This window comes from Eretmochelys imbricata, chromosome 26 (assembly GCF_965152235.1).
Source record: "Eretmochelys imbricata isolate rEreImb1 chromosome 26, rEreImb1.hap1, whole genome shotgun sequence".
Lineage (NCBI taxonomy): Eukaryota > Metazoa > Chordata > Testudines > Cheloniidae > Eretmochelys > Eretmochelys imbricata.
The window spans coordinates 15,815,368-15,874,610 of record NC_135597.1 but is presented as its reverse complement, the minus strand read 5'-3'; the positions used below and the strand labels follow the sequence as shown (position 1 = coordinate 15,874,610).

At 53.3% G+C, this 59,243-nt stretch overlaps 1 protein-coding gene across 1 annotated transcript; it reads right to left on the bottom strand.

Moving 5' to 3' along the window:
• Positions 1-37,919: 37,919 nt before the first annotated feature.
• Positions 37,920-58,768, bottom strand: SLC20A1 (solute carrier family 20 member 1). The gene is made up of 11 exons (XM_077805939.1): positions 58,663-58,768; positions 54,247-54,854; positions 53,970-54,110; positions 53,717-53,802; positions 48,824-48,920; positions 46,538-46,657; positions 43,232-43,486; positions 42,442-43,003; positions 41,982-42,167; positions 40,791-40,875; positions 37,920-38,980 (listed from the first exon to the last, which is right to left on the bottom strand). The coding sequence occupies exons 2-11, from the start codon at positions 54,602-54,604 to the stop codon at positions 38,819-38,821; spliced, it is 2,052 nt and encodes a 683-aa protein (XP_077662065.1). The 5' UTR covers positions 54,605-54,854; positions 58,663-58,768; the 3' UTR covers positions 37,920-38,818.
• Between the last annotated feature and the right edge of the window lie 475 nt (positions 58,769-59,243).

Here is a 59,243-nt window from a genome sequence, read left to right as displayed (position 1 = left end):
CGATTTGCCTCTTCCCACCACTGCATAAAAAGCAGTCTACTTCTCCTCTCTCCAATTTGGTTTTTGGGAGGACGAGTTTGCTTTTTAAAGCGTCCACTTGATCTTTGTCCCAAGAACCTAACAGTGGCCACTGTAATTTGGGGTTCTCTAGAGCTAATTTGGACCATTTTTCAAGAAATCTACAAGAGTCTGGACCCCTCCTAAAATACATAAAATAAGCTGGAGTTCCCTTAGGGAACTGTTCTACCTTAGACTTCTGATTACCCATCCAGGAGGACTTCACACAGCACTCACACAAGAAGGAAATTCGGGCTCAGCAGAGCGGTACCCGGTGCAACACACAGAAAGGAGCCCACAGGCTACGGCCTCAGCTGCCCTTGCTTTCACACCAGGGGTTATACCCAAGGCATGGTGCGGCTGCAGCTGTGCAGATTCCACTTATTCAGACCGTGGGGACGGGGACCCCTTGGTCAGCCAATCTCCGGACAGAGATGGCTCCCAGATTCACACACACACCACAGGGAAGACGGATAGACACAAAGACAAGACAGTCCTCAAACCAGATAAAGCACAAAAATAATAATTACCTGAGATGTCTGATTCCAGAAGCTGGATCCAAAGACCCCTACCCGGACAGAGTGGGAACCAACAAGTTCAATGGCGTAGACTGCGCTGCTGCTGTGTACCTTCCTGTCTTGTGGAGGATCGCTTGGACTAAGCGTCCAGGCGCCGGCTGCCACGATCGTCCTGCAAGGCAGTCAGGGATCACACAGCCTCAGTGAAGCCACTTGCCATCTCAGTGAAACCTCCAAATTGTCAAAGTTTGACTCAGACTCACAATTTATCAGACCTCTCTGTTTTATTAGCAAAGCTGCTCTGCTAATACATTTAGAAGTGAGCCCCCCGAGTGGGGCTTGTGTCTCTTAATTTATACAGCTTGCTGGAGAACAAGTTACAGAGAAGTTACAGACAAAAGAAGAAAAAGATTTTAGTCACCACCCTTCGAGATCCCTGAGACCAGTCACGTATCTTCAATTACCTGCCACTCTTAACAATCTCCTTTAACAGCTTCCAGTTAACTTAACTAATTGCCCTTCACACCTTCCATTCTGATGCCTGCTTCTTAGACGTGCTGGCTCTATCTTTATTGCTTCTCCATTCAAAAGCTATCTGTCCCTACGTGTGCTCCCTCAGATACTTTGTAACATGTTTTGGCATGCCCTCTCATATACAATGTATTCAGCATGTCCCCTTATACAATGTTATGTTATACTTCCACAGTGTCATCTGCGAACTTGCTGAGGGTGCAATCCATCCCATCATCCAGATCATTAATAAAGAAGTTGAATAAAACTGGCCCCAGGACTGACCCCTGGGGCACTCCACTTAATACCGCTTGCCAACTAGACATTAAGCATCTTGGTGGCTCCACTCTGTGTCTGTCGCTGGGTTCCTGACAGCCCTGGGGGACATGCTGCGAGTGCAGGGATCAGCCCCGTGGTGACCCTCCCTGTGAAGGAGCAGGAGCAGCTGGTTCCCCGGGTCACGGGTGTCAGTCCTTCCCCCAAAGAGGTAGTCTGGTTTGTAGCTTCCTGGTGGGTCTGGAGGAGAGCATCCCTCAGCCCTGTCTCAGCCTTCCTTGCCTGCAGCAGCTTGTCTCTCCCTGCAGAAGGGGTGTGTAAAGGTCGCAGACAGGAGGCAGCCCTTAACTGGATCATAGAATCCTAGGACTGGAAGGGACCTCCAGAGGTCATCTAGTCCAGTCCCTTGTACTCATGGCAGGATTAAGTGTTATCTAGATGTGACGCTCTTACCTTGGGGAACACCCTACACCCACATGTTCATCTTTGTAAAATGATTGTGTGGTATCCAATGCAAAGTTTGTCATGTTGGATGTCTTCGGAAGGCTCATAATGCACAGAGCATGGTTGTTATAGTGATGTTACAGTAATTGTTACAGTCATGTTATAGTAAGGTTATAGGTTATAATTTCATGTATATAGTTATGAGGCTGAAAATGTATCCTCATGGCTTAAAGCCAGCCCATGCAAAAACTCTCCAAGAACAGAGAGGCAGTTTACACCTCCTCAGAACATGGATGGGGGGAGGGATAGCTCAGTGGTTTGAGCATTGGTGTGCTAAACCCAGGGTTGTGAGTTCAATCCCTGAGGGGGCCATTTAGGGATCTGTGGCAAAAATTGGGGATTGGTCCTGCTTTGAGCAGAGGGTTGGACTAGATGACCTCCTGACGTCCCTTCCAACCCTGATAGTCTATGATTCTATGAACCCAGCCCAGCCTCATAGGAACAATGGTCACCCCCTTCCTTTGGGCAGTCTGGGACTGCAATGAAGTAATGCTCACCTGAAGGGGGGGAGGAAAGAAAGGGCATGAAAAAAGGGAGAGACATTTTGCCCTGCTCCCTCTCCTTCACCTACATCTACAGCCACCACCACCACCACCAAGTGACTGAACCACTGATCAAAGGGGAGAGCCTGGCTGAACAGCCAGCCTGTGGTGAGAAGCATCTAAGTTTGTAAGGGCACTGAAAGTGTTAAGATCAACTTAGAATGTGTTTTGCTTTCATTTCATTTGACCAAATCTGATTTCTTGTGCTTTGACTTAAAATCACTTAAATCTACCTTTATAGTTAATAAATCTGTTTGTTTATTCAACCTGAAGCAGTGCATTTGGTTTGCAGTGTGTCAGAGACTCCTCTTGGGAGAACAAGCCTGGTACATATAAATTTCTTTGTTAAATTGACAAACCTATATAAGCTTGCAGCGTCAGGCAGGCATAACTGGATACTGCAAGACGGCGGTTCCCAAGGTTGTGTCTGGGACTGGGGGTATTGGCTAGTGTCATTTGACTTCAAGTAGCTGGGAGCAGCTTACATGCCAGAGGCTGAGCGTGACCAGCCCAGGAGTGGGGGTTCTCCCAGCAGAGCAGGGTAAGGCTGGGTCCCAGAGTCAAGGATTGGAGAGGCCTAGCAAATCACTGGTCCAGATAACACCAGAGGGGAACGTCACATTAGACCATCCCGGACAAGTGTTTGTCCAACCTGCTCTTAAAAATCCCCAGTGATGGAGATTCCACAACCTCCCTGGGCAATTTATTCCACCCTGACAGGAAGTTTTTCCTAATGCCCAACCTAAACCTCCCTTGCTGCAATTTCAACCCATTGCTTCTTGTCCTGTCCTCAGAGGTTAAAAAGAACAAATTTTCTCCCTCCTCCTTGTAACAACCTTTTATGTACTTAAAAACTGTCATCATGCCCCCTTTCAGTCTTCTCTTCTCCAGACTAAACAAACCCAATTTTTTCAATCTTCCCTCACAGCTCATGTTTTCTAGACCTTTCATCATTTTGTTGCTCTTCTCTGGACTTTCTCCAATTTGACCACATCTTTCCTGAAATGTGGTGCCCAGAACTGGACACAATACTCCAGTTGAGGCCTAATCAGTGCAGAGTAAAGCGGAAGAATTACTTCTCGTGTCTTGCTTACAACACTCCTGCTAATCCAGCCCAGAAAGATGTTTGCTTATTTAGCAGCAGTGTTACACTGTTGACTCATATTTAGCTTGTGATCCACTAGGATCCCCAGATCCCCTTCCACAGTACTCCTTCCAGTCATTTCCCAGGGATCCAGGGGTCCCTAGCTGACTGAAGGTAACTCCTTTTCAGCTTATAGGGAAAAGACCTAATATACTGGCCTTCCACCTTGTTACAGCTTTCCAATCTGACTTTGTCACAAATCCCCTCCTGCTCAACACCCAGAAGGCTGAGCCGTTTGCACATTTTGAGGGATTTGGAGTGAAACCTACTTTCTTTGGGGTATTCAGTACTCTGTCCACCTTTTCCAGGTGTGTCCTACAGTCTGGGCTGCGTATGACCACGTCACCCCGGCGAGCAGCAGCTTACTTGCTGTGTGGACGTAACAGTTTATCAATGAGCTGTTGGAAGGTTGCTGGAGCCCCATGCAATCCGAAAGGGAGGATGGTGTACTGGCATTATCCTTCTGGTGTAGAAAGGGCAGTCTTCTCTTTGGCTTCCTTGGCCAGAGGGATTGGCCAATAACCTGTGGTCAGGTTGAGGGTGGACAAGAATCGCGCTTCTCCCAGTTGGTCAATTAGCTCGTCTATCTGAGGTATGGGGCAGCATCAAACTGGGCCACCTGGTTTAATTTCTGGAAGTCATTGCAGAATCTCCTGGTGCCATCTGGCTTAGGCACCAGAACGACTGGACTGGACCATTGACTATGGCACTCCTCAGTGACTCCCAGCTCCAGCAACCTCTTAACCTCAGTCCCAATCTCTTCTTTTTGCCTCTGGGATCTGGTCTGGTTTCTCCCCCCATGAATTACATAAGCAGCTTTTCCAGCTGGGCAGCCCCCCCACCCCCACCCCTGCAACCTGCTCCAGTGGCTGCCTCAACCTTCCAGCCCCCCAGCCTTGCCAGCCCTTGCCTGCCCCACCCCAGAACTAACAGCTGGCTGTTGTTCAGAGTCTGCAGCCAGCGGGAGACATGACAAGCTTTTCTTAGGGGGTACACGCTTGTTTGCTCCACCAGCGGTGCCCTGCGGATCAGGACGCCTGGCTTCCAGCCTTGGCTCTCAGAGGGGCATGTGGGGTAACTGTCAGAGCTAGGCTGACCAGCACATGTAGATTGGGCGCATTTGTGGCCATGGTGCTGGAGACCCAGGCGGCCAGCCCACTGGCTCCCTTTGTAAAATTAGGGGGGTGTCCTAATCCATGTCAGCCTCCCCAGATTAATGAAATACACAGACAGCAGGGGTCAGACTCCAACTCCCACCACGTGCCCTGTTCGCTGCTTGAAGCATCTCCCCTGGGCTGGGGGCGATTCAGTGGGAAATGCCCTTTCCTGAGCAGAGTGACCTGGCAGAATCTGGTGCCTGTAGGAGTGCTGCCTCCCCCACGGGGACGGAAGGAGACCTTGAATTTTGCTTGTTTGCCATTTGCAGGGAATTCCTTCACCATCACGCCCTGCACCCCCCTGGATGAATCCTCCTCTAACTAGGGTGACCAGACAGCAAGTGTGAAAAATCGGGACAGGGAGTGGGGGGTAATAGGAGCCTATACAAGACAAAGCCCCAACTATTGGGACTGTCCCTATAAAATCAGGACATCTGGTCACCCTACCTCCAACCCACCTCCTTCCCCCAGGTCCCCTTGCTGAGCACTTTGAATCATAGAATATCAGGCTTGGAAGGGACCTCAGGAGGTCATCTAGTCCAACCCCCTGCTCAAAGCAGGACCAATCCCCAGTTTTTGCCCCGGATCCCTAAATGGCCCTCTCAAGGATTGAACTCACAACCCTGGGTTTATCAGGGCAATGCTCAAACCACTGAGCTATCCCTCCCCGGCAAGGAACAGGAGTGATAAGGGGGCTGGGGCCACTGGGGTCTGCCAGGCTGGGGTGTGTACAGGCGGGACGATGAGGAATCAGCTGTAGGAAGCAGAAACTGCTGCAGATGGGCTGCTGGGGGATGAGTGGGGCTGCTGATGCTGACCCATGGTTGAACAGTGCACCAGACTGGGACCTGGCCAGGACTTCTGGGTTCTCTCCCCAGCTCTGGGAGGGGAGTGAGGTCTGGTAGGTTAGAGCAGGGGGGCTGGGAGCCAGGCTGCCTGGGTTCTATCCCTGGCTCTGGGAGGACAGTGGGATGTAGTGGTTAGAGCTGGGGGAGGGGGAATCAGATCTCCTGGGTTCTGGTGCTGGCTGTTGAAGGGTGTGGGCCTTAGGAAAGCCCTGTCACTGCTGTATGCCTCAGTTTCCCCCTATGATCTAGCTCCTGCATGGGGGTTATGAGGCCGGAAGGGGCCCTGCAGTCTTCTGGCTGAGCTGGGACAGCCCCTGAGATGCATATGGGGTTCTGCTGGGAAAGCGGAGTTCCCATCAGGGGAGGCCCATGTGCTAATGAGACTTAGTGAGCACGCAGCTGCTCTGCCTCTGCAAGGAGAGGGCCAGTGCTCACCAGCGGCAGGGGCCACTACGGAGCCCCCAGGAGGTAGGCATGCAGCTTGAATGGACACAGGGATGCAAGTCACACAGCCCGCAGCGCAAGCAGGGACACTGAGAAGGAGGTGAAAAGAACAGGAGGACTTGTGGCACCTTAGAGACTAACCCATTTATTTGAGCATGAGCTTTCGTGAGCTACGGCTCACTTCATCAGATGCATACCGTGGGAACTGCAGCAACCAATTTATTTGAGCATGAGCTTTCAGCATGCATCCGATGAAGTGAGCTGTCGCTCACGAAAGCTCATGCTCAAATAAATTGGTTAGTCTCTAAGGTGCCACAAGTACTCCTTTTCTTTTTGCGAATACAGACTAACACGGCTGTTACTCTGAAACCTGCTAAGGGGGGGGTGGTTTAGTTTCAGTTTGGGGCTGGGTGGTGGACCACAGGGAACCCCAGGGCTGGGGTCTAAGCTCCCTGCTCCCCCAGAAGGACTTGACTGAGGGGTCCTGGTTGTACCCACAAGCTCTGTTGTGGACTGTGTTCCTGTTGTCCAATAAACCTTCTGTTTTACTGGCTGGCTGAGAGTCTCAGTGAATCCCAGGAAGAGGGGTGCAGGGCCTGGACTCCCCCACACTCCGTGACAGACCTAAATCTTGTTCATAAAACATTTGAACAGTATCTGGAGCTTGGCCCTGCAGAGCCACTGCTCAGAACCTGGCCTGGGTCAAGAGCCTTACAGGAATAGCGGCCCCACCAGACTGGATCAGACCAAGGTCTCCCAAACCCAGTCTCCTGTCTGTGCCAGGGGGAGGGAGCTGTGGGGTAACCACCCACCCTGCGTCGTTAGGTCTCCTGGCTGGCTAGACTGGAGCAGTGCGTGTAGAGCAGGGGGATGAGTTTACCTCTGTATGCAGCACTGGTGAGCCCCAGGCCAGGTTACGGCCTCCAGTTCTGATGACACATTTCAAAACATTATTCCATGGTCCTGCCTGGAGAGCAGGGACTGGACCAGACAACCACTCATGGCCCCTTCCAGGCCTGGGCTTCTAGGAAGAAGGGGGGTTAAACCTTTGAGACTGGCCAGCAAAGAGCCCCTAAAGCCTTGGACAGCTGGAGGAAATGCCTGACTGCGGGAGACTTAGTGAGGTCCATCTGCTTAGTATGTCCAGGACAGGCTAAAGCTGCCTGGATTACAGCACAAGCTGCTCGAGTCATCTAATGGTGCATGGGAGAACAAGCGTCAGCGGCTGGAAGCTGAACCAAATTGAAATTAGAAATAAGGCACACGGCACAACATTTGGAAGGAGGCGATGGGTTCTCCATGGCTTTGGCCAAGGCCCAGGGCCTTCATTCCCAAGTTCCTGGGCTCAGCACAGGTCTGTCTGGGTGAGATGTAACAGCCTTGTCAGACGAGCTTCCGGCCTTCACATTTATGAACCGAGGAGTGTGAGATGGCCAGGGGAATGCCAGGGGAGCATGGACTATGGTGATGGGCTTGGCTGTAGCCTCTGGGAGGACAGGGCTCTGGAGCTGATCATAGAGAACTGGGGGATGGATGGACAGACAGGGCTGTGGGTGATGGATGGACAGGAGGCTGTGGGGGATGGACGGACGGACAGCCTGGGTCGCCCCCATCCCATGACTCTTGGATGCCAATTATCCAGACTGGCTGAGACAAAACCGTGTGTCCCTTGCAGATGCTGTCTCACATCCCCCTTAGTGACTAACTGAGGAGACCTTGGGGGGCCGGTTACCCACATCTCCCTCCCCCGGTGCAGACAGGAGCCTGGGCTGCGGGAACTTTGGTCTGATCCAGTCTGGAGGGTCGGATATTCCTGCCCCAGTAAGGTCCTTGGCCCAGCCCCAGCAGTGGCTCCCAGGACAGAGCTACAGATACTGTTCAAATGCTTTATGAATAGGGTCAACAAGATTTAAGTGCAACTTGCTTTAGTTAGAAGCCACCCCCCCACATCTGCTCAGTGTCCCCCCTTGTGCTGCGGACCCAGTCCCCCTGACTTGCATCCCCCCATCGCACCGTGTTCTTCCTGGGGAAGTCAAGCAGGGCTGGGACACACACTCTTCTGTTGTGTTTTATGTGATGGCTAAATTAATGTCACCCCACAGCAGGACGGAAAGAGTTTTAAGACATCGTCCATGGGGTGTGTACAGAGGTACCCTGACCAGTCTCCTGCCCGTCTCCAGGGCTCTGGGTAGGGTGTGCCTGGCTGGGGCTGCGGGGGGAGCTGGGTCGGTACCGTAAGAACAGGGAAACCAGAGACTACAGTGAAGCAGCCCCCACTGGAGGGGCGGGATGGTGCTGCCTGGCCCCACCTGAGATCAAGAACTGCTAAAACTACACTCTGCGGGGGAGGGGAGCACCCAGAGTTGGTGGGTGGGCACGGATGGCGTCTGTAGGGCAGGGGATGGGGGGCAGCCCAAGCTGGCAGGTGGGCATGGCTGGGTGGGTGGGTGGATGGCACAGGATGGGGGGTGCGTGTGAGTTGGGTGGGGGGACATCAGGTGGGCACAGGGTGGGCAGCGGGCAGGGGAAGCACAGTGTAGGTATAGGATCAGTAAGTGGGGGGCAGTCCCAGAGGGTGGTGAGCTTGGGTCAAGCCCAGAGACCTTGGGGAGACAGGCTAGTGCCAGGCACGGGGTTGGGGAGAGCACCCTAGGAGGCACTGGGGTCCTGCGGGGGGGGGGGGGGACTTGCCGGGCTGGGTGTGGGGCTGGGGGCGTGCCAGGGGACACTGGGGCGGGGGATGCCCTGCACGCTCGAATAGGACCAAGCCCCACAGTCTCCGGTAGGAAGCCCCCTGCGAGCCCCACAGCAAGCCCCGCAGGCCGGGCAGGGCGGCCAGCTGGCCTGGCCCGATAGCGATTCCAGCCGGCTGCTTGTTCGCTCTCCTGGGCAGGGCGCAACGGACTGGACTGGCCGCGCTCATGGGCAGCCTTGCCAGGGAGCTGGACACCGCACTGGCCCCGCCGCAGGACAGTCTCCGGAGCACCAAGGAGCTGGGGGGCGCCGACGGCCACGCCCTCAAGAGGACCTGTCAGCACCGGTAAGGAGCAGCGCGGAGTCAGGCGCCCAGAGCCAACGGGGATGGGCCCCTCTGAAGCTAGCTCAGGAGCGCGGGGGCAGCGCCCTGGCCCACGCCGAAGGGTCCCCCCACCTGCTTGGGGGCAGCCCGTCAGGGGTTCTTGGCCCCTTCCCACTCCTCTGTGGTGCCCTGATTATCCCAGAGCCTCGCGCAGGAGTCCCATGGGGAGGGGGGAAGGCGCTGGAGCCTGGCACCCCCTGCTGCTGAGCGCCCCCCCCCCATGGCTGGCTAACGACTTCCCAACAAACCTGCCCCCCAGCTTCATTAAAGCAAGACTTAAAAACCAAAGGAGCAGAACAGGAGTGGCACTGTCAGGCCTGGCTGTGCCATGCGCCCCTCCTGCCCTGGGCTGGCTTGTCTAGTTCGACTGTCTCTTGCTGTCCTCCTGGTACAGCTGGGCCCTGATCTCAGTTGGTCTCTAGGTGCTGCTGTAATGTCCAGGGCTCTCAGAACTGGATCTAGGTAACCAGACCTGAGCACCCAAGGGAGAATGTGGATTGCGAGCTGTAGCTCTTCGAACACTCTGTGGGGTGCTGCAGTCGGGAGCTGTGTCTGGCTTGGATGGGCTGGTCACGGGAGTGCAGGGGTGTGTGTGAACTCATGCCGGGCACAACGGAGGTCACTATAGTTATCCCTGTTGTGCTGGTGGGGAAATTGGGGCCCCATGAGGGAAAGTGACTTGCACAAGACCATTGGCAGAGCTGGGAATAAAATCCAGGTTGCCTGGGCCCCAGACCAGTGCTCTATCCACTAGGCCATGCTGCCTCCCTTATTGCTAATGATTTTAAACTCCCTTGGCCCAGGAGTAAGTGATGACACAAGGTGCATCGTGAGAGCATCCGGCTTGGGCTTCCAGTCAGGCCAGCTCAGTGAGAACAAATCTCTCCATCCTTTAAAGCACCCATCACTGTGGTATCTAGGCACCAGACCTGCTGTAGTAGCCACTGTATCTAGACTCTCCCCCATCTGTGACCTCTCAAGACCTGTGAATTCCTCTGGCCCCTAGATCACCAAGGTCTTTAAAGGAGGGTCAGTATTCCTGTTTAATTGATGGGGAAACTGAGGCACAGAGAGGCACAGGATTTGCCCTAGGTTAGCCGGTGAGTCAATGGCAGAGCTGGGGTTAGAGCCTAGAAGCCCAGCCTGCCTGCCCCATGTGGCAGGCATAAGCCTGGGTACAAAGCATTGCCTCCGAGGGCAGCAAAGAAGAGTTAAAATGCACCAGACCCGCAAGCTGATCCGAGGACAGAGTAGATGTACCTGGTGCAGCTGAGCCTACTGGGCAGACATCTGAGAGCGGGCAGACCTTGCAGCCGCACCACGCCTTGGGTATAACCCCTGGTGTGAAAGCAAGGGCAGTTGAGGCCGTAGCCTGTGGGCTCCTTTCTGTGTGTTGCACCGGGTACCGCTCTGCTGAGCCCGAATTTCCTTCTTGTGTGAGTGCTGTGTGAAGTCCTCCTGGATGGGTAATCAGAAGTCTAAGGTAGAACAGTTCCCTAAGGGAACTCCAGCTTATTTTATGTATTTTAGGAGGGGTCTGGACTCTTGTAGATTTCTTGAAAAATGGTCCAAATTAGCTCTAGAGAACCCCAAATTACAGTGGCCGCTGTTAGGTTCTTGGGACAAGGATCGAGTGGACGCTTTAAAAAGCAAACTCGTCCTCCCAAAAACCAAATTGGAGAGAGGAGAAGTAGACTGCTTTATGCAGTGGTGGGAAGAGGCAAATCGTAGATGGACTGAGTCAAAACTCACCTCTCTTAAAAATTCTATCAAAAAAAACTAACAGTTCAATTGGATGCAGTCTCTCCCACCACTAGTCCGAGCGCTCCCCTTTGCCCAGTCCTGTGCAATGATCCGGATCAAACCCGACCCCCACCATACTCCTGCGCAAATAAGAAATCAGAAAAGGAAAACTCTTCAGTGACTACAGATAATGAAAGTGAAGAAGATACCCTCATTGGCCTCGCAGCTCTGCAAAATATTATGAAGAAGAAATCCAAAGCAGTCTGCAAAGATTCTCTTGACATCTCTTCTTGGAAAAGAGAACCTGATGGGAGGTTAATGAGAGACTCTGATCAAACTGTTGTGGCACCCTTACGAGTCCTTAAGATGGGAGAAAGTGAGTCCATATGGGATTATAAGCCCTGGACTAGTACGGAACTTTTGTCTATAGTTAAAAGTTTTCCCAAACCACAGGAAAACTCTGTCAAATTTGCTGAGGAGTTTCTGTTAATCTGTGAAACCTATGAACCCTCTGAGACAGATCTCCTCCAACTGTGTAAATTGTTAGCTCCTGCCAGTTATTATGCAAAATGGTTGGCTGCCGCAGACTGGCCAGCTGAGGCACGCCACTCAACCATAAAAAGTACTGGCCCAGATTCGGCATACAGAGACCAGAGTATGGCTCTTTGGAAGCGCCTGCATCAAGCCATTCCCAAAGTCTGGTCTCCTAAAACAAACTGGACAGCAATACGTTGCTGTAAGCAAGGGCAAGGAGAAAGCCCAGGCGACTATAGGTCCCGGCTAACTGATATTTTCCTACAACATTCAGGAATACAAGAGCCCGATGTAAATGGGCAGGGGGCCTTGGCACATGCATTTGTTGATGGTCTTCTCCCTGCCACAGGCAGCATGTTAAAATGAATAAGTGTGGGATGGGAGACTGAAACCATGGACAAATGGACAGATCTCGCTGATCTGGTTTTCCCATCAGGATCCACACTGATCCAATATGTGGACGACTTACTCCTGTGCTCCCCCTCTCTGTCTGCCTCAGAAACTGATTCACTATCACTTCTCCCAGCTTTAGCAAACAAGGGTCATAAGGCTTCTCGCACAAAATTGCAGCTCTGCCAAACCTCTGTCACATACCTAGGCTTCCTTCTCTCCCAGGGCTCCCGTACACTCTCTCCAGCCCGGGTACAAGCCATCCTTAGCTTTCCCCAGCCTTGCTCTCCACGCCAGGTCAGAAAATTCTTAGGCATGACAGGGTTCTGTAGGCAATGGATTCCCCAATATGCTTCTCTGGCTAAACCACTCCAAGAACTCACTCGATCCTCTGTACCTAACCCATGCCATGGCCACTTGAAGCAAATGCTGCTTTCATCTCCCTTAAGCAGAATTTAGCCTCTGCCCTACCTTAGGGTTACCTAACTCTGACAAGCCTTTTACACTTTTCTGTCACGAACAATCTGCTTGTGCCCTCGGGGTTCTCACTCAGGAGCACGGTGACAGAAATTGCCCGGTGGCTTATTTTTCTGCAACCTTGGACCCTGTAGCCCAGGGTTTACCCCCTCGCCTACGCGCTGTAGCTGCTGCAGCACGCCTGGTCGAGATGTCTGAGTCCCTTGTCCTCCGCTCTCCTCTCACTCTCCTGGTTCCCCGTTCTGTGGAAACTCTCCTTCTGCAACACAACACTGCTCACCTCTCCGCTGCTCGCCTCACTAGGTATGAACTTTTGCTGCTTTCAGCCTCACATATCACTATTAAGCGCTGCTCCAGGTTAAACCCTGCTACCCTCCTTCCTTTACCTAGTGATGGTGAACCCCATGACTGCCTTGCAGCTGTCTCCGCTATCACTGTCCCGCGCCCCGACCTTTCAGATGTACCTCTCCCTAACTCTGACCTGGTATTATTCACTGATGGGTCCTGTTATAGAAATGACCAAGGCCACCTTCTTGCAGGGTACGCTGTGGTCTCTCTCTCTGAGACCATAGAAGCTGCGCCCTTACCCTCTGTGACCTCTGCCCAGGTGGCTGAACTGATTGCCCTCACCCGTGCCTGCTTTCTAGCCGAGGGGCTCTCTGCCACTATTTTTACTGATTCTCGGTATGCCTTTGGGGTTGTGCATGACTTTGGCACCCTCTGGCAGGCTCGAGGTTTTCTTACCTCTGCTGGTACCCCTATCAAGAATGGCCCCTACATTGCCGCCCTCCTGTATGCAGTTTTACTACCGTCTGCCTTGGCAATTGTTAAGTGTACTGGCCACTCAGCGGCAGACAGCGAGGTGGCAAAAGGTAATGCACTTGCTGCTGCTGCTGCAAAACATGCCGCCACTATAAAACCTTCACCAGAAGCGTTTCTTGGTCCCCTCTCTGTCTCTGTAACACCACCATCCCTGTCTCATCTCGCTCAGCTCCAGGATTCTGCCCCAGAAACAGAGAAAGACTCCTGGAGTGCTTTGGGTTGCTCTTTGCATTCTGATTCCCTTTGGCGATCGCCCACTGGTACCTTTGTAGCCCTCCTCTCACTCTACCCGTCTCTAGCCGCCCTGCTACATGGTGTTTCGCATGTCGGCAAGGAGGGGATGGTCTCTGCTATGAGTAAGGCGGGGTGGTGGGCTCCCCATTTCAGCTCCTTTGCAACCCGCCACTGTGCCGCTTGTGTTACTTGTCAAAGCCACAATGTAGGCAAATCTGTAAAAGTAACACAAGGGTTCCGGGGTTTGCCTCAAGCACCTTTCCTACACTGGCAACTTGCTTTTGTACAAATGCCAAAGTGTCAGAAATATGAATTCATTTTAGTTATAATAAGTCTGTTTTCGGGTTGGATTGAAGCCTTTCCCTGTCGCAAAGCTGATTCATTGTCCGTTGCAAAATGTCTGTTAAACCACATTATCCCTACCAAGGGAATTCCTGCCACTTTGTCTAGTGACCAGGGAACACATTTTACTGGAAAAATTGTTCAACATCTAAACCAGGTATTACATGTCACCCACCTGTTGCACTGCCCTTACCATCCACAGAGTGCAGGGGCAGTTGAAAGGCGAAATGGTGCGCTTAAAAATAAGCTGGCAAAAATCTGTAGTTCCACAGGGTTAAACTGGCCAGCTGCTTTACCACTGGCCCTTATGGAAATTCGGTCATCCCCTTTCCCAGAGACACAAATTGAGTCCATTTGAAATCATCATGGGACGCCCTATGCGAACAATGGCTACTATTACCCCAGCCCCAGACCTAAACCTAACTCACAGCACGCTCCTCCAGTACTGCAAAGGGTTAATGCAAGCTGTGAGCTCCTTCCATTGGCAGGTGCGAGCAGCTTGGCTGAGGGAACCCACCTCTGCTGCCTGTCACACCCCTGAGCCTGGTGAGTGGGTCTGCCTGCGGCATCACCTTCGGAAGCACGCCTTGGAACCCCGGTGGAAGGGTCCGTACCAGGTACTGCTCACCACCCAGACAGCAGTGAAATTATCCGGCATCGCTGCATGGATCCACGCCTCGCAGTGTAAGCCAGCGCCACCTCAAGGGGACCAAGCACCTCTGCAAGACCACGCAGAACCAGCTTCAACCCCAGAAGACAAAGAGGAACAGCCTGCAATACCTGACAATCTGCGCTCTCGTAAGGGTTGCCAGAAGCAGAGGGTAAGCAGACAGCAGGACCCAACAAACAAGAAGCAGTAGTGAGCCTAGCGCCTGCTGCCTGGTGGACATAAAACCGTGACTGCGGTTCCCTCGAAAGGGGTTGTCGGAACCAGAAAGGGTCCTGCTTCCAACATGTGTCCTTTGAGAAGCTTAATCCTTAGCTATTGTGTCCTGAGGGTCTGGGGAATCCAGAGTGCTAATCTAATGTTGTTAAAGTCACCAGTGAAAGTAATGAAAAAGAACGATTGATGTATGGAATCCAGTAAGTCATTGGTCATGGGCGTAGCCTTGACCAAAAGGGGGGATTGTGGAAGTATAACATTGTATAAGGGGACATGCTGGATACATTGTATATGAGAGGGCATGCCAAAACATGTTACAAAGTATCGGAGGGAGCACACATAGGGACAGTTAGCTTTTGAATGGAGAGGCAATTAAGATAGAGCCAGCACGTCTAAGAAGCAGGCATCAGAATGGAAGGTGTGAAGGGCAATTAGTTAAGTTAACTGGAAGCTGTTAAAGGAGATTGTTAAGGGTGGCAGGTAATTGAAGATACGTGACTGGTCTCAGGGATCTCGAAGGGTGGTGACTAAAATCTTTTTCTTCTTTTGTCTGTAACTTCTCTGTAACTTGTTCTCCAGCAAGCTGTATAAATTAAGAGACACAAGCCCCACTCGGGGGGCTCACTTCTAAATGTATTAGCAGAGCAGCTTTGTTAATAAAACAGAGAGGTCTGATAAATTGTGAGTCTGAGTCAAACTTTGACAACACTAAGCTCGGGGGAGAGGTAGATATGCTGCAGAGTAGGGATAGGGTCCAGAGGGACCGAGACAAATTGGAGGATTGGGCCAAAATAAATCTGATAAGGTTCAATAAAGACAAGTGCAGAGTCCTGCACTTAGGACGGAAGAATCCCATGCACCGCTACAGTCTAGGGACCGACTGGCTAAGCAGCAGTTCCGCAGAAAAGGACCTGGGAATTACAGTGGATGCAAAGCTGGATATGAGTCAGCAGTGTGCCCTTGTTGCCAAAAAGGCTAACAGCAATATTGGGCTGCATTAGTAGGAGCACTGCCAGCAGATCGAGGGAAGTGATTATTCCCCTGTATTTGGCACTGGTGTGGCCACATCTGGAGTATGGTGTCCAGTTTTGGGGCCCCACTACAGAAAAGATGTGAACAAATTGGAGAGAGTCAAGCAGAGGGCAATGAAAATGATGAGGAGGCTGGGGCACATGACGTATGAGGAGAGGCTGAGGGAACTGGGATTGTTTAGTCTGCAGAAGAGAAGAGTGAGGGGGGATTTGATAGCTGTCTTCAACTACCTGAAGGGGGGTTCCAAAGAGAATGGAGCTCGGCTCTTCTCAGTGGTAGCTGATGACAGAACAAGGAGTAATGGTCTCAAGTTGCAGTGGGGGAGGTTTAGGTTGGATATTAGGAAAAACTTTTTCACTAGGAGGGTGGTGAAACACTGGAATGGGTTACCTAGGGAGGTGGTGGAATCTCCTTCCTTAGAGGTTTTTAAGGCCTAGCTTGACAAAGCCCTGGCTGGGATGATTTAGTTGGGGATTGGTCCTGCTTTGAGCAGGGGGTTGGACTAGATGACCTCCTTAGGGCTCTTCCAACCCTAATATCTATGATTCTATGGCCTGGTCTACACTGGGGGGGGGGGGGATTGATCTAAGATACGCAACTTCAGCTACGAGAATAGTGTAGCTGAAGTCGACGTATCTTAGATCGACTTAGAATCACTTACTTCGCATCCTCGTGGCGTGGGATCGACGGCCGTCGCTCACCCGTCGACTCCGCTTCTGCCTCTCGCCGTGGTGGAGTTCCAGGGTCGACGGCAGAGCGATCGGGGATCGATCACTACCTGCCGATCCGGCGGGTAATGTAGACGTGGCCTAAGGGTAGGTCTTCACGACCTGCCGTATTGGCGGGCAGCGATCGATCCAGCGGGGATCAACTTATCACGTCTAGTCTAGTCTAGATGTGATAAATTGACCCCCAAGCACTCTCCCGTCGACTCCTGCACTCCACCACTGCAAGAGGCGCAGGCAGAGTCGACGGGCAAGTGGCAGCAGTCGACTCACCGTAGTGAAGACACCACGGTGAGTAGGTCTAAGTACGTTGACTTCAGCTGCGTTAGTCACATAGCTGCAGTCGCGTAACTTAGATCAATCTCCCCCCAGTGTAGACCAGGGCTATGATGCTCATGTGACGTTATTGACAGAATCTCTAACCATATAGATCATTGTTGCAACCACTGTTATATATTTGCAGCAAATATTGTACAAAGGTTGTCGTGTGAGGGGTCTATGGGAAGGTTATGATTTGCTGGCTATGATTATGCTATCTGTACGGGTGTATCAATTTTGTAGTTAAAGTTATGAATATTGGCTATGTACTTGTATCTCAATATGTTTTGATTCTAAGAAGCCTCAGTGAAGCATTTGGTGAAGCATTCCATCAGCTTCTTGAGAAGGGACTATTCTCAGTAAGTGCCCAATCATGAAACACTTAACGGATAATAGACCTTGGAAGACTCCAATCCACATAAGAAGTCTTCCTGGGAACATTCAAGATAGCATGTAAGCAATGGTTGCCGCCTGTAAAGAACTGAGTCATGCATGGACATGTGACTTGCCCATGTGACTCCAAACTCCATTTTTGCTGTAATTTTCCACAGTAAGAACAAAGAGATGTCCTTACACCTGGAAGAGACTATAAAAGGCAGCTGCCTCACCTCCATCTTGTCTTCAATCCTGCTTCTAGCCTCTGGAGGGACTTTGCTACAGAATGAAGCTCTGCACAAAGGACTGAATGACCTATCCCAGCTGTGGATGTTCTCCAGAGACTTGATTTGAACCTGCCGTTTATTCCATCACTGCTACAAGCCTGAACCAAGAACTTTGCCATCACTGCATGTCACTGATTCCATGTAACCAATTCTAGCTCCCATCTGTATCTTTTTCCTTTTATGAATAAACCTTTAGATTCTAAAGGATGGGCAACAGTGTGATTTGTGGGTAAGATCTGATTTGTATATTGACCTGGGTCTGGGGCTTGGTCCTTTGGGATCTAGAGAACCTTTTTTCTTTTACTGGGGTATTGGTTTTCATAACCATCTGTTCCCATAATGAGGGGCAGTGGTGGTGATACTGGGAAACTGGAGTGTCTAAGGGAATTGCTTGTGTGACTTGTGGTTAGCCAGTGGGACAAAACCAAAGTCTGCTCTGTTTGGCTGGTTTGGTTTCCCTTGGTGTGCAAAGGAACCCCAGCCTTGGGCTGTAACTGCCCTGCTTTAAGCAGTTTATCCTGAATTGGCCCTCTCAGTTGGGTCCCACCAGAACCAGCATCGTTAGAACCTGCACACTGACGGACAAGCACAGTCAGTGTGCACAGCTGTACCAGCTTGCACGCTCTTCGGAATGCATGCAAGCCTATAGCCCAGACTCCTGGATGGTAAGGTCAGAAGGGACCATCTTGATCCTCTAGTCTGACCTCCTGCACATCGCAGGCCACAGAACTGCATCCTCCCAATCCTGTAACAGACCCCGAACCTCTGGTTGAGTGACTGATGTCCTTGACATCAGTTTAAAGACCCCAAGTTACAGAGAATCCTCCATTTCCACTAGTTTAAACCTGCAAGTGACCTGGGCCCCGTGCTGCAGAGGAAGGCGAACCCCCCCCACCCCCGGGTCTCTGCCAGTCTGACCTGGGGAAATTCCTTCCTGATCCCAAATCGGGTGATCGGTTAGACCAGAGGTGGGCAAACTATGGCCCGCGGGCCACATCCAGGCCGTGGGACCCTCCTGCCCGGCGCTTGAACTCCTGGCTGGGGAGGCTAGCCCCCGGCCCCTCCCCTGCTGTCCCCTCTCCCCTGCAGCCACGCCACCGGATGTGCAGCCGGGCAGGTCCTGCCGCTCTGAACAGCATGGTAAGGGGGCAGCGAGCGGGGGTTGGATAAGAGGCAGGGGGTCCCGAGAGTCCAGTCAGGGGACAGGGAGCAGGGGGAGGTTGGATGGGGCAGAGGTTCTGGGGTGGGGCAGTCAGGGGATGGGGAACAGGGAGCGGTTGGATAGGCGTGGGCAGGGGCGGCAGGTTTGTATAATTTTTGGTGGTGCCCAAACTCCGCCTCCCCACCTGCCCAAGGCTCTGGGAGGGAGTTTGGGTGGTGGAGGAGGTCTGGGGTGCAGGCCCTAGGCTGGGGCAGGGGATTGGGGTGCAGGGTGCAGGCTCTGGGAGGGAGTTTGGGGATGGGAGGGGGGGCAGGGGTGAGGGGTGTGGGTATGGCTGCAGATGAGGGGTTTGGGGTGTGGAAGGGGCTCAGGGCGAGAGTAGGGGTGTAGGGGGTGAGGGCTCTGTCTGGGGATAAGGTGTTTGGGGTGTTGGAGGGGCTCAGGGCTGGGGTTGAGGGTGCGGTGGGGGGGCGAAGGCTCTGGCTGGGAGTGTGGGCTCTGGGGTGGGGCAGGGTTGGGGATGAGGAGTTTGGGGTGCAGGCAGGCTGCTCCGGGACAGGGGCCAGAGAGGACTCCCACAGCCCTTCCCCTGCCGGCAGCAGCGAGCTCTGGGGGAGGAGCCCCCCTTTCCCGCCCCCCCCCAGCAGCACGCTCCCCCCCACCACTGTCACTGCACGTGCTCCGAGGGCCCCTCTCAGGCCCAGGAATCTCCCTCGCCTCCCCGTGGTGGGTGCCGGGGGGAGCTGCGTGCGCCTCCCCCCTGCTGTTGCCCCTGCCTGTGGCCTCACTGGGGGCGAGGGATGGGGCTGCCCCTTGCCCGGCATGGGGCAGGAGCGGTGACTGCGGGCGGGGGCCCCTGTGCGGGTGGAGGGTCCGGCCGGAAAGGGAAGGTCGGAGGGGGAAGGGCCGGCTCAGAGGGGTCACTAGGACTCTGCGGCAGGGCAGAGGCAGGGAGGCTCTGCTCGGGTGCGTGGGGGCAGCAAGGGGAGGCCGGGGTGGCGGCAGATGGGGCCGGCGGGGGGGGAGACACCCAGCCCCAAATATGGGTGGAACTGGGCCCCGGGCTCTGAATATTGCTGGTGCCAAGGCACCACGGGCCCATATAACTCGCCGCCTATGTGGGAGTCCCAGGGGGCCTGTCAGGGGGTGGGGGTCTGGATAGGGGTCGGGCAGTCAGGGAGCAGGGGTGGTTAGGGGCGGGGGGCTGCCGGTGGGGGCGGTCAGGGGACAAGGAGCTGGGGGGGTTTGGATGGGTCAGGGGTTCTGAGGGGGGCAGTCAGGGGGCAGGAAGTGGGAGTGGGCGGGGGCCAGGCTGTTTGCGGGGGCACAGCCTTCCCTACCCAGCCCTCCATACTGTTTTGCAACCCCGATGTGGCCCTCAGGCCAAAAAGTTTGCCCACCCCTGGGTTAGACCCTGAGCATGTGGGCAGGACCCACCAGCCAGACACCTGGGAAAGAATTCTCTGCAGTAACTCAGAGCCCTCCCCACCTCGTGTCCCATCTCTGGCCGCTGGGGATATTTGCTGCTAGCAGTCACAGATCAGCCCCATGCCATTGTAGACAGTCCCATCACACCATGCTCTCCATAAACTTCGCAAGCTCAGCCTTACGTCCAGGGGGGCTGGAACCATTTGTATAGTAGGGGTGCCGAGAGCCACTGAACCAAACTATAAATCCTGTATATGATGGAAACCATTTCAAGCCAGGGGGTGCTGCATCCCCAGCACCCCTAGTTCCAGCACCAATGGTTATGTCTGAGTTTTCTTCCCAGCTCTGGGGAAGGAGTGGTATCTAGTGGTTAGGGCTGGGAGCCAGGACTCCTGGGTTCTCTCCCTGGCTGTGGGAGGGAAGTAGTCCATACTAGTTAGAACGGGGGGCATGCAGGCACAAATACACACACACACCTCATTCCACTCTTAAGCGTGGGAATGCACCAAGAAGGCTGAAAAGGGACCCATTGTTCCTCTTGGGAACTGAGTCTCCTGGGAGAGGGAGCACGGACAACAGCTGGAGGGGTAATCATACTCCTCTCCTCCCAGCTGGATTTCAGCTTAATTTCTGGGCATCAGCCAGGACCCTCCCCAAGCCAGGGAGAGAACCCAGAAGTCCTGGCTCCCAGCCCCTCTGCTGTAACCACTAGACCCCACTCCCCTCCCACAGCCAAGGAGAGAACCCAGGAGTTCTGGCTCCCAGCCCCCCTTCTCTAACCACTAGACCCCACTCCCCTCTCAGAGGTGTTTGGCTATGGGGTGAGTCATGTACCTGGCAGTTAGCCCACTCACCAAGACACCAGCTCCAAACCCAGGGGCACGGGTCCAGGACAAAGCACAACGACCCCCAACACCCCCCACAACCCACTGTGCTCTCCAGCTCTCCATGGCTTTCAGCACCTGCCCAGTGGGCATCTCCCAACCCAGTATTCCCAGAGCACCTGTTAGCAGAGGTGCTAGAACAATTTTTATAGTGGGGGTGCTGAGAGTCATTGAACCAAACTATAAACCCTGGAAATAACGGAAACAACTTCAAGTCAAGGGGTGCTGCAGCACCCCCCACACCCCTAGTTCCAGCACCTCTGCCCGTTAGCGTTCTGAGTGCTCATGTGCCAGGGTGATACACACAGGCACAACATAGATAGAAACGGGGGGAGATTAGATAGATAGATATAGATATGTAAGCGGGGGAACAGTCCCGCTCTTGTGGGGAACTTTCTTGGCTTCTGCACTACCCTGGTGAAGTGGGCTAGCGAAAGGATCTGAGTCCTCGCTCCCACTTCCTTTACCCAGTGGCCTCCCTGCCCTGCCCTTGCTCCCCTTCCACTCTCCTGTCTGGCAGAGTTCTCGTAACCCCAACAAGGCTGGGCCCAGGAGTCCTGGGGGGCTCGACCCCCAACCCTGCTGTGGTCACCTAGGACAGGGGCTAGGGTGTCCCCACTCCGGGGTGCTCTCTCTGCACTGGGCACTTCTCCGACTCACTGACCATTACATACACTTTAAAGCAAATGCAAGTTATTTAATCAACAATTAATTTTAAAAAGAATAAAGGGGAAATGGGAAAGGTGAAAGGAAACACATCACCCCGGCTCTGTGGCAGGGAACATCACAAACAGTGTCTCTGGAACGTCAGGGCAGTTCACAGTCTGCTCCTTGTCGGTCCCAGGCCCCTGCTCAGGCCCTGGTTGTGCTGCAGGGATGCTGTGGGTCGGACACTTGCTCTGGTGGTGGCCACATGCTTTCAGGCTCTAAGTGGTAGGACCCTTCTGTCCAGTGTTGCCCCCGTCCTGTCAGGGTTACGATCCAAGCCTGGCCTGCAGAGCCCCTTGGCTGAGGCGTCTCCCTGTGCTGGGCCTGCTGCCCAGGGTCCCCCTCGCTCTCCCCAGCTGCTCCCTGCACCCAGCTCCGGACGGCTCCAGCCCCAGCTCCACCACTCGGTCTCTGCACCACTGCTGCTCTGCCTCCAGCTCCCTGGGCTGCCTCTCTGGCCCCTCTGGCTCTGGTTGCTGCAGCTCTGCTCTCAGGACAGGTCTGCTCTGCAGGCTGCTTCTGTGACTCTGCTCCCGGCACTGACCTGCTTCCTGGGCTGCTTCTCTGGCCCCTCTAGCTCAGGTCGCTGCAGCTCTGCTCCCAGGACAGGGTCTGCTCTCTCTGGGCTGCTTTTCTGGTCCCTCTGCATCTGGCCCAGCTCTGCTCCCCAGCTTAGCTTTGGCCCCTGCTTTCTCCTTAGCTCAGCCCCACTCTGTCTGACCCAAATCCAGCTCACACAGAGGACGGGACCTCCCTGGCCTCCTGACTCCCTGATTAGCCTGCCCGCCCTATCATTCAGGCTGACCTGGAGCATTGGCCTCTCCCCATTGTTCCTGGGGGCTGTCAGTCTCAGGGTCCTGATTCCCCATCGACCCTTCCCCCTTTTTAGTACTGGGAGCTAGCAACTAAAACACCCCACTGAATGTTAGTAAGGGGGCAACAGTCCCCTTACAGATAGATAGATAGATGGGGTGGCTGGGGATAGATCGGGGTGGGCAAACTTTTTGGCCTGAGGGCCGCATTGGGGTTGCAAAACTGTATGAAGGGCCGGGTAGGGAAGGCTGTGCCTCCCCAAACAGCCTGGCCCCCGCCCCCTATTTGCCCCCTCCCACTTCCCACCCCCCCAACTGCCCCCCTCAGAACTCCCCACCCATCCAACCACCCCTGCTCCTTGTCCCCTAACTGCCCCCTCCCGGTACCCCCTGCCCCTATCCAACCGCCCCCTGCTCCCTATCCCCTGACTACCTCTTCCCAGGACCCCACACCCCAAACTGCTCCCCCGGGATCCCACCCCCTATCCAACCCCCCCCGCCCCCCCTCCCCAGTCCCTGACTGCCTCACCCACTATCCACAACCCCACCCCCTGACAGGCCCCCTGGGACTCCACGCCTATCCAACCCCCCCATTCCCCATCCCCTGACTGCCCCCCCACAGAACCTCCACCCCATCCAACTGCTCCTGACTGCCCCGTGGGACCCCTGGCCCCTTATCCAAACCCCTGGCCCCAGCCCCGGCCCCCTTACCGTGCTGCTCAGAGCAGCATGTCTGGCAGCTGCGCCGCCCGGCTGGAGCTAGACACGCTGCCCCTCTGCTCGGCAGAAGCCCGCACGGTGGCGTGGCTGCAGGGGGGGACAGCAGGGGAGGGGCTGGGGTCGAGCCTCCCTGCCTGGGAGCTCAAGGGCCAGGCTGGATGGTCCCGCGGGCCGTAGTTTGCCCACCTCTGGGCTAGATAGATAGATAGATAGCGGGGGTGTCTGACGCTGGACAGATTGCAGGGGGGGTCTGGGGATAGATGAATCTCCTCCTCCATTCGAAGGCTGAGTTACCGATGGACTTGGGACCCCGGTTTTTTGGTGCCAGGGTGCCCCCTGGTGGTGGATTCCACTGCTGAGTTCAGCTCCCAGGTTCCTTTCTGCTGTGCGTACTGTGCCGTGGCGGGCGGGAGGGGGAGGGGGGGAAGGGGCGATTCTGCATGGGGTGTGGCGGGGGGAGTTCAGTCTGCACGTGGCCACAGCCGCCTGGCCCTTTTCTCTGCTCCACAGTTCCATTTCCCCCTTTCTGTTGGTTTTGCCCTTTCACCGCCCCTCCCGCCTGTGCCCCAGGCCGGACCTGGCCTTGACTCCCGCCAAGATCTATGAAGAGTGACTGCAGTGGGGTTGATGCAGTTACACTGAAGTGACCCCCCAGGGTGCTGGGAAGGGGGGCCCCAGGCCATTAGTCTGCTGGCTGCCCTGACCCCCTGGCTATGGCGGACTGCTAGGGTGACTCCAATCCCCACGTTCCACTGTAGGGTATTGCTCATAGGGCCTGCTCAGGATCGGAGCCCCTTGGACCAGTCACCTCCCAGCTGCAGAGTCCAATTCCAACCCAGGGCTCAAGGCATCTGCCCCCACACTTCACTCAGCAGCCAGGGGAAAGCTGGGGTCCTACACCCCCCCACCCCTTTGCTGCCCAGCTCCCTGGGCCTAGAATAGTCCCTGGCCTGATTGGCAGGTGCCCAGGGTGGTGGAAGCTGCAAAGCTGGCCTGCCCCGGGAGCTGGGTCTGCCAGCCCCTTCCCCAACCCCCTCTGGGGTTGGGGCTGCCCCCTCCCCTCTGTCTCCCTTCAGTCACTCTGGACAGCTCTGCTAATCCAGCCACCTTCACATACGCCCTGGCTCAGCGTGTACTGTGTGATCCCCAGAGCTGTGAGCTCGCTCAGAAGAGTGCCCTGCGAATACTAGCCGCTGAATTGTCTGCTGTGCCGGCAGGAGGCCAGCACAGGGCCTGAGGGAAGGTAGCTGGTGCCATAGGGGGGAGGGGACGCCCCACGCCGCCCTCCCTGTGGTGCGGGACAGCTCAGCCCAGCCCCCAGCTCCTGCCCCCAATCCACCTCCCTTGGAATGACTCCTGCATCAGGGTCCCCTCTAGGGGTGGCAGAGAGCCCCCAGTGCCCAGGCATTTCCCGAGAGAAGCACACCAGCCCTACACCCCTCAGTGCAGACAGAGATCCACCGGCAGAGTGACTCTGCAACCCCCTGTGGATGTTGCAACACAGATGAGCTCAGCTGGGCTCCGGCCCCCTGAGGTCAGGCTGACGTCTGTCTCTCCCCATCCTGCCGGCCTGTCCTTGAATGCCAGAGGTTGCCCTAACCAGGGGGCACAGAGCCACCCAGCAAGGATGCAGGACGCTGACTGTGTGCCAGGGCCCTGCCTCCCTACCAGACAAGTCACCAGGGGGAGGGATAGCTCAGTGGTTTGAGCACTGGCCTGCTAAACCCAGGGTTGTGAGTTCAATCCTTGAGGGGGCCATTTAGGGATCTGGGGCAAAAATTGGGGATTGGTCCTGCTTTGAGCAGGGGGTTGGACTAGATGACCTCCTGAGGTCCCTTCCAACCCTGATATTCTATGATCTATAATAGGGGGAATGGTGGGCAAAGGAGTGGGGTGGCTGGGCCTCAGCTGCAGGACCTTCTCTTCGAGAAGGCTGCAGTTCAATGCAGCACTGCAAGCTTGCCCAGGAGCAGTGGCGCAGTGAGTCTCTCATCACTGCAAGCTTGCCCAGGAGCAGTGGCGCAGTGAGTCTCTCATCACTGCAAGCTTGCCCAGGAGCAGTGGGTCTGTCGCAGCGCCAGGGCCACAATGCTGTGAGCTTCCTCCAAGCCCAGCTCTCTGATTCCGAAAGCTGTCAGCTTCCTGGCTCCCAGGAACAGAGCCCAGGAGTCCTGACTCCAGCCCCCCACTAGTCCACCTGTGTAGTAGCCATGTGACCACACAGGTGGTCTGCCTGCTCAGCAGGGCCCCATGGAGAACAGCCTTCACCCACCCCAGGTGCCAGCCAGCGGCTGTGCCCTCCTGGCTGTCCAGACAGCATGTGGGAACTCCTTGGGCCCCTCCCTCCAAGCAGGCTGCAGGCAGTGATGAGCTGCCAAAATCTTAACAACCAGTTCCCTCCTCACCTCACAAGGGGGTCGTGGCCCACCCCCGCCCCCCGGGGACTCCTGCCCCATCCAACCCCCCCGCGTTCCTTGACGCCCCCCACCCCAGGACCCCTGCTCCATCCACCCCCCTCCCCTGTCCCCTGACTGCCCCCAGAACCGGGCAGGAGGGTCTCGTGGGCCACCGTAGTGAGTGCCCACCCTGCCCCTAAGTACCAGAGGGACCTGCCGGGGGGTGAGGTGGGGAGTCCCGGCAGTGCTTACCTGGGGCAGCTCCCAGGAAGCATCCAGCAGGTCCCTCTGGCTCCTAGGGGTGGGGGAACGTAGCTGGGGGGAGCAGGGGGAGCGGCCGCTCCCCCCACTGATCAATTCAAAAGTGGTACCTTAGGCGCCAACTCCCTGGGTGCTCCGGGGCTGGAGCCCCCACGGGGAAAATTTGGGGGGTGCAGAGCCCCCCCGGCAGCTCCCCGCCCCGCGCCTGGCCCCAGCTCACCTCCGCTCCGCCTCCTCCCCTGAACGCGCCGCCCCGCTCGGTTTCTCCGCCCCCCCCACCCCCCAGCTTCCCGCGGGCTGAGAAGCAGGTGGCAGCTTCCCACTCAGGCCCAGGGAGGCGGAGGGGAGCTGGGGCGGGGGGGGGTGTTCCCCTGCAACACCCCCCGGGTTACCTGCTGTGGCGCGGGCGGCCCTCCTCGCCCCCGCTCACCTCGGCCACCCTGGGCCTGAGCCCGAAGCCGCCGCCTGCTTCTCAGCCCTCCCGGCTTCCCGCCGAACAGCTGATTCGCGGGAAGCCAGGGGGGCGGAGAAGCTGGGTGGGGTGGGGCGGCGCGTTCAGGAGAGGAGGCGGAGGTGAGCTGGGGCCGGGGGTGGGGCGGGGAGCTGCCAGTGGGGGATCTACACCCACCAAATTTTCCCCGTGGGGGCTCCAGCCCTGGCACACCCAGGGAGTCGGCGCCTCCTCGCGGGACAACCGGTTCTAAAAGGGCTTCTACATTTAACAACCGGCTCTAGCGAACCGGCTCCAGCTCACCACTGGCTGCAGGGTGCCCAACACCTCCCCCGCGCCAGTCAGGGGCTAAGGCAGCAAGGGGGCGAGCATGAGCTGAGGACCCTCGACCCCTGGAAACGCCTGGTACAGCCACAGAGCACCCGCTTTGAGTGGGGGCAGGCAGGACCTCACCCCCAGCTCCTGGGGGGGCGGGACATGAAGTGCCCAATCAGTCTGCTGGATTTAAAGGGGGCTCCCCTGCCCCACCCAGGACCCCCAGGGCCTGCCATGAGCCAGGAGGGGCGCAGCCCTGCTCCGCTACCCTTCCTCACAGGCCTGAGTTCCAGGGCAGATCCAGGGCCTGGACAGGTACCCAGGGGCCCAGCGCTCTGCCAGGGAGGTTCAGGAAAACCTGGGGCAGTGGGCTGGGTGGGTGCGGGGAGACGTAGCCATCCATTGCGACTGCAGGGCCGCCTTTGGGGTGTGCCGAACAGGCTCCCGCCCAAGGGCACGCCGGGCAGGGTTTGGATTCCCACCAGACCCGCTGCCCAGTGCCAGCTGGGCTGGCGGAGGCCACAGGCCAGCGGGCGAGCAGCAGCGTGGGGGAGGGGGAAAGACCGGAGCTGCAGGGGGCAGGTGGAGGAACAGAGTCCAAGCCGGTGACTCCCTGGACCAGGGGTCACCCCCCGCGGCTCCACGGGCTCAGCCGCTGCTCTTCCCGTCCCCCGCACCCTTCGTCCCTGGAGTCGCTCCTGGGCACTCTGGACTGGGAGCCTCCTCCTGTCTGTTCTGCAGGGGGGGCTGGTGGCGCGGTCCCCCCGTACCCGATTTCTACCGAGCTGGGGTGACGGGACAGGGGGAATCTGTCAGGCTGCTGCCCCTCTGGGGCCTGAACAAGCCTAGCTCAGGCTCCTGACCCTGAGTGCTTTCTTAAAGAGACAGCGCACGCCTATACACATGTGCACACACACTTCTCAACACAACACCCACCCACACAGTCCCTCCAACACACACCCCTGGGCTCCCTGCATCCAGGTCACTTCCCCACCTGGGCTGTGCTGAGGCATCAGGAGCTGCTATTCCCCTCCCCTCCCGTTACACTACCCAGGCAGGGAAGGTGACCTGGATGCAGGAAGCCCTGACATCGCTCCTTGCTCTCCCTTCACAGCCCCCTAGGGCAGGGGGGCACAGTGCAGGGGTTAGGGGCACAGGGGGGATGTGCAGGGGGTAGGAGTGAAGGGGGTGGAGGGATTGGGGCACAGTGCAGGGGTTAGGGGCACAGGGGGGATGTGCAGGGGTAGGAGTGAAGGGGGTGGAGGGATTGGGGCACAGTGCAGGGGTTAGGGGCACAGGGGGGATGTGCAGGGGGTAGGAGTGAAGGGGGTGGAGGGATTGGGGCACAGTGCAGGGGTTAGGGGCACAGGGGGGATGTGCAGGGGGTAGGAGTGAAGGGGGTGGAGGGATTGGGGCACAGTGCAGGGGTTAGGGGCACAGGAGGGGGCAGGGATTGGGGGCAGGAGGAAGGTGCAGGGATTGGGGTGAAGGTGGCACAGTGTAGGGATTAGGGCACAGGAGGGGGGCAGTGGTTGGGAGTGAAGGGGGTGTAGGGATTAGGGGAGCTGGAGCTGGAGCAGGCAGGGGAGGTGCAGTGCAGGGCTTGGGGGGGGGGGGGGGATGGGAGGGTGCCTCACCCTTGGGGGCTAGGGCACCAAAATGCAAGTTCACCCAGGGTGCCATTTTCCCTAAGGCCAGCCCTGGCGACCGGCCCACGGCCTTCCTTGGGCTCTGTCCTGCCTGGCAGGGAGCCCTGGCCCAGCCCGCCCCAGCTGCTGGCCAGACAAACAGCCGGCCGGCCCTCCCTGGCCTGACTGATAAAGCAGGAGAAGGGCCCTGTGCGGACAGTCCCTTGCTGCTCTGCCCTGATAAGGGTGGCGTCATCACAGCCTGCTGCTGCCTTTTCTCTCCCCCAGGGACAGGCTGCAGGGGGAAGCAGGGGTTCCAGGCCCCCCAACCTTATGCACCAAGCCCAGATCAGTGGGGGTGAGGCGGGGGACAGATGGCGGCCTTGGGTGTGGGGGGGGGGCTGTTTTTCTGAGACGCTCTGGAGTTTCCCCCGGTATTATCAGCTGCATGGTTCTGGGCGACACCCTCCAAAAGATTCTGGGTGGGAGAAACAGCCCAGGAATGCCTGTTAAACACCCAGAGGTCAGCTGGCGGGGGCCATGGGCAGCCACGTGGGGTGGGATGGGATCTGTCTCTCATCGGAGCAGCTGAATAATGGATCTGTCATCCCCCAGGGTGGGGCACGGAGCCAGGGATCAGACAGGGCCTTTCCCTGCTCACTGCTAGAGACAAGCTTCCGGACAGCCCCACCCCGAACCTATCTCCACCAAAAGCTCTGCCCTTGGGATTTCTTATCACAGGGCGCGGTCAGTGTAGTGCTGGCAATCAGAAGACCCTGCCCGTGACCTCAGGGCAAGTCACGCCCTAGTGCCGTGCCTCAGTTTACCCAGCTGTCCAGTGTGGATCATCCTGACAGCCGTGGGAAGACAGGAGCAGAAGGTGGCGAGGGTAGTGTTTGTTGATGTTTAAAAAGCACTTTGGGATCCCGAGATGGAAGGAGCTAAAGAAAGTGAAGGATGATTATTGGCTATTATTAATAATCATTATATAAGTGTGCAGGGAAAAGATCCTAGGGTCCTCGGTCCCCTAATGTTGAGCATGAGAAAGAAAGAAAGTAGAAGCTAGATGGGGTGTATGGAGCTAGATTCCCCAGTCACCCCCATCCCTCCCTGCTCTAATCCTGTCGGTCATGCCTATCCCAAGCGCTGGTTGCTGTGTGGTCCTAGCCAATGCGGCTGCTGGTTGTTATCATTGCCTCAGCTGTTTCCTGCTCCACCCACCATCACCTAGAGCACAGAGCTGTCCCAACCCAGCCTCGTCCATGGTTTGCCCCCTTCCCACCTCCCCCCCCCACCAGGCTCCAGGGAGAAGGGCCAACCCCTCATCCCCATCTCAGCAGCTTCTGTGGGAAGCGTTCAATGCAAGCCCTCAGGATGCTGCTGTGGCTGTCGAATGGGCAAGCCAACACCCCTGATCTCATGCTTGAAAACAGCTGAGCCCTTTTATCTGAAGCTTTTCCAAAAAAAATGCATCTGGAGGCTGACACCTGGCCTGAGAAATTTCAGCCCAAACCAGTTCAATTAGGGTAAAGTGACAAGCAACTGAAGACAAGGTCTTATCATAGGACATGTGAGGCAATGCTGACTCCAGGCAGTGCTACCAGTCCTGATGCTCTGGGCCTCAGTTTCCCCCTCTGCACAATGGGGAGAATGATACTCAGCTCCTTGGTAAAGTGCTCTGAGATCTACAGATGAAACGTGCTAGGTAAGAGGTAGGAATTATAAGTTCTTATCCCACCCCATCACCATGGTATCTGGGCTCCTTGCAGTCATGCATTAAGCACCTGTCACGTGTGGTTTGTTCTCTCCCAGTGGGAGTGTGCGGGCAGCAGGTGTGTGTTTTGATAGGATTGGTTTTAATGCCCACGCTGCTCTGTGTTAATATCAGAGGAGGCCTGATATAGAACCCAGGAGTCCTGACGGCCAGTCCCGCTGCTCTAACCCCCATGCCTCTCCCTGAGCAGACCCCTACAGCTCGTGGTCCCAGCATTGGTGATCCTATGACAGCTGCTGCCTCCCAGTGATCATGAGCCCAGCCCGCAGGGACAGCCCATTTGTATTCAGCCCCTGCGGCATTTGCGGTGCTGCCGGCCAGGCTCTGAATGAGCTTCCTCTGGGGCCTCAGTTCCCGGGTGAAGAATCCAATGCCCCCCAACCTGCCCTGGCATGGCTCCCGTGAGCAGTGAAAGCACTGAGCTCCCTTCCCAGGGCCAGGCCCTGCGCCCACTGCCCAAGAGGCAGCTTATATAACAGAGCCCACACCAGCTGTTGGGGCCTTGCCATGCTTGGTGCCAGGCGGCGGGGGGGGGGGAGCCCCCCGTGCTCAACTGGGCCCTGGTGGCCCCCCACCTCCCAAGCCCTTCACCTTCCGTAGCTGGCATTTCTGTGGGAGCAGCAGCCTGGCTTTCCCATGGCATCCCATGGGTGGGGAGCTGCAAGGCTGGGCTGGTCACTGCCTTCACCCCATGGTGCCCACGGCTCAGGGCCAGCTTGGACCCTGCACTGCTGCCAAGCTCTGGGGGGGGGGGGGGGGAGGAGGAGAGGGGGGGGCGAAGTCTTCTAGCCAAGTGTCAGGGCAAGGGCTGCTTCTTCCGGGATTTCATGCCGTGACCGAAACCTGCCGGCTGCCAGCATGTGAGAATAGACCACAAGCTGGAGAGGCAGGCCTCCTGGGTTCTGTTTTCATGGTGTGACCTTAGGGCAGTCCCTTCCCCCGCCTCCTGCCTCAGTTTCCCCCATAACACTGGTCAGTTCAGTCTGTGGGTTTGGGTTTCCTGGCTTCCTTGCTGATGTTCAGCTCTCACAGATGCTGCTTTCACCATCTCCGGTTGCATCCCACCCTGGCAGGCAATGCCCTGGCATTAGTGCTACCAGCCGGTGTCCCCTCCCGCCTGGGCTCCAGCGCTGCCATAAATCTGGGCATGAAGACCTCAGAGAGCTCCAGCGTGCCGAACGCTGCACCACAGGCTCCCGTGAGCTCCCCCCGTGAGCTCCCCCCGTCAGCTCCCTGTGAGCAGGTCCTGCTGTCGCCAACCTCAAGAGAGCAAAAAACCTGAGTCAGACCCAAAAACATGAGGAGACTGGCTCCAAAAACATGCGATATTTTTGTTTCTAAAGTACATCTTGTGTTTTATTCTTTCAACTGTTGCTCTCGCCTGGCCCATCCCCAGTGTGCATGGAGGGCAACCAGTGCTGTCCACTCTCCCAAACGGTGCATCCTTGGGGGCCGGCCCAGCCTGAGACAGTAGGAACATCTGCATTTCTCTTGCCCAAGGGCAGTGGGGTCTAGCGAGGAGAGCACTGCTCAGGAGGCAGGAGAGCTGGGTTCTCTCCCCAGACCTGCTGCTAGGCTGATGTGTGAGCTTCAGTAAGTCGCTTCCTCTCTGTGGCTCTTTCCCCTCCCACCCTTCAACTGTCGTGTCGTCTCTGAGTTCTTTGGGACAGGAATTGTGTCTGTGCAGCACCCAGCAAAACAGGGCCCTGATCTGTTGGGGTCTGGGCAGTGCCCGGCACAGCGGGGGGCTGATCTCAGTCGGGGTCTGGGCAGCACCTCCATTCAGCCCTCTGTTCCAGTGTGGATAATGACACTACTTGCTAAAGAAATCACACTTGTGAGCTGTTGCTCTTATTAACAATTTATATTAGCCATTTGAATCCCACAAGGCCCTGAGGCATTTCATATTGCAGCATGAACCTTTCGATTCTCGCTAAAATGCAGCCACCTTTGGGGTGAAGCGTTGCCGTTGTCTACCAGCGTGTAGCAGTGCCACACCACAGCTTCTGGCAAGGGCTAGGACAGGAAGCGCAGGCAAATCCTCTCTCCCGCTGATATCAAAAGGTGAATGCACAGGCCAGAGAGCCCTTGTGTGTGGCCAGCACCCCTTAAATCATGGAAGCACCTGGAAAATTCTTCCAACCCCTGCGCTGGCTTCAGAAGTGATTTTTGCCCTTCCTAGTGCTGAAGTGGCTCCATTTGACCTCACCCAATGCCAATGTCAATAGATTTTGGTCCCGAAACCTGTTGACCTCATTGGTGCCAACAGATTAGCAGAACCCATGATCCTGCCCAGCTCTGCCAACTGGATCCCGGGGGGGTTACACAGTAGTAGTGCAGTGTTTCTTGCACCCAGGAGAATTGCCAGCCTGGGGAGGGAATGTTCCTAGCACCGGGGCAGGGATTTCCCACCCCTGAAGCCAACTGCAGAGCTCAGGGAAACAGGGAGGGCAGCTGCCCCCATGTCTTGGAGCCTAATCTCAGGCTGCTCCACTTGCCCGTTTGGGATGAGGGCTGGGAATGGGGTGCTCTAGGGAACGCTCTGAGCTGAGGCAGGAGTGTTGTGTGTATACATCCTGCATGTGTGGACGTGCATCCCGTGTGTGTGTGTATGCATGCATGTGTGCACGTGTGTATCCCATCTCTGTGTGTGTGTGTCCTATTCATGTGTTCTGTGTGCCTATCTCATGTATGCACACATGTATCCCATCTGTGTGTGTGTCCTGTGTGTACCCATGGGTTACCCATCTCTGTATGTCCTGTGTGTGTGTCTGTGTGCACAGATGTACCCCATCTGTGTGCATTCCATGTGCGTGTATATCCTGTGTGAGTCTGTGTCCCCCCCGTGTGTCTCAGGCAGCCGAGGAGTGTGATCGGGGGTGACACTCATCTGTTCTCTTTGCAGTGGCTGCTCCCACTCAGCAGGGGGCCCTGGGCCCTTTCCATTTGCATGCAAAGGTCACCTGGAACACCCAGTGAGTCACGGCCCCTGGCAGCGCAGCCTGGGGACGCCCTGTCCTGGCCCCTTGGGAACCAAGCACATGAGAACTGAGTGGGCCAGGCCATTGTGTGGCTGTGCCCGCTAGGCCTACACAGCCCTCCCCCCATCCCCTCACATGCATGGGAACCCCTCCCCCAGCATGCTCCCTGCTCTGGTCCCATGGTCCGTCCCCTCCCCTGACAGATTCACTCCCAGGGGAAGGGCTCAGACCCAGTAGGGTCATGACTGGTCCCCAGGACTCTCCGACCTGGCTGCAGGCTCTCACTCGGGGGGTGATTCACAGGGCAGAAGATGGGGCTTTAGCTCCAGGGCCATACACAGCTGATCCCACCAGGGCTCCATCCTCCTCCGACCTCTGTGCAGTGACACCTGGGATCCACCCTGCAACTGAGCCAGACGGATCCGAACTGCCCTCTGAAAACTGGGGTGAGGATGGAGGGCACATCTGCTGTGTGTGTGGTGGTTGTGGGGGGCTCAGAGAGTTCCCCCCTCCCCTGGAAATAAATACCACTCCTGTCGCATAGATGGGGAAACTGAGGCACGGGTACACACATCATGCAGTGAACCAGTGGCACAGTTTGGAGTGGAACCCCAAGAGCTAATTCTCTGGGGCACTCCTCATAGGTGCAGGGCTGCCTCCCGCACAGCAGGGATGGGGTACTGCACAGCTCTGCTTGAGAAGCAGCATCCCTACATGGCCCCCAGGTCCAGTGAGCTCCCAGGGGAGTGTCAGCCACCCCCAGCCTGCAGTACCCAGTCTCTTGCCTTTTGCATAAATCTCTGGAGGCCCCTATTTCCTAGCACCACTGGGGCATGGCAGATGCTGTGGGTGGATCAGTCTGGGTGCCCATCTCCTTGGCGTGCGTGGAAGGTGCATGGCAGTGGCTGACAGCAGGGTGGTGCATCTGGCACACTGGGGATTGCAGTGCTGTAGTCTGGCAGAGCAGCACTGGGAGCTGGCGAGAGGGGAGTTGATCTAAATGAGCTGGTGGCATCTGACTGCAAGTGACCTTGCACTGACATTGGGCTGGAGCTTGGTGGGAGGTACCCATAGCCAAGCAGCAGGTGGAGGGACCATGGGTTCCTTCTTAGAGGCAGCATAGATCAGGGCTGCTACCCACCCACCCCCAGCCCCACTGTTCTAGGCTGGGTCCCATGCTTCACATTCTTGCAAGCCCTCCTCATAGCAACATGCTAGGTCCCAGCAGCCAGTGTGTGGGAAAGCCCAGAGCTGCTGTAGGCTGAAGAATCACCCACCTCTCCCCTCCCCATCCCTGCTACCAACCCTGGGCCTGGGGTAGCAGTTCAAACCACTCCCTTGTGACACAGGGCATGCTATCAGATCCTCAGAGACTGGAGCACCATGGTCTAGTGGTTAAAGCATAGGAATAGCAGCCACCACTGCTAGATTCTAGCCCTGGCTTTTCTACTGCCTCAGTTTCCTCATCTGTAATCCAGGAAGAATTCTTGTGCCTCCTTGCAAAGCCAAGTGAGTGATGGCAGACAGGCACTGGGGTCAGGGTGGCACCAACCCATCTCCTGAGGGGGCTGACCCTAGTGTGCATGACCCCCTTAGATGGGAGGCACCAGCATTTCCCAGCTGTAGGTGAGGCTAGCAGTCTTTTCCACCCCTCATTCCTCCTGTTCTACAGAGCTCATCACAAACCAGAGCAGGCACCAGCTCCTTCCCCCACCCCCAGCATAGCTTTTCAGGCCAGGACATCTCCGTATAGGAATCCCTCCTGCCAGAGGGCTCTGGGACTACCCTCTGCCCCACAGCAGCAGGATCTGGCCCAGGAGAGGTCCCCACACAGCAATCTGCCACTGGCTGTCAGGGTTTGCTTTACAGAGGCCTCTGGGCCCCTGGCTGTGGTCTGCACACCTGTTGAAGAGAAAGGCGTTGCTTGGATTGTGCCTTTTAGTTTCCACACAGCAGTCTGGGGTGCCTGAAAATACTGTGCTGGACCCTGGGGAGATGCCACCCAATTCACTGAGGATGAGGTACATGGGTCTGAGATCCACCAGGCTGTGGCCCCAGCTGGCCCTGTTGGAGCAGGTGGAGAGCTCCTCAGCAGCAAGAGTCAGAACGGTGCCTGCTGCAGGGAATTTGGTCTTATTGGCAGATGGGCTCCATAAGACAAGGCTGGAGCTAGTGCCACGTCGCAGCAAGCTGGGGGGAACATGGAAGCGACAGACTGGGTTTTTGTGGAGATGCCACACCTGGGAGACAGATGAACCCCATCCATGGCAGGGCAGCACAGAGCACCCTCTGCATCTGTGAACAAGGGAATAGCATCTAACACAAATCTTCCTCCTCACCCATCGCAGCCAGGAGAGCCACACCTGCAGGATTCAGCCGGTCACTTTGTTATTAACAGAACAGAAGGAGATACAGGCCTGGGAAAGCACCCAGGGGCTCGCTCAGAATCCTTGCCTCCGTTATCTTCCAAACTTATGTTGCCTGCTTATTTATGCTGCCCCCATAACATGGGGAGTATGTCAATTAATGTAATGCTCTGTGCGCCAGGCCAACTCCTGTCAGGCAATTAAAAGGGCTAAGCAGCACAGCTGGGTCTTAAACTGCACAGGGACAGGCATGCAGGTGAGCACTATTACTCACACACCCCTGTGGAGATGAAGCCCTGGATCACCTCAGGCTAACTTGAGGCTGGTCTAGGCCAGAGCTGCCCCCCCAGAGCAAAGGTGGCATGTGCACCCTTTCTCCCCCAACTCCAACTAGTCTACTGAACCCAGCACATACCCAAGCCATGTAGCAGGCTCCCAGCATGCCCTGTTGTGGTTACCTGTGACCCCTAAAGTGGCTGGGGTCCCACTATGGCAAGAACACCCCCTCCTCTGTCCTTCTATGCAATTGCAGCACAGAGGTCCTTGTGCCAACAGCCCCTACCCTGGTCTAAAATGGCGGGGGGGGAGCATGGCCTTGTAACTTTTTTCCTTTGGGTTGTCCACCCCGACCCTTCCAGGGGAGGGGTGGTTGGGCCAGTGGAGAAGCTGGGATGTCAAGTCCAGCATCTGTCCTAGAGTGAGGATGGTCTGGGGAGGTGGGCTAGCTGGGCACAGTGGGTTCACTAGGTCACAGCACCAGGAGGGCTAGTGTTCCCAAAGTAACCATGCAACATAGGTGCCGCTGGATTCAGAGAAGTTCCAGGCAGCAACAGCACTAGAAGGGATTGGGCACTCACTCAGGCCCTACGCAGCTCCACTTAGGCACCCACAATGCAGAGGTCCATCACAGGGGACAGCATGCTATTCTAGAACAGGTTCAGTGAGAGTTTCCACCCTAGCCCCAAGCAGGGGAGTTCAAAGGAAGTGTCAGGGACTCCACCCTCTTGCACAAAGCCCCCAGCCGCTTCCTCTTTCCACACTAGTTCCCTCTTCCCCTGCACCAAGCTCTGTTCTGCTTCTCTCACCTCTTCCCTTGGTGCTGTCCCCCTTCTTCCAGCACCCATCCCACCAAGGGTAAAGCTCAGCTTTACACCCTCTCTCTTTTCTAGATGTAGGAGTAGCAGGTTGGGCCAGTGGACAGAGCACAGCTAGGGATTCTGTAGGCTCAGGCAAACCACTTCCATTTTCTGCACCTTCATTTCACCCCCTACGAAAGGGGCTAGGACAAGCCTTGGCCAGGTGCTTGGAGATCTATTGCTAAGAGCTAGGGATTATTAAAGAGCAGCAGAGAGGGAAGAGGGTTTGTGGTAGTCTTTAACACAAGCACAGGTAGGCTGCTGGAGGATGCTTTGGATTAGGAGATTCCCAAAACTGCAAGAAGCAAGTGAGGGAGTGTTACAAGCCACTTCCTTAACCCCTCCCCCACTACCTACTGAACCCAACCACTTGAGGAACAGTTCTGGGGCAGCGCTATCTGTGACATGGCAGCATCAGCCCTGCCTGGTAGAGCACTGCTGTAAACAGGGGCCAGCTACCTGGGAATGGACAGGGGCCACTAACCCTCAACCCTACAATGACAGGCTGAGAAAGTTGCCACTGTGCCATATACCCCCACAAATCTATGCTTTCATACTCCAGTGAAACAGGAGGGAGAGCTGAGAACAGAAGGGACAAGCCCACCTCTATATGCTGGGAGCAGCAGCAGTCTCCCTGTGTAGGGCACCTTCAAATTATTCCTCCACTCCTTCTGCTAGGCCAGACAGCCATTGGGCTGGAGGGCTTATGCCACAACAACAGGCTAGGGCTGCAGAATGCAACTAGTTCGCTCCAGCTCTGGCACTGGTTTCCTGGGTGAATGTGGATCATTAAAATGGAGACAACACTGATCTCCTTTGGGAGGTACTGATGGAAAGTGCTGAGTAACTCCTTCCTTCCAAACCCCTTCTCAGTCTGCCACAGCAGCTCCTGTATGCTTCAAGACAGTAAGCTGCAGGGCAAAGTGGCCCACTGTTTGAATGCTATGCTGCCTTCTGCCACTATAGCAGTAGCAAAGTGAGACTGTTCTAACAGTATGGTTCAGTCTGGCTCCAAAGCAAGTCTATGGCTATACTTCCTGCTGCAGGGAGGAACATTCCCACTCTAGCTCTGGTGTATTTGCTATGAGCCCAACTGTTACAATGACAGCATCACCTAGGATTGCCCTGACCTAGGTGCACTACATGAACATTCAGGTTGTGTTTTAATCCCAAACTGACAGACTGAGTACTGGATTAGAGGGTGTGCCAAAAGCAGGGGTCGGCTTAAACTGACCATGTGTCTGCTCTGAGAAGCTGCTTTAACAGTACATCAGCTGAGAAAATGAGGTTGGACACAGCAACACAGCTGCTCTACTAGTAGCAAAGGGCAGTTTCTAAGGACTCTGGGGTTAGGCACCTACTGCTTTTCTGAGGCAAAGTGAAAGTGGAGTTTAGACTGCACTGGATTCTCCCCTTATCCCAACTTAAGCAGGAAAGATGAGCTCATTTCTTTGTACATGCTCTTGCTCCTGGCTTACTAGATCAGGGAGGGTCTGGGTTAATCAGGTACCTCACTCAAATCCTGCCAGCTGCTGTAGCTTTGGAAGGGGGTCATGTTCCTTCAGCTGTAGCTAGTCATGCTGAGATCATGGGATGGATCACACTGCTTGTGGAATTAGCATGTTAACACTGCTGGATGGAAAATCCCAAAGAAGATTTGTTTAAAAAATGAAGCTTTTATTCAGTTAGAGGTAGCAATGGGGAGCAGAGTCTTGTAGTGTCAGGGTCACTGGAGACAGCTAGGTTCTTGGCCAGTAGGGGGAGGGAGCAGTGAATGATCTCAACATTTAAATCAACTGGGTTAAGATTTTAGCACATCCTAGATTCAAAACAAAAAACTCCCCCCTAGAGCTCAGGTGCATTTGCACAAAATGAAACCACACAAGACCAGAGCATCATGGTACTGCAGGTTTCTCTCATTTCCACCTCTAAGTATTGAAATGGAGGCAAAGCTGGACATACCTCAACCTGCTTCTAGCAAGAACCACTGCCATCTTTCACAGCTCTTGGAGCAGTGGTACCATGTGAGCTGCAGAAGGGTGTGTGTGGGGAAATGGTGTGCAATAGGTATTGCTCCACAAGGAGTTAGCAAATAGGTATGTTTAGTTTAAAAGTTTATTAAAAAAAATAAGTGGGGCCTCTGGGTATAGTGCCCATTACTGCTACCCTAGCGCAAACATGGCAGTGGAACAGTCACCCCTCCAAGCTAATCACACCAGACTTTACTGTGCCTGCCAGTTCTAAGATTTAGTGCCAAGGAAAAACAAATTTAAAAAAGGATGCTACTTCAGTGACAAACATAATTGAAGGTAGGCTTGATACAAAAGAAAATACAGAAATATGTACAGTAAGGTCCATTTCCTGTTCAGGCTGTGAATTAATGAGATCAGTCAGGGGCACTGGTTATTTTGCAGCTAATTTAGAGATGAGTCATTCAGCATGAAAGCAGTTACAGCATAAATGCAATATTCCCATCTCCTCCCCAGGCAAGTCACCCTAGCACTGTTCCAGTTGCTCAGAGCAGCAAGATATGATGGATTTCACCCAAGCTGGTCTCACACTCCCAGGATGGCATACTTGAACAGTGCCATGATAGCTGCACTGATGAGGCCAGAAATCGGGACAGTGACAAACCATGCCAGGAAGATGTTACGGAAGAGACGCCAGTCCACAGCCTTCCTGGAACGGAGCCAGCCCACTGAGACCACGGAGCCCACCTATGGAAGATACACCAAGGGACTGATTTAAAAACTAGGAGACCACTATGGTCTCATCTCCTGCACAGCAGGCCAGAGACCACCACCACCTAGTGCTTCCAGCATCAAGCCCAACAGCTTCTGGTCAGCTAGAGTATCTTTTAGAAAGACACTGCAATTTTTAGAGACTAAGCAGCAGATACAGGGAAGCAGCTTGTGCACCCCACCCAAATCCCAGCTGCCTAGGGTGGCAGCTCATGCATGGCAGTTCCACCCCCTACCTGCCTGTGTGCACACGCACCAGGCCTGAAGTCTCTGCAATGGGGCCAGGACCCCTGTGCAGCACAGCTGCCACACTGATTCCCAGTGAAGCCACAGGGATGAGTTCTCCAAAGCTGTGCAGTTCCTATGGCAGCTGGGTAATGGGGGCCCAGCCTCCTCCCACCCACCCTGCACCAAGGCACTCTAGGGTTAGGTAGGAACCCGAGGGAGTAAGATAGGACTACCTTCAGCTTCCAGATACTGATCTTATTCTGCCTTTGTCTGCTAGAAGCATGCCCCTAGCTCTCAAACTTCACCTCAACCTTCTCTAAATTGAGATTGAGCTTGCTCACTATAAGGCAAGTTTTCTAGACTTCAGGGTCACTTTTTGGTCTTTAGGTACCCTTCCCAACTTGTCAGCATCCCAACATGTTGCCCCTCTGCAGGCAAACTCAGTTTCCAGTATGGCAGGGGTGGCCAACCTGTGGCTCTGGAGCCACATGCGGCTCCTTATATAGGAACCGACTCTGGGGCTGGAGCGACAGGCGCCAGCTTTCCAGTGTGCCGGGGGTGCTCACTGCTCAGCCCCTGGCTCTGCCCCCACTTCATCCCTTCCCATGCCCTCCCCTGAGCCTGCTGTGCCCTTGCTCCTCCTCCCAGCCCCCAGAGCTTCCTTCACCCCATGAAACAGCTGATCTGGAGTTGTGGGGAGGGAGAAGGAGGCACTGGGAGCGGGGTGGGAGCTCATGGGGCTGCTGACTTATTACTGTGGCTCTTTGGGAATGTATAGTAGTAAATTCTGGCTCCTTCTCTAGCTCAGGTTGGCCACCCCTGCAATATAAATATGGCCTTACTAAGGAGAGCAGCACTGAACAGGTTCAGATACAAGACAAGCCTGAATCCAATGAGAATTGCCCAAAGAAAACCTGAGTCATGTTGAAATGTGGGCCAAGTGCCTTGTTCATGTTTTGGAGGGCAATCTCCCTGCTGGAACTGTAGTGCACAGCCAGAACAGCATGGGACCAGGCAGCAAGGGACCAGCGGAGAAGAATTTCACAATGAGATTACAGGCATCTTTGATGCACAAGTGCAAGTCTTACAGGAATGAAGCTTCCCATGACGTGAGTGGCCCAGGGAGCTTGGCAGCTTCATAATGGGTCTGTTTGACAGTTTTTTGTTCTACCACAGTAGAGTTCCTAAGTACTTTTCCTCAATGCCCATTCTCTTTAGTTTCTCCCTCTATGTTCTATGTACCACTTCTATGTTTACTCTATGTTCATTATCCACAAATGGATAGATCTGCATGCAAATTATAGACCTGTCAAACTCAAGACCAATGCTTGGTGTATTCTGGAAGCTATTCTACTAGAACTCAATCTCAGATCTGGTTAGTAGTGAAGAGGGAAAAAAGAATTAGTACTTTGAGACAACTGGATTCTCACACAGTACAGCAGACCATCACTTCTGGTCCCATGCCCTACACCACTAACTCCGCCTCTTGAGACATTTCTTGAAGAACTCGGAGGTCACCACAGGAGCCATTTAACATACTGGCAAGCATTTCACTTACTTTGCAGTGCGTTGTACTGATGGGAAGACCAACATTTGATGCAATCACTACAGTCAGTGCAGATGCCAGTTCAATGCTGAAGCCACTGTGTATACAGAAAGATAGTAACTATCACAGGCTGGTATGAGCCACACAATGTCAGCAAGGGATTCCTGCTCAGCAGACAGCCTGTGCAAATGGCAAGTACAGAACTTTGTCTTACAGCTCCTGTTCTATGCATGGTTCCAGGTCTCCCCCATTAACCAGTTTGTTAAGGCATTTGATTTTGTACTCTTCTGCTTTATATGGAGAGTCCATCTGGGGCCTCTTGACAGCTCCTAGCTGGAGGCCATAATCAAGGCTAGAGACCTTTAATCCAGGGCTTTGGAGCTGTGCTCTGGCTCCACTCCAGCTCCAGGCAAAAACCTGCAGCTCTACTGCTCTGGAGCTGCTCCAGGCTCCAGCTCTGAGCTCTGCTCTAATCAGAGCTTCATTTTTCCTTCCATTTCTAGTGGATACATACATCTCTGGGGAAGTTTAGAAAAAAGCCAATCATCCATAACTCAATAGCACCACCCTTTACACAATGGAAAGTGAGCAGATTTCACACTGCCACTCCCTGAGCTCAGTAGTTATTTGCATTCAAAGCAAATGCCTTGAGGAACTGATCTGTAATGCCCTGATATGATCTGGGACCTGGATATCAGAGATCAGTCCCTTTTGGGACAGCCAACTGGAGATGGTGGCAGGGAATTCAGTGGATGATCTTTGTGGTCCATTTCCCCAGGCCCCCCTCCAGAGGGTGGAGCTATAAGGCACAGTGGAAGGTCCAGCTCTTCTGACTTTTGACCGAGAGAGGGGTGTGTGTTTAGTACAAGCACCTGATCCCATGCAGTGGCCATGGCCAACTGTTCAAATGTACATATTGGAACCATACTAATGGAAACAACAATGAGGGGTGATACTTGTGCAGTTGTGGTGCGTTACCTTCAGAAAGACGTCTTGAATATCAAAGCTATTGTACCTCAGAGCACTAGGAAGTTTGGAATGTGAGCAAACAAGTTGGAAAGAATTCATGAACACTTCAGTAGGCCGCAGACTCTGCATTGTATAATTACATGCTCACCCAGCCTCTGAGTAATACTGTTATGTACACAATGGTGAGTGCAGAAACCATAAGCATCCTCCTGTGTCCCCCATGAAGCATCTTACCTAGATGGTGTGATGGGTGTCAGATCCTTCCCCATGGTCTGAATGACTCTTCTCCCCCAGACCCACAGGCCAATGCAGATCCCAGCACCTCCATACAGCAGCAGCCAGATGGGAGTTGCCACTTTGGAAGCCACATCACCTGTCTGATAGACTAGGTACAGAGCCACCAGAGGGCCAATGGCATTGCTGGAAGGAAACAGATGCATTCCACTCAGACAATTAAGGAATCTTTCCATGCTGCTGGCTTGAGAAGTGATGAACTCCAATCTTGTTATAAACCATAACTTGCTACATTTTCTGGATGACCAGGTTAGTGCTGGCAAATACTTGCTCACAAGAGCCTGTTTTCATACCAGCATGCTAGGCATACATGCTCCAGAGAAGCAGGTGAATATATTGCATGAACATTTGTACTTAGAGTAACCAGCTAAAACCTGTCACATAGATTAAGTCTACTGACCTGACATCATTGCCACCATGAGCAAAGGAACCAAAGCAGGCGGTGAGAATCTGCAGGAACTGGAAGAGCAGGGACACTTCTGGTCTATCCTGATCATGCCACTCCTCCAGCGAGCCAGTGCTGCACTTCCTGTCACCACTGCCCATCTCCACCTTGCCTACATCCATATCCACATCAGCTGCCGGGTGGGTATCTGCCACAGCATTGCAGTAGCTAGTGTAGCTGTCCATACGGATCCTCTTCTTGGTGTCTGCTCCAGGCCAGGTCAGCTTCTCCATCTCCTCCCCCTTGGGCTCGCCCTCTTTGGGACGGAATGAATCCAGCGGCATGCCACAAATGGCCATAGTGTATGAGGTGTAGCTGTTGTTGCGTCTCAGGGGCTTGTCACCAGAGTCCCCCATGCAATCACCCACTTTGGCCAGGTGAAGCTTGTGCAGCAGCTCTTTGTACAGGCCCGAATCCTTGTGCACAGTGTGGTACTGGTAGTGGCCACTGTAACTGATCTGATTGCTGACAGCTTGGTTGAACTGAACAAGGTTGCCACTGGGTAACTGCACAGCTCCTGCAAAGAGAAGTGGAGTTTAACCCACATCCACATGGCCAGGTGTGAGAAACATGCCTCAGACAGGAGCCCAACCAAAAGCACTACAGACCTCATGCTTGTGCCACTCTGCCCTGATCTATTTGCTGGTGGAATATGCCTCCACATGGCATGCTTAAGGGTCTCCCACTTCATCTGGACTTGCCAGGGCCATCTGGCAGGCAGGGCAGGCTGCTAACCCCAACTCACCACTATCTATGTTTGTTTCCTTCAGGTCAACACTAGGGAGCCTCTCCTGCTCTGGAGCTTCCTCCACATCTCCCAGATTGAAGGAGACTGTTCTCTCCTCCACAGCTGCCCTGTGGTGCATGGCAGATGCATCAGTGATAGGGCTCTTGTCACCCACACCATTGCCCAGTGGCAGTTTAGACTCATCTTGATCTTCCTTCTGGCTGTTCTTTTTCTCCATCAAGGGGCTCTCAGAAGGACTTGACTTGATCTCTCCTGTGGAAAGAATTAATGACTTAGTAGTTCCCTTTCCCAAAGGCTACCACCATTTAAAGCCCATTCAGCCCTTTAGCACCTGATACCAGCCTACTCTGCATCCACTGAGAACTGAGCAATGTTGGCATCTGTCAGAACCCAGATTTATGCATGCTGGATTTCAGTTTACAGCTCAAGTTAGTAACCAAGTAACTACTCATATGCTTATATGTGTTACACAACATGCTGTGCATGGGACATCCAGATCCCCAGACACAGAACTTGCTAGTCTGAACTGTGCTCTTTTGCTATTTCAAACCCCCTCTTGGCACCCAGCATAGGTGCGGTTAGAACTGGCAGAGTGACTAATGGCATAGCAGGGTTCTGCATTTGTTACAACCACTGACTGGTTCTTCAGTCTACACTGAAAATAGTGGTGGGCCACCAGGAACTAACTGACTGGACAGATGGTGCCAATTCTTTGCTTCCAGTTTAGTGTTAGGAAAAGCTGAAGATACATTCCCAGTATTGCACAAGCAGCAGCACAGGGAAGTTACATGGTTGAGAGCTGGCCCATGATATGGCCAAGACATGTACCACATTACAATGGTGCAAGAAAGCTTATTTTGATTATAAGTGAAGATTTTTAAAATATAGTGACAGAGCCACTCTTCTTGGGAGCAGTGTTAAGCAGCAAATCCTCACCAGGGTATCATTAGTGAAGTGCTGCAATTTGCACCTTGTGATGCAAGAGCCACAGGGGTATACAGGTGACTCATCTGTGCCTTTTGCAGCATCAAAGCATGTGACAATACAGAGACTGCGCTGGGCAGGAAGGTACCTTTTCACATGGTGATGAGCCATGACAACACTAGGGTTTCACTACAAGGAGTTTGGAAAAATGCACCAAACTTGACTTTAAAGTTTATACAACTTTAACATCTAGAGTAGAGGCAGGCAAAAAAATTCAGCAAACAAGAAGTCTGCTAAAAAAGTAATGGGGAAAGTTAGTGTTGTAGCTGTGTTGGTCTAAGATATTAGAGACAAGGTGGGTGAGGTATTTTTTATTGGACCAACTTCTGTTGGTGAAAGGAAGGTTTCAAACTTACACAGAGCTTGTCTCAGCTCTATGTAAGTTTGAAACCTGGTCTCTCACCAACAGAAGTTGGTCCAATAAAACAGTGCTTCTCAGCAACCCATCTGTGGACCAATGCTGGTCCCTGAAATCTCCCTGATAGTTTTAGGAAGGCAGCAAGCTGGTCACTGGTATCAATAAAATTACCTCATCCACCTTCTCTCTCAAGTTGAAATGGCTCATTTTGGCCATTGCAAAACAAAGTGTTTCATGTCATAATTCTAAATGTTTTGACTTTCAAAATGGTGATTTGTTTTGAAATTTTGCTATGAAAACCAAAGTGAAATCACCTAAACAACCAAAAACCAAGACAATTTATCTGGGCCAAACAAAACCCCATAAAAAAGGTTCTGTTTGGCCCCCCAAACCAAAAGATTTATTGTTCACTCAGCTCTAATCTAGAGCCTTGATGGTGGGACTTTAGCTTTCCAACATGAAAGAAACACTACTAGTTAGGGTAGAACTGGGATTCTGGAGTGATCCTGCCTCTGAGTGCATGGCCTAGGCCTAAATTCACTTTTGGCTGCCCAAGCAAGCACCTAAATACAAGTTGCATTTTCCAGAAGATCTGAACATAGCTCTCCAAGGAGTCTCAAAGGAGCTGTGGGTTCTCAGTTCTCTGAAAAAGCATGGCCTGTTATTTAAAGAGCCTAACCAGGCCCACAGGACTGTCCTGCCTGGCTCCATAGCTCCCGGCCAGAGAGGCTAGCTCCTGGCCCCTCCCCCACAGCCACATGAGCAGCACAGCTTGTGCCTGCCTCCCAGGCTTTCCAATAAGCCTGTTCTGCTGCTCTGAGCAGCATGGTAAGGGGGTGGGGGGGTCAGGGGACAAGGAATGGGGGGATTGGATGGGACAGGGGGTCCTGGGGGCCTGTCAGGGGAGGGTGGGGTTGGATAGGGATTGGGGTCCTGGGGGCGGTTAGGGGGTGGGGAGTCCCAGGCTGTTTGCAGAGGCACAGCCTTCCCTACCATTTTGCAACCCCGATGTGGCCCTCAGGCCACACACACAAAGAAAAGTTTGCCCACCCCTGGCCTAACCAGATGCCAGGTCTGAAAATTGGCTAACATCTGCCTGTTTCCCCAGGCCATAAAATGGAAAAAACTTCTACCTTACAGATGGGAGGGCAAAGCTAACAATTGCTCTGAAGATTTCAAGCATGAAGACTAGCAGTCAATTAAAAGCTTCCCAATCTGTACTATATTAAAGCAGAGACTGGATTTCAGAGCTCATTAGCTTACTACAAGCACTTGGTCAGAACTTTTTAGTATCTGACCTGATCAGCCAGACTTAATAGCATGAAACCTCTGTAGTTCTAGTTCTGATGCAGTGCTATGTTGGGCTGCTCACACTACTGCAGTATGTGTGTCACTGGGGTTGTTTAGGAATAGGCTATGCTGAAACCAACAGCTGCAAACAGATTTGCCAAGTCACACTAGTGATAGGGAAAATTTGAATTACTGTCAAGAGTATGAAGCTCCTTTAACAGTTGGAAGGATGAGCTATCTCTAGACAAATTTCAAAGGCAACCAGAAAGTATCTACCAAGCTGTTAGTCATGTACCACTTATGCAAACCTGATAAGCGTACTTGTGAATAGCTATTTTCTCTTACCTACTGCTTAGGATGCCTCTCCCAAGTCTCACGAGTAATTTATAGGTGAAACAGTGCTCAACTCTATGAGCCCCACAGAACATTAGGAAAGTAAAGCTGCGGAATGCTATTTGAGTGCCTTTCAACAGGTATTCTTTGCTACAGGGCAGGGATTTTATGAGATCACCTACTTAAAACTAATCTGCATCAGCAAGGTCAGATTGCTCACTGGGGGTGAGATTTGTAAGACACTTCTTCCCCTCCCCGCAAGATGAACCAAAACAGGATATTTAAGTAACTCATTAAGGAGAACATGCGATTTTATGTCATTCTAAAGCTTTACTTACGTTCTATTTTCTTCTTCATTCTTGGACACACAAAGAACCAGACGACGAGAGCACAGACAACAGCACTCCCCGCTGAAGTTAGAAGGATACCCCAAATAGGAAGTTTGTCAAAGCCAAGCACTAGGAAATAAAACAATGAATCTTGAAAACCCAAGGGCAAGAGCCCCTTCAATGTAGGACCACCTTCTTCACAGGAGATCTGTTCATAACTGGATCAAGGGGTGCTTGGCACACAACATTCACTGCTGCCTCCCAGGAGTCTGCAGTGCCCTGCACCAGCTTTGCTATGTTAGCACCAAATCTGAGTAGAATACTAACCATACAAAAATGACAGCTTAACCCACATGGGAGCCCCCACCAGGTTACACTCTCCCCATCTAATCTTTCACATGTTCAGAGACTCTGACCTCTTCCCCTCCCCAGGGGGAACTGGATTACTGAGAGCATTGTACATTCTGGTGACCCAGCAGCAACTGACTAGACATTCTCCATCCTCCCCTCAGTTTAGTTCTCAACATAGTACACAGAGGCTTATGTCCTGACTTGCTGCAATGTCAAAGAAAAAAGCAAGCCTGCAGCTGCAGCAGACAGCGCTATTCCCCTGGCATGCCAGTCTGCTCAGAGCCAGGGGAGAAGAGCTGTACCCACTTGAGATCTCCAACAGATTTACAGTAACATGGCATTTTAGGTTTGTGATGGGATAGGACTTTTCCAGCCACATGGTGCAACAATGGCTTCTGCATCTCACTCCAGAACACTTATTTTTAAATTAGAACCAAATCTACATCTTTTGAAACAGGAGAGGCTTTAAGGTGTTAATGACCTAGTTACACAAGCATTTACAAATGAGTGGCTGGATTTTTATTCTTCCCATAACCAAGCTAAGGTATCAAATATTTGCTAAATGGCCATCAAAAATGCTTCTGCAGTTTCTGCTGCAGCCAAGAACACTCCCAGTACATAGAAGACAGATAAAGGAACTGCAGAGGTCAAGTGCACAATATCACACACCTATTTCGTATGGCTCAGTTAACATGCAACACTAATAGCAGCTTACAATAAATAGTCTGGCAAACCCCCCCAACTAAAGTGGAACAAAGTTCAACTGAACCTTGTCCACAGATTGTAAATTCAACATGAATCTAGCTAGTAAAGTGCAAACTTGTAAACTGAATCACATGGTGCAATGCTGTTTATGCTTTAACTGGTTACAATTCCTACCTCACAGGACAATGCCATATTCACAGGCATAAAGAACACTTTGGCTGAACTCTATTAGTCCTGCAACATGTATTAGAATTTCAGGACCATAAAGTGCATTTGAATGAACCAATGTATGAAGGGAAAGCTGGAGTCATTACTTCATAGTGACACACTAAATCTATTTCAGTATTTAGTAGTGAAATAGCCTGAACTGTCCAGTATGACTGAATACCTGCCACTGTCAGCCTCTACCTAGCTCTAGTTCCTTAATGACCTGTTTAAGACATCACAGAAGAAAGCCCCAGCTGAAGCTGCCATCACAGTCCAGGGTAGCAGGCCCTGAATAAGGTAGCTCAGTATCCAGAGTTTTGAAATTGACTGTTAAGTTAGCTGTGACTGATATTTTCTACAGCTTGCCTTGTAACTCTGCAGGTCTCCAGGCCCTTCTGTGCCAAACTACTTTGGATTATGATAGCAGCTGCCTGGTTCCATTCATCAGTTGCGTTCCCCTGCCCGCAACATAAAGAAACATTTTGATCTGGAGCTCCCAAAAGATTTCAACTCTGTAGCATGAGTTCCTCTTCGGAGTACTTGTGCTGGCTAGGACATGCCAGTTCTTCTTGGTCAGGAAGTATCAGGGCAGTTAATATATTCTTGGGGATGAAAAGCAAGCAAGCTCTCATGCTGGAAAGGCCAAACTGAGCAAATCCAATACAAGACTCCAGTGCTGACTAGCCTTACTGGAGAATAGAAAAAGCTTAAGGAGCCTCTTCAGCAGCTGGGTTCCTGAGCTCTAGCATAAGTAGGAGAGAGGAAAGGGGAAGTCATGTTATCGGCCATTCCTGTGAAGATTAAGGAGAAAGCTCTGTAGTAATTTAGATTTGAGCAGGCCTCTTTGGTTGGGTAACTATCTAGGTTAGAACTCAGCACACGCTAGCCTGCAGCCTTCTGTAGCCAGCACAGGCCAGCAGCCTTCTAGGAGATTTCAGCCCTGTAAAGCAAAAAGGGGTAAATCATGCATTTAATGGAGGTTTTTGTAAAGAATTATAAAAGTAGCACTGAAGTATTTTGACAGGTACTTACAAGGTGCACCACTGTACATGATGGAAAAGAGGTTGATCCCAATTGTACAGGCATAGAAGACTGGCAAAGCTCGCAACCCATTGGGAACTGGATCTGCCTGTAAAACAGATTAGTTTTGATACTATACAAATCCAGATCCCAGATTCTAAACACAACAGCAAAGCAGACACTTAAAGTACACTTCTACATGGAAGAGTGTCTAAAAATGCTAACTTCTTACGAAGATCTGTTCTGTGCACTTCACAGACTTAAGTTTATTACTTCCCTCCTACTAGCCCAGCAGAGGCAGCTCCAGAAGAGGGGGATGGAGTCTCTTGTGCATCAAACAGAATTGTTTGCTAAATGCCAATTACAGACTAATCCATTACAGTTGTGAAAACTCTGTCAGTGGGGATGTATAGGAGTCAGCAAGGAGAGAACTGGGTCTGAAGAACCCTTAGAACTCATACATCATGAGTTATGAACCCTGCATATCCAGTGGGTTTTTAGGGTTGCCAGTTAGTGCTCTGCTTACAAGTAAAAAGACTTCTGATATTGAAGACAGAAATGTGCCTCCCCCAACCGCCCATGCCACTGCTGTTTCAAAGCAGAAATGCACACTCCCCAAAACAGCAATGTAGCCTTTTGAACAGCCCATCCCACAGAAAGAGTGGATTGAATCGGATGCTTGAGAACTCTTCACTTAAGAGTATTTTACTTTTAAGTTTTAGACAAAGTAGCCATGTCCCAAGACTTTTGTTTCCTCTCTGTGAGGCTCTGAATTTTGCCTTCTCAGGGATTCAATAGTCTACCCATCAGAACAAGACTAAGACTGACAGTTTTAACAAACAGCACTTTCTAAAAGTCTTTGCTTCAATTCACTAAAGCAATTTTCTTTTGGAAAAAAGCCCATTTCCCCAGGTGAGTCAGGCCAATTGTTAAAGTCATTTAACTGATTCAGAGGGATTATTCACAAATGCATTCCTATGTATTAAAAGCAACACCTCATCTAGGCAGTGGAATTGTTTGAGACTGCTGACCAGGAGCCAAATTCTAGTGTTCTGATGCTCAATGTTCAGTGAAATTTAATGTATTGAAAAGCATGTTTGCTCTGTCCTATTACAAAAGCATCTGAACAAGTGTTCAGTAGTGAGTACAACTTTGAAAGGCCAGTTATAAAATATTAATCTGACAGCTGTGCTAAGTTAACTGTCAGGTTGTAAAAACGAACATGGAAGGATAGGGGGAACCAACAAAATTACTGCATTTTTCAAAGCAGAAACCACAGGAGTTAGATTTGAGATCTGAAGTTACATTTTAAGCTACTCGATAACATCCTCAAAATATACTTGGTAACCCCAGAGCTAAATTTATGTTTTATATTTGTAAACTGTTTACACACGAGTCCTGGACACTAGACTATATATAATTACAGCATCTGTTTGACCAGCAGTTTAGTCTGTACGTTACCAGCATGCTTAGTGTTAATTCATGTTTAGATTACTGATCTACTCAGCATGCTGAACAGCAGGAGTAGAGAGAGTGGCTTGTGTTAAATCATTCAAACAAGTTTAGTTTCATTCTCCCATTTCCAACCGCTACTTTTGTTCCACTTACTAGAATAGTATTTGTAAAGAGTTCCAAACCAAGGAGCCTCACCACAGAAAGCATTTGTCTGGCTGAGTAGACACGAGCTCCAGATCCAGGAGAGCTTGCTTACATCAAGAAAATTAGCAAAACTAAATTGCTGTAGTTATTCCATATAACTGCTCATGTGGACATATTCAAGTACATGGGGAGCTATAGCAGAGATCGATATCAGTCAGTTCTGCTGCTAAGGGCATGTCTTCACTGGCAGTGTTAAAGCACTGCTGCAAACTTTGCTGTGACTACACAAGCCACACTAATACTGGGAGAGAGCTCTCCCAGTGCTCTAGAAAACCACCTCCACAACAGCAATAGCTCCCAGTGCTGGTGCACTGTTTATACTGGCACTTTACAGATGTGAAACTTGCAGTGCTCAGGGGGGTGTTTTTTCACACCCGAGTGAGAAAGTTGCAGTGCTGTAAAGTGCCAGTTTAGACAAGCCCTAAATTTCCCTGTGAAGACAACCTGCCAGTTCAGTCATGCATAGAAGCAGAGTTTCCATCACAAGGGCAGAGTTCTCCCAGGCATTTTAATGCTAGGCAGGTCATTCAAGTTATAACTAGCTCTAACTGCACTATAAGGTGGGTAGAAAGTTGGCTAGATTGTCGGGCTCAACGGGTAGTGATCAATGGCTCCATGTCTAGTTGGCAGCCGGTGTCAAGTGGAGTGCCCCAGGGGTCGGTCCTGGGGCCGGTTTTGTTCAATATCTTCATAAATGATCTGGAGGATGGTGTGGATTGCACTCAGCAAATTTGCTGATACTAAACTGGGAGGAGCGGTAGATACGCTGGAGGGCAGGGATAGGATACAGAGGGACCTAGACAAATTGGAGGATTGGGCCAAAAGAAATCTGATGAGGTTCAATAAGGATAAGTGCAGGGTCCTGCACTTAGGACGGAAGAACCCAATGCACAGCTACAGACTAGGGACCGAATGGCTAGGCAGCAGTTCTGCGGAAAAGGACCTAGGGGTGACAGTGGACAAGAAGCTGGATATGAGTCAGCAGTGTGCCCTTGTTGCCAAGAAGGCCAATGGCATTTTGGGATGTATAAGTAGGGGCATAGAGAGCAGATCGAGGGATGTGATCGTCCCCTTCTATTCGACATTGGTGAGGCCTCATCTGGAGTACTGTGTCCAGTTTCGGGCCTCACACTACAAGGAGGATGTGGATAAATTGGAAAGAGTCCAGCGAAGGGCAACAAAAATGATTAGGGGTCTGGAACACATGACTTATGAGGAGAGGCTGAGGGAACTGGGATTGTTTAGTCTGCGGAAGAGAAGAGTGAGGGGGGATTTGATAGCTGCTTTCAACTACCTGAGAGGTGGTTCCAGAGAGGATGGTTCTAGACTATTCTCAGTGGTGGAAGAGGACAGGACAAGGAGTAATGGTCTCAAGTTGCAGTGGGGGAGGTTTAGGTTGGATATTAGGAAAAACTTCACTAGGAGGGTGGTGAAACACTGGAATGCGTTACCTAGGGAGGTGGTGGAATCTCCTTCCTTAGAAGTTTAAGGTCAGGCTTGACAAAGCCCTGGCTGGGATGATTTAATTGGGGATGGGTCCTGCTTTTGAGCAGGGGGTTGGACTAGATGACCTCCTGGGGTCCCTTCCAACCCTGATATTCTATGATTCTAACTGGCACTTCCACACACTTCTCTTTACCACCAATCCTAACAGCTACAACACTGCATAGCATAAGCTTTTTTTGGGGGGAGACAGGACTTGGATAGTCTAAGCGAGAGGTAGACACTATGGTATTAACATGAAATGACTGAGGATAAGGCATTTCAAAACTTATTTGGTCTACTCAGCTAGCCTTCCCTTGGAACTCAGGACATGGCTACACTGGAGACTTCAAAGCGCTGTCAAGGGAGTGCTTTGAAGTGTGAGTGTGGTCTCATGCCAGCACTGGGAGAGAGCTCCTGGTAATCCACCTTCATGAGGGGATTAGCTCTGAGCACAGCTCCCAGCACTCTGAGCTGTTTACACTAGCACTTTAAAGCGCTCTGACTTGCTGCACTCAGGGGGGTGATTTCTCACACCCCTGAGCCAGCAAGTTAGAGTGCTATAAAATGTAAGTGTAGCCAAGCCTCTAGGTGCATAAGCCAGAGTCTACAGAATTTATGTTTTATTAAAGAGAAGTCTCTAGCCCTTTAGTTGCAGTGATGCTTTCCAGTTTGCAGCCAGAATTAACTCTACTGCTACTAGGTAATAAGCTGCAACACGAAGCCAAAATGACGCTAGTCATTTTTTTGCAGCCCACAAGGCAGGGGGCCAACGTGGGGCTCTGGAGCCACATGCAGCTCTTCAGAAGTTGATGTGCGGCTCCTTGTCTAGGTGCCGACTCTGGAACGTTGGTGCCTGTAGCTCCAGCCCCCGTGTGCCGGGGGGGGGCTCATTGCTCAATTCCTGGCTCTGCCACAGGCCCTGCTCCAACTCCACCCCTTCCCCACCCCTCTGAGCCTGCCATGCCCTCCCCCCCCCCCCCAGCACACCACAAGACAGCTGATCAGGAGGTGTGGGGAGAGAAAAGGAGACTGATCTGCAGGGCTGCCCCCTGGCAGTGGGCAGGAGGCACTGGGAGCAGGGTGGAGGGGGAGCTGATGACGTAATACTGTGGCTCTGTGGCAATGTACATTGGTAAACTCTGGCTCCTTCTCAGGCTGGCCACCCCTGCCACAAGGCACTGCATAGCACCACAAGTAGCCAGTGTCTTATCAGTTTCATGCTGCTGCAGCTGGGGAAGCTATGCCTTCTTCTGTTCCCCATCTGGCTGAACATGAGATAAGTGTGGAATATTAATCCCTGAACAAGCAGCTTTGGATGGGAGGGCAAGACGACTCCTGTCGTCAAGCCTCCAGAGTGTTGAGATAACTGCTAGCCAGAGTCAGATATGAAAGATGGAGCACTCAAAGAAGGCCTGGAGACACTTGCCAGGTTACTATCCCAGCAACCTCTTCCATGCCCACTGCTGGGGACAGGGCTTCTCAGAACATTGCACTGGATCTCTATGCTCCCTTCCCTGCAAAAAAAAGTTCGTATCAGCCTCTGGCAAGTAGGGACCCAGTAATTATGAGGAAGGGCAGCCCAGCAGCTAGGATGCTAGTTCAGGAGATGCGGGGATCAAAACATTAAAGATCATGAATCACTCAGTAATAAGCATTTAAGACAGTCCTGACCGGAAGTGGTTACTCCTATTATCTGCTCATTTCAGTTGCAAAACAGTTTCTGCACAGCAGATGAGCATTGTGGAGATCTGGCCCCCTTACCTTACGAAGAATGAACATACGGACGAGGAAGAACAGGATAGCAGACATGATGCCAGAAAGCAGGGGAGAGATGAACCAGGACAACACTAGGACAGAAGATAGAGGCAATAAATATCCTGGCTCCTACAAGGTGGCTCTGGGCAGTAAAACCCAGATATACTTTTCATACTAATCCAATGTTGGGGACAAGGCCATAGGTTTATAAATGCCACACTTTGGCATCTGAAAAAGCTAGTGGTTGTATTTTACTTACCAATTTTAAGCAGCTCTGACCACTGGACGCCTTTCTGTCCTTTGGCCACCAGCGAAAAGCCAATTGTTGCTCCAACAATACAATGGGTACCAGAAATGGGAAGTCTCAAGAATGAAGCTGCTAGCTGCCACACAGCTGACCCTAAAGCAACAAAGTTGTCTGAGTGATTAGTCACCATTGAAATACATGGCAGATTTGGGGACACAAGACACTCCAACAAGGTAACTTATCCGTGTGTACTTAATCACTTTGCTGCTGCAACTACAACATTACTCACCAAACATAGCGCTGATTGAGCCAGCCATGAGTAGCTCTTGTGTAGAGTTGTACATCTCCACATCAACCAACCCCTTCCGGATGGTCTCACTCACTTTAGCACCCAGCAGAACAGAGCCCACGGTTTCAAAGATAGATGCCAGGATACATGCTTGCCGGAGAGTCACCACACCTGACCCCACTGCGGTTCCGAACGAGTTTGCCACATCATTGGCACCCACAGAAAATGCCAAGACAAAGGCAATGATGAAGCCCAATATCAGCATCCAGAGGAAAGCTACCATGGGACCGGATGCCTTACTTCCTATTGTACTGGTTAGCAGATCCAGAGACGTTGTTGATTCAATTGTGGATTCCATGTTATTAATTTTAGTGGTTTAAAATCAACAGGAATTTGCAACTTTGATACGTAAACAAAATACGAGGTATGAAATAATAAATAATGTTACAAAATTAAATAAACTAAACTAAGATATGTTTGGAACCAGCGAGTTACTGCTATACGGTGTGTATGGGAATCTCTTTTCTAAAGTTCCTGTGGCTCTGGAGAATTAGAAGAGCTGAATAAAATTCCATGGTGCAGAAAATAGAGAACACAAGTTCTTCATCCTGAAATGAGAGAGGCAGAACTGAGTCCCCATGGTCCATGGATGCTGGCTAAGTGAGCACAAGGCTACAGCATAGTGAGACTTCCCCCAAAGAGTTAAAGCAAGGCCAAGCTTATAAGCTTACATTTGTTTAGCAGCTAGAAGCCACACTGGGTACCCATTAGGAAACTTAGGCTATGGCTACACTGGCACTTTACAGCACTGCAATTTTCTCACTCAGGAGTGTGAAAAAACACCCCCCTGAGCACAGCAAGTTACAGCGCTAAAAGCACCAGTGTAAACAGTACCCCCGCACTGGGAGCTGCGCTCTAAGCTAATCCCCTCATCAGGTGGAGTACCAGGAGCTCCCACGGGAGCACTTTGAAGTTTCAAGTATAGCCATGCCCTAAGTGACTATCTGCTGCTCCATTAGTGCTGTATTCCTGGCCTTCCGCTTATGTTCCACAATGCAGATGGGGGACACAAGATCCCTTGTGATTTCTACCCTCCCACCATCCAAGCTGAATGCCAGCTCCCCCTGCTGGTATGCCTAGAAGAGTACCACCACATTGACAATGCCATCAGGATTTGTAATGGAGCCATATGACCATCAGCTGCTCTCCAGCCTATTGAGAAGAGGATTTAGGCCAGTGATTTTACAGAGCACTTCACTGGAGTCTAGTTGTGCAACATGGTAAATAAGATGGCAAGAGAGCCACAGCACCTACCAGATCAATTATTTTTCCTTGGGGAGAGATATGGGCTCTGGACATGCTGCCATGTGGAACAGGGCCCTAAAAGCAAGCAGGCTGTAGTAACAGGACCCTACCTTAAATCTATTAGGTCAAACTTAGCCACCATTCCCTACCAGCCTGAAAGGCACACTCCAGGCCAAGTGTTTCCTGAACAGGCTACAAACATTAGCTGCTCTTGCTGGGTTCCAGGAAGGAACTAAAGGACACTCCCCCTGCCTATGGGGAGGATCCACTGGGCCCGGGGACTTAAGTGATTATGAGGGACAACAGAACAAACAAGGACAGGCTGAGAGTCAAAAGTAGGGAACCTGAAGGGGACACCAAGCAGAGAACCCCAGACAACACCCACTGATCCTCAAAGGTGTCAAGGGAGCCAGCAAACACTGCCCAGAGGAACTCTGCCTGGATATGTGAGCAGAGAGGGGACTGGAAATAGGCTCCACAGTCACAGAGAACCCACTTAGCCAACATCTCTCTGGTGTTATATATTGCCACTTTGGGCATCACTAGGAGGAGACTGATGAGGAGGTCCCACAACTTTATGGAGCCACAGATAGGGTGTGCATATGTAAGAAGGTGGGAAAAGAAGTGCAGCCAAAAATGCAAAAGTAAGGCCAGGAGAAAAACATTATCTCCTGGAAGGTAGGCACATCAGGCACCAAGTCTACCAATTTCAGCTCTTTCCACAAAGACTCAGCACAGAGCCCTTTCAACCCTTAAAACCCAGCCAAAACACGACCTCTACCCAAGCAGTTTTGGCCTCCAAAAGAGAGAAGTGCCAGACTCCGAAGCCCTTAAGGGACTTCAGTACTGCTATTAAATGGCAGGTGTTCAGATACTATAATGTTGGGTGTAACAAAACCCCAAGATCGCTAGCTCTGCCTGCCAGCAAATTAAGTGGGCTGTTGCTATGCCCCAGATACAAGCTGCAGTGGAGCAGGAGTGGAAGTGGCTTCCCTTTGAAGCCCTGCAGCAAGACAATTAACACCACAGCTCACCCTGGCCAGCTAACATGTTAAAACTGCAACTTATCCCATCTACACCAGGATTTTAACATGTTAAAATGGGATAGCTAACAGCACCTCTACCTAGTGTGGACAAGCACCAAGATAAGGGAAAGCCCCAGGCAGTCTGCAAATCCTGTACCTGAACAATGACTTGAGTAAGACACATTGGCAGCTCAGCTGAATTCCCCATAGTACCTTGTGTCCTAAGCGGCAGTCTTTTGTGCTTAGCCTGGCTATTGCTGCTGCAGAGATTACTCACCCTCTTGGTGTGTTTGCTGCCTGTCCCTACGGTGACAGCCCTGTCTCTTGCTGTCCCTGAAAAGGGCCATCAGAAGAGGGAGCAAACCCTCTCCCCACCCACCAAGAATCAGAGCAGGAAAGACACTGTTCATTAAGATGCTTGCCCTTCCCCAAGAGCATTTGGGGAGGAAGGATCCCACCACACATGTTGCCAGAAGGTCCTACACCTCAGTTATTTCCCCTTCTACCCTAGCTGTGTTGTAGCCATGCTTCACCACAACACTGAGAAGGGGCAGGAGATGAATATCCGGCCAATCTAACATCAGGTTTTCCAATACGACCAGCCCCAGATCTCCTCACACACCATTACCAGCTTTGCTGCAAAGTAGGAAGGGCTGCAGATACCTTGACCACGAGTTGGAATGGAAGCAGTAACAACTTTCGTCTGAGCAACAGGCCCACTTAAACTCCCTGAAACATTACCAGACTGGAGGAAGGAAAGGCAGAACAATGTGCATGAAAAGAAAAGCCTAAAAGCACACTCTGGGGAACAACTTCCACTGCATGGAGGCAGAAGATTGGATTTTCTATGTGGCTGCAGTACCCCAAGTGAACAAGTGGGGGACCCAGCTGGCACTCAGATTGGAAGATGTAACCTCTCAAGAGGAACTGTGCCCACTATCAGCCCCCTGAGGGCATTACAAAGTCCACACTGAGGCATCTAAGTGAGCCTAATCACTTGAGGCACCAAATAGTCACCATGCACCTGGAAATCAGGCTCTGTGGACACTCAGCCCCTCACTGTTTTCGACACCCATTAAGGCTAAGTCTTCACAGCAAAAAAGGGAGTGTTTTCACACGAAGTTAGCCATCTTTGGGTTTGTCTACACTTAAAATGCAGCAGCACTTCAGTGAAGACACTACCTACACGGAGATGCCGGTTACCTGGGCCGTACCTAGAACCCTAACTCCCTGAGGGGCAGCAGCTAGGTTGAGGGGCGAACCCACTGACCAGCACTGTCTCCACAGGGACTTAAACTGACCGAACAGCTTTACTCAGGGCGGTGGCGTTGCACCAGTCCAGCGTCACAGTGTCGACCCGGCCCGAGTGTCAAGACCTCAAGGGAAGGAGACACTTGCTTTTATGTCAATTGGCTATTCCAAGGTAAGCCCCGGAGGGGGGCACAGGGTGGCCTCAAACTACCGACAGACGATGAAGAGCTACCAGAGCCTTGTCTCAGCTACCGCAGTGTAAAACCCGAGCAAACTCGCGGTCACCCTCCATTTTGCACCGCAGTCAGGCCGGGGAAGGAGCCCTGCCGAGCGAGCCCGCCCCCCGCCGACCCCGGTGAATTCAAACTTCGCCTTGAGCCCTCACCCCCCAGGCACCCGGGGCGGGCAGCCACACGCGGCCCCGAGCCCGGAGCTCGGCCAGGCCAGCGGGCACCCGGTGCCAGCGCCCAGACAGGCATCCTCCAAGCGACGAGCCGAGCGGCCCGGCTCCCAGGCGCCGCCACACCGCCCGCTCGCCCAGGGCTCGTCTCCGCCCGGCCGCGTCCCGCCAGCCCCGCGGGCTGGGCAGAGCCCGGCACCCACCACGCGCCCAGACCCCGCGCAGCCGCTTCCCGCGCGGCCCCGCGCGCCCGCCGGCCCTTCCCGCGCGGCAGGAAACGGCTGCTCCCGCGCGCGCCGCGCCTCAGGCGGGCCCGGGGCCGCGCGGGCTGCCGGGCGCACGTGGGGGAGGGGGCGCGGCGCGCAGAGCCCGCTCCTCCTCCTCCCCACCACCTCCGCCCCGGCCCCGCCACAGCCGAGCCGGCCCGGCCCTCACCGCGGCGTCGGTCCGCTACGAGGCCGCCACGCCGCCCCGACCAGCCCCCGGCGCACGCAACCTGCCGCCGGCGCCGGGCAGCACTTTATAGCCTTAGCCGGTCCACGTGACCCGCCGGACCCGCCCACCCGCTCGAGCACGCATCCGGCGCCTGACGCAGGCGGAGCGCGGCCCCCTTCCTCGCTGCCGCGCGGCCATTGGCCACCCCCGGGTCGCGGCCACGCCTCCCGCTGGTGGGCGCGGTCCCGTTGCAGTCGATCCCGGGCCGCGCGGGCTGTTCACTCCGGACCCTAACGAGGGGCGGAAGCCCCTGCTCTGCCCGGCCGATCGGGAATTGGGGGCGCTACCCACGGTGCCTCCCACGCCCAGGCTGAGCCTGCCCCAGTGCAGCGTCTGCTCCCAGCCCCACCAGGGCACCCAACTCCTGGGTTTCCTTCCTCCCTCCCTGCCCGCCCCCCGGGAGCTGGGACAGGCCCCTCGGTTTATTGCTCTCACTCATTCCCCATGGGATGCTTGTTCTCCCGCCCTGCTAGGAGGGACTGAGGCTGATCCTGAGCTCCCATTTGGTCCCTGTGCTTGTT

Bases quoted from the DNA above. Each gene is read 5' to 3' on its own strand.
- SLC20A1 (XM_077805939.1), bottom strand. From the start codon at position 54,604: ATGGAATCCACAATTGAATCAACAACGTCTCTGGATCTGCTAACCAGT. The intron at 54,111-54,246 runs GTGAGTAATGTT...TTGTTGCTTTAG, and splicing joins CTCAATCAGCGCTATGTTTG to GGTCAGCTGTGTGGCAGCTA. The intron at 42,168-42,441 runs GTCAGTAGACTT...GTTTCCTTCCAG, and splicing joins CATGGTGGCAATGATGTCAG to CAATGCCATTGGCCCTCTGG.